Source organism: Enoplosus armatus, chromosome 8 (assembly GCF_043641665.1).
Source record: "Enoplosus armatus isolate fEnoArm2 chromosome 8, fEnoArm2.hap1, whole genome shotgun sequence".
In the NCBI taxonomy this organism is placed as follows: domain Eukaryota; kingdom Metazoa; phylum Chordata; class Actinopteri; order Centrarchiformes; family Enoplosidae; genus Enoplosus; species Enoplosus armatus.
Genome location: NC_092187.1, coordinates 5,121,351 through 5,193,439, shown reverse-complemented (window position 1 = coordinate 5,193,439; position 72,089 = coordinate 5,121,351). Strand labels below are relative to the sequence as shown.

The window sequence follows — 72,089 nt, the reverse complement described above, 5'->3', positions numbered from 1 at the left end:
AGCCAACAACTGGTGCACTGCCAAAATGTCCCAGGTAAAACTCACGCTGTAGTGTTCGGCAGGGCTGAAGTCCACTGTCAATTCCATGTCTTTCTCTAATGGCTTGATCTGGCCTGTAGTTTTTTTTACATTCAATTTATAGCCAAATAGTAGACCATAATCTGTAAGAGTTAACATAAGTGCAGGGAAGGATGTAGTAGGACTTGACAAGTAAATCAATATGTCGTCTGCGAACAGCGCTATTTTCTGTGCTCCCCCTCCATGTCTATACCTTTTTATATTTTCATTTTGTTTTATCCATTGGCGAGGTTCTAAAAAAAATGGAGAAAAGAAGATGACTCACTGAATACCCTCCGCCCCATCACCCAATTAAATGTATTACATAGCAAACGAATCAATGATTTCCTGAGTGTTTGTACCACTCTGAGGTGAACCCGTTGGTAAATTTAGGAACTCCAAAAATAAATCTATTTGAGCTTTGTTATTGGCCATTGGTTGGGCATGTAATGTTTTATAATGTAGTGCTGTTTGGAAAAAACACACTCCAGCTACCACTGAAGTCACTCATCCTGGGATACAGGCAGGTTCGAACTGAGAGACTCACCCGACCCACTCATACGTAAAACCAAGGTCCCAGTTGGACAGGGTGCAAGTGGAGGGCTGAACAAGCATTCAACCAAGCTGAGATAGTTGGGGAGTTGCAGCCAGGCAGGGCCGGGCTTGGGTGAGGACCAGCTCCCAAGATGTGGTCCAAAGCCACAAAGAAGGAGAGGAAGGAGTTGGTGGTCTCTGAAGTGACCACGAGAACAAGATGTACATGATCAATGCTGTAAGTCAACAGCAACAAGGGAGGTGGACAGACTGGGAAGCAATCACTAACAGGGCCATAACGTGGGCCGGCATGTGGAAGATTCCACAAGCAAGGCTGAGCTTCCTCATTAGGTCCACATACAACACCCTCCCAAGTCCCAGCAACTTACACCTTTGGTATGGCTTGGTCTCCTAATTCATCCCCCCTTCACTCTTCCCTCTCCTCTGCCTCACCCCTTTTGGGATGATAAAATGGAAGCACTGGACAACGCTGGCATTAAATGAACCCCTCTGGTCACTGCCACATCGTCTGCCTCCACCCCAACCAAGCTGACGACAAAAGGAGAGAACAGCTTTCTCCTGCCTGGACTGACAGGAATGCAAAGGTCTTCAAAATTTTGCCTCATCAGTCTCCCCCCACCTCCCCTCTTAAGGATATCTCTAACAAACTGAGATCAGACATTAAGTAACTGGATGTGACGTTAATGGATGATACTAAGCTGCACTGCCGCATCTCGAATCACCTCAAATCAAACACTAAGGAAATCTTCTAACATGCCTCTTCCTTCTCCTGTTGGGCATGGACCTACTGCCTCGAACAGTGGCCCCCACCAACACCCAGGAGCAGAGTGATCAAAATGTATTCAACTAAATCTGCAGATTTATCAAATTTGATATCAATTGCTTGTCAGGCAAATTATTTCTAATTAATAATTACATTTATCAAGCACAATCTTGATTTTATGTTTTTAACTGAAACAAAGACAACACTGCAGCAGCTCTTATTGAGTCAACCCCTCCCAACAAGGCAGAGCTGCCATTTTGTGATTCTATACAGTGCAAGCCGATGCCTTATGGCTTCTTTTGAATATGTTGAAAAACGTGTTGAAAAGCTGAACTCAAAACTAATCTCCAGGTGCATCATGACATCTGTAAAGAGATACTTTGAATTTGAATTTTATTCAGAACTGAGACATTCAAGGCCAAAAACAATAATAATGTACGCGTCTTATTTGTTACTGTTGACAGGCTGACGAACCCTCCTTTATTAGTAGCCCCTGGACCTTCATCCATTAAGTCATGCAATGAATTTGCCTCATTCTTTACTGACACAATTCAGAAATTTGGACAAGCTGTCACTTCCTCCATGTCAGGGTCTATATTGTCCTTGCAACCACTTTAAGCCAATTGAGTATGAAACAATTTGATCCTATCATATATAACCTTGGAGGAAACTGTGAAACATTTTAAATCCTCCTCCTGCTGCCTTTATATTTTTCAAAAATGTCTTTTACTGCAAGGCGTCAGATCTTCTGCAAATAGTCATACTCGCAGGCTATCTCTCACAGGTCCTGAAAACTATTTTTAGTTATTAAGCCAGTCTTAATAGAACAATGTAGACACCTCAGTAATGAACAACTACAGGCCCATATCAAACCCTATCAAATAATTGAAAAGGCTGTTTTACAACAGCTTAACACCCTCTTGGTTTTCCAGTCAGGATTTCGACCACACCACAGCACCGGGACTGCTCTTGTTAAGGTCTTGAATGACATGCAGAAGCTTCAGCCTTAGTATTATTAGATGTGAGTGCTGCATTCAGTACCATCCACCACAACATTTTACTGTGTGGGACTTTCTGTGACAATGCAACACTGGTTTGAATCCCATTTGAGGGGCAGGTACTACTTTGTGGTGATTGGTACTTACACTTCTTAGTGTACAAAAATCACATGTGGAGTCCCTCAAGGCTCCATTCTCGGGCCTCCCACTAGCACAGGTTATGGAAAACAGTAAAATATATAATTATTACAGGTCTTTCTAAAAAGTCAATAAGACAGCTGGAGCTGATTCAGAGTCCTCACGAAGACCAGGAGAGTGGATCACATCCAGTTCTCAGATGTTAACACTGGCTCCCTGATTGTCAAATAACTGATTTTAAAATACTATTGTTGGTTCATAAAGCACTAAATGGTTTAAGGCCAAAATGCATTTCTGATCTGCTGCTCCATTATGAACCGTCCAGACCTCTCAGATGGTCTGGGATCATGTCTGCTTACTGGTCTGGGATCAGGTCTGCTTACTGTCCCCGCAGTCAAAACTAAACATGCAGCTTTCAGTTTTTATGCCCCACATGTCTGAAACAAACTCTGCTCCAACTCTCAGTTCTTTAAAAGGGCTTAAGACTTGTCTGTTTGCCACTACATTTTATTAAGTTAAATGTATTCATATCTTGCACTGTAATTGTTATTCTACTGTTTTATTTGTTTTATTCTTTTTAGCTTTTTTTATCCTCTATTTTATTTTGTTTTAATCCTTCTAAATCCCATTTATGTCTCCTTTTATGTTGTGTTTTTATATTGCCATGTGTTTCTTTAATATCTTATCTTAATGCCTTTATGTCTTATGTTAAGCACTTTGAATTGCCTTCTTGTTGAAAGGTGCTATATAAATAAATTTGCCTTGCCTTGCTCCATCTTTAGCCTTGCATGAAAAAACGCAGCCTTGTCATCATCATTGTCATTTGAATGGAGCCAGTCTGTTGGCGCAGTGGGGGTGCAAACACAGGGGGGCCCCATAAAAAAAGTAGAATCAGGCTCAGCTTTTGCTGCAATGCAAGGTCATCTGGCAAGGTGCTGCATGGGCCAATCACATACAAGCAAGCGTCTATTCCTTGTGGATTACTTTGTGATGTGAACACTGTATTTCTACTGTTTACCTCATGATCATCGCGACAAAAGATAAAATAATTCCCATGCGATAAGTTACAAAATTCTGTCTGTGTTTTGGCATCTAATAAACCTTTAACCGCATTAATATCTGACTTCCTGGATTGTATTTCATGTCAGTTTTCACTCAAGTTAATGGACACCATTTTGGAGTCCAGTCTCCAGTTCGTATAATACGACCATGGTAAATTATCATTATGAAACACTGCACCCGTTAGTAATGGGGGAAATGATGATGACACCTCACTCAGTAGTGCTCACTACAGAGTAAACTATTGTGTTTATTATGTCGATAGTGAGTGGACATGGGAGTGATTTCAGCCAATAGGTCTTGACCAAACACCGCTGCAAGTGATAATGTTGATAATGGCTTATTATTGTTAATGTTATTGGTTGCACTTGTGCTTTTCTACTGTGACGAGTTCAAATGGAAAAAGGCTTCATTCTTGTTTTAGTTGCTCTCCATCTGAGTAATGTACAAGTTTGTTCTTTTGTTTTTGTCCACAGAATACAAAATGTCTCAACATGAATACTCAAAGATGCAAAAATCCGGTACAATATTGTTTTTCTATCCCATTTTTTCATGCTGAAAAGAATATGTGCAATTGAACTTGTGAACCATAGCATTTCACACCTTTTCAATAGAAATGTAATGCGTTCTGACAATGTAAAATATTTTTTATTATCTCTACCACATCACATTCACACACATTCTCTCTCTGTCTCTCTCTCTGCAAACATTGACTGAGGAGGACACATTGCATGTACAGAGAAAGGGGTCAGTCAATACCAACTATATTTATGGGAACTAAACACCAGCGTCTCACAGGCCATCTGGATGCTTGCACAGTGCAGTGAACTTGCACCCATTCTTTTTCGGTGCTTGTTTGTATTACAAAGTGAATCCTTTTCTTTCATCCATTTTAGTGTGTTGACAGTAGACTTACGGCAGCTGACCGTGCCATGGAAAGTTGACATTTTAAACATGATGAGAGATGGTGTCTGTTAGTGGCTTGACCTCAGATTACACACTTGAGATTGTTGCATTTCAGAGCATTGTCTTACGAAATACAATAAACAAAATGTGGTCTGTTAAGCACACTAGTCGAACTGACCTGCTTGTAATCATGCATTTTCCTACAGCCCCCTCTGTACAAACAAGCAGTCTTTCTAAATGACACAAGTAAATACCGGTTTAATGCTGATTTATCCTCTTTAATGAACAGCTTGTTTGCCTTCTCCTCCAGTGTTATAAACATGATAAGTTGTAATTGCTCTCATTATTGCTTATTATTAATTTGTTTGAAAGGATGGATGATTACTGTTAAACCTGCAGTGTAAATTCTGTTCTGCAATCAAACACTTTGCAGCTTGAATTAATGCTGCGCAAAAAAAATCTATATTATCTCAAGCAACAATCAAATTGGTTTATCTACAGGATTATTATCTATAAACGCATCTGTAAATATCAGCCTACAAATAACATGAACTCCATTTATTAATCATCATTTAAATACAGAGTCATGTGTTTTAATGCCATGTCTCACATTCCTTAGGATGAACAGATCCCTAACCCCTAATGCCAATTCATAGTATGAATACCTCTGTTCTACAGGCATACTGTATGAGGTATGCAGATACCTCTCCATGGGCCAAATGCAGCCCTCCGGCACAACATTTTTCACTTTCATAGTTTACATCAAAACTTTAAGATAAATCGTCATGGGGGAGTATAGAGTCATAGAGTCAGTGTCAGTGGGGGTACCAGGCCTCGTTGAGGCCAGCTGTGGTCAGGAAGAAACTGTTCTTGTGCCATGAGGTTTTGGTCCTGATGGACCGCAGCCTCAAACGGTTTGTTTTCCAGGGTGGGAGGGGTCCTCAGGGTCCTGGAGGTGTACAGGTCCTGGAGAGGTGGCAGATTGCAACCAATCACCTTCTCTGCAGAGCGAATGATATGCTGCAGTCTGCCCTTGTCCTTGGCAGTGGCAGCAGTATACCAGATGGTGATGGAGGAGGTGATGATGGCGGTGTAGAAGTGTACCATCATTGTCTTTGGCTTGAACGGCTGAAGCTGCCGCAGGAAGTACATCCTCTGTTGGGCTTTCTTTGTAAGGCAGCTGATGTTCAGCTCCCACTTGAGGTCCTGGGTGATGGTGGTGCCCAGGAAGTGGAAGGATGCCATAGTGTCGACTGGGGAGTCATACAGGGTGATAGGAGTGGGTGGGGCTGGGTTCTTCCTGAAATCCACTACAATCTCCACTGCCTCCACTGTTAGAGTCACATGTAAGTCAGATATAAGACAGGCACCCAAATCTTATGGAAATGTTCAACTTTGCCTGGTTCTGAAATTGATTCGTTACAAAATTCATTCTTAAATGAATAAAAAAGATAAACAAACAAAACATGTGGCCCTGCGTCTTCGCCATGCCCGTAAAACGTCGGCCCTGCAATGAACAATGCTGAAAAAATCTGGCACACATTTGAACTTAATTGCCTGCTGGAGAGGATCTGCAGTGCAACAGAAGACAGACTTCAGTCTTCCACAGATGTAAACCTGTCAGTCAGCTGTGTCTTCCAATTGATATTCAAATTACTAAAAACAGATCCAAACAGACAACAGGGTGAAGCCACCTTTATTGTGAAGACAACGAGAGCCATATGGCAGTATTTTCTTTGAGACCCATATTGATATTTAAGAAATCCACTGGTTTACCTATTCCTGTTTGGGGTCATGAAGGTATTGTAACGCTAAACTTACATATTTTAATATTTTTACTTAATATCTCAAAAGTGGCACGCACATGTTAAAGGAAAGGGGGCTTTGCTGTAAAGAATAAATAGTCCAAACTATGAGATACACAATAGAGAGAAAATCTGACATTAGCTCAGGTTGGAATGTACAACTGCATCAAAATTCAGAAATGAGCACATTCCCACATGACGGCTGAGAGTTTGTCTTCAATAAATGCCTGACGTTTTTATTAGGAAGACAACACCACTGATCTCTAGACTCTTTTGCTAGTTTTTGCTCAAAAGCATGTTTTATTGTTCCTGTGTAAGTCAGGAAAAATCTGATCTCTGTAAATGAATTCCTCTAAGCATGAAAGACTGTCATTTCACAAGAAATAACTGTATTCTGAAGGCATTTCAGCAACAATAAATCCAGTGAGAACAGAAAAGAGAAAAATAGTTTCAAGAAGTGAGACTAGGCATTGTTGTTGCTTTCATGCTGCCTCAGTTCAATGCCCTTAGGTAGCCCCTTGGGAGTACCCAAGGAAGTTGAATGACGAAGTTAATGGACACTTGGTGTAGGAGAACCTGTGTCCATCTGGCTTAATGGTTTTGCTATTTCCATCACACGTTTGATGGCCCCTTTAACCCCCATACACAGAGGTAAGATCACAGAGTTGTTCCTCAGACTCCTATCCAACACACATCAGCCATGAAATTGAATCCTGCTATCACAGGGTGGGACACATGTAAAAAGGTGTGCGGGGATGAAAAGGAACCTCGGGTGCTGATGTCAGACATGCCAGCTTGAATGCACACGCACCCACGGACTGATGCAACATCATATCAAACCCTAAAACGATACACAAGACGGACATGTCGAAAAAACCCTCAGAGGAAATATCAGATTTAATATTGTCTAACTAATACATATTATAGACAATTTCTGTGGTCTCCATCCTTTTTTTGTGCGACAGACCCTCCCCTCTTCATATACAGTATAGGGATTGAGAAGGGTGACCTGTGTAGACCTGTTGGGAACCTGGACGTCTTACATACAAGTTACAAATACACAAAACAAATGCAGCAGACATGTCGTCCTACATACACATGCACATTCATGAGCCCCACATATACTTGTGTGACATTTTAATAGGACTGATTGAATTCCACCAAATCATTTCATGTTCGTATTTCTTTCGCTACTCAGTTTTATGTCTGTTTTATATGTCAGAAAACAGGCTAATATTTGCTGGCTGTTTTATAACAGTCTGAGCCTGATACTGCGCACACACAGCTGATGATTTCAGCGCTTTGTCAATATCGTAATCAGCGCAGCAGTAAAAGGTCCACAGAGCCGGCGGCGTCTCCTGACCCTTCATCTGCCACACCACAACACAGTGCACATCTACAGTGGGCAGTGTTGCTTATCGGTTGCACATGTATACACAATCACCCGTACGGGACGTAGCATGTACACCCGTACACCCATCTATATTCAGCGAGGTGTTGTAGTTAGGGCTGTTGGAGCAGAAGGGGCAAAACTAGAGCTTTTCTTTGCAAGATTTTCTTAGAGGAAATTCAACATTTTGTGCACGTGGTGATTCATGTATTGATGACATTGACTGGGACGCATTATCATATTTTTTAAATATTTTTCTTTATTGTGAATGACTTGTTTGTATACCTATTATACAGAATTCATTCCACCTTCTTCATTTCACCTTGAATATTGAACTGAAGCATTGTTTGTGTAGCTGTAGATTTGTATTTTGTGGATTCTTTCTCTAATTTGAACAGTGGCAGAAAGTAACAAATTACATTTTACAAAGTACAAGTAACTCAAAATTGTACTTGAGTGTTCAAATGTTATGCTACTTTATAATTCTACATTTCCGAGGATGATATTGTACTTTTTACTCCACCATATTAATCTGACAGCTGTAGTTACTAGTTATATTTCAGGATAAGAAGATATTTTATACATCGAACACACAGAGGGCTGTTTGCTGAAACTCCCTCTTTTTTTATGTCTGACTGCGAGCCACCACCTCACCTAGAATAGGTGTGCACTCCCAATTGCAGTAGGTGGTGTTCAGGTGTCACCGCTGACTCAGGTTGGTGGGAGGCGTGTGTGTCCTGTGCAGTCGGCCTGTCGTAGCTGGTAGTTTGTAACTAACGTAGTGAGAGTGGCGGAACGGAGGTCGGCAGGGTCAAAGTTGCTAAGAAGGAGCTGGTTGAAAGCCTGAGGAGGAGGTCTGACTAAGGCGGCAGAGAAAGAGGAAAGTCAGTGCTTTGAGGCAGAGTTTCTTCCAAAGCTCCATTTTTGATGCATGTTGTATAGCATAAGAGAACATGTACCAAAGCCAATGAGGTGTTTCAAATGTCAGAAATGTGGACATGTAGCTAAGATGTGCAAGGAGGAGGAAATGTGCACGGTGTGGTGGGGATCATGAGTATGGTCATTGTGGAGAGGGGGTGAGACCGAAGTGTGGCATACTGGGGGATGTGAAGTAATGAAACATGAGGTTGAAATCTAACAAATAAGAGTGAAGGAAAAGGTCTCACGTGCAGAGGCAAGTACGAGGGAGCAAGCTGCAATGGAGACAGCAAAGGAAAAAGGAAAGAGAAGATAAAGCCGGTTACATTTATAGCAGGAGTTCTAAATGCAACAGCTGAAGTGAAATACAAAACAGAAAGGATTCAAGTCATTGCAAAGGCAGCAGTGCACCACTTAAGCATGACGGCTCTGAAATGGGAAGAGATGGTCTCCAGTCAAGCCAGGAGTCATCATGAGTGGGATAATACTGATAATGCTAATCCTACAAGGGAATGCAAGAAGTTTGTCAGCCAATGTGCAAGGCTACTTGTCCATTCATAGACAGTAGGAGAGAGAAGCCAGTTATCTTTTGTATCCAGGAAGCTGCTACTTTTATTAAAGAAGAAACACCATACAGAGCATTAGGAACAGGGCTGGAACATGGGTATGTTGTAGTAGAGGTGTAGAGTTAAGTAAACTAGTGGAAATCGAAGGCCAGAGAAGAAGTAATGTTATTTGATGTGGGGACTTGAATGCACATAACACTTTATGGGGCAGTGACAACAACAGGCAGGTAGGAGAGGAGGTATTAAATGGAGGTAATTTGGTGTGTTTAAATGTTGGAAAGAAGACCAGGGTAGATGTTAGAACAGGAAAGGAGTCTGGACCTTAGTGGTAAATGAGGTTGAACACGGGGAGAAATTGAAGGAAGAAAGTGATGGCTATGTAAGACACATAAAGGAGGAGATAAACAGAGAAATCATTGAAAATTAAATGACAGAAGGTATTGGAAGAGCAGCGCTGATTGCCATACCTAAAAGTAAAGGAAGACCAGGGAGGAAAGCAGTGCTGTGGTATGTGCAGAGAGGTGGTGAAGATAACTCATAACTACCAGCACATGATTACAAATACAAAAGAGCTCAGGGAATAGTAAGGAAGACTATAAGACAAACAAAAAGCATACTGGAGGAAGTATTGCGACTCAGTCGGAAGCACTACACCTGTAGGGGAAATATGGGGGATGATTAAGAAGATGGAAGGTGATAGAAGAGAGTGGAGCTATCCAATCCTAACAAATGGCCATCAAACTGCACTTTTTGATAGAGTTCACAGGAAGAAGAGGTAGAGAGAAAATGCTGAGGCCTTAAGGATGAAATATGTTATATAATGTTAAACTCCAGAAGCTATTGGAGCTGTGTAAATAAAGTGTGGGAGGAAGGGCAAGTACCACACAGGTGGGAGGAAGCAGTCAATCAGTAAAGGTGCAAGCGATCCAGCAGATTAGACCTATAGCACTTCTCACGCCAGCTGGTTGTTGAAAGTTGGCAACCCTGCTTGTGTCGTGTCCCAACTCCATACTAATTCTAAGCAGGTTTTTTATTACAAAGTGTGTTCACACTGGAAAAGTATAGTCAAAGGAGGCAGAATGCAAACTAAGCATGGTCGACTTTTGACTGCACTGTTGATGGATGTTTATCCCCCACATTGTGATGCACAAAGGAAATGGAGGAGCTGCTCGCGGCAAGAAAAAATAAATTGTGGGAGGTGATGAAACAGCTCGGGAAGGATCACGGAAAACAAAAGTAAGTAATCAGTCTTGAGAAAGACATTTTCCTTTCTGTTTGGAGAGTTTAAGTTGCAGTGACCTTCCAAAGTCTCAGTTTGACGTCGCACGTATTGAATAATTTCCTGTTAGTATAAAGCGGTTATGTGTGTTGATATTTTTGTATACTAACTGCTGAAGCAGAATACTATGACCATTAGTAAGCAGTGTAAATGTTTTAGCCAAACTACGACACCAGGAAATTCCTGAAGCAATTAGGCTTTGCAGTCAATTGTATTGCCAGAAGATTCATTACTCACAGCCTCATTTAACACAGAGTTCAGTGTTTATTTAGAAAGGGAAGTGCCTGTAGTGCCAAGTGACACAGATGAGAGTAAACTTGTTTTTTTTCAGTATTTAAGGGGGTCCTGTAATTGATAAAGTGCAACTCTATTTAACTGAATTTGTGCTCCTTCTGTTATGGTCCACTCTGCTGCCCATCAGGAGTTTCTACCTAAAGAAACATAAAACATTCGATGGACAGGGATTTTACTTTTTACTGACATCAGTAAACAGGAGAAAGGGAAATGGAAATGATAGTTACACAAAGATTCATTTAAAAGCACAGTGACAGTTGGTTTTGCTGACAATAACAAAAAAAAGCACATTGTCAGCCTTATCCTTTAACATGTCAGATATATTATTATTTTCAGTTGTGCACACATAATGGCAGCTGGTGTTAAAGTAATTGTAATTTCCATGTTTTTGTTAAAGGTGCCATGTCTAAACAAATACAATATTATTCTGTTGTCCTCTTTTCTTACCCCTTGGCAGATTAAATATTTGTTACATCCCTTATTCTCTGCTTCATTTTGATGCTGTGTTGCAAGACATGTAAAATAAACAAAACAACATCCACCGAAAAACTGCTTTCTGTCAGAGAATGAAGGACCATTTATTGCATAAAAGGTTGTGTGCAAGATGCTGTTGCCCTCAGGGTGCTCACCAATGATCCAAGCAGCAGTGCATGGGAGCGCAATATACCCAGAATCCTGCGGACACATATTACTGAGAACAGTGATACATAAAGCCAGAGATGCCTTCAGCGCATTGTAATAACAACACAACGGGGAGGAGCAAAGCATAAGCAGGCGGTATAAAGAGTGAGAGTGAAAGCTCGTCAGGGTAGGGTTAGGTTCACACACACACAAATACATGCATAAGATATACTGTGTGTGTGTATATATATACACACACACACACACACACACACACACACACACACACACACACACACACACACACACACACACACACATATATCTTAATGTTGTGTGTCATGTTACTATATACTGTCCAAATATTTGGACAAAGATTGTATTTTGATGCTTTGGCAACATTGTTTTTGAAACTGTCATGCCAATAAAGCACTTTCTATTGAATTCAGTTATTAAATTGAATTTAATTAGATCAGCTAATTGTCTTTCTTGAACATGACTGGTGGCTTGTCAGCCGACGCTGACTGCTGGCAGTGTCTGTGACTTGACTGCCCTACTAGAACTTCTGAGTTGTTAATGAGTCATATCTATGATGTTTGAAAAATGTCCCGTTTGGTGACTATTTCCTGATGTGCCAGACCGAAGATGGGTAACTGTGAAAATACATTTGAAAATCAGATGTGAAACAGTGTTGATGGATGACGACTATGACAGTATAATCATAAAACCAATATACCTCTGCAGGACATGAAGGAAATGTAAAAAGTATGAAACAGGCTCTTTCAGAGAGATGTTCAGTAGCTGCATTTTCCAACTTAAAACATTTATAATCTCATGTATGCCTTTACATGAGGATAATATTAACTTTTTTCCAATATTGTTTGAGTGTTTCCTTATAATTTATTCTAGGAAATCCAATTTGTTTGTATTCTTGTATTAATTGAGTACAACTCAAGAACACAAAGTGTAATAACCTGAAGCCTAAACTGCCATGGTCATTACTTAGGAGCATTATTGTTCATATTGTAGAAAATAGTTTTTGGCTTCGCCTCATAGCGTAAAAAACAATGCAGGACAGATGACAAAGATGGTGACAACCTGCAGGGACCCAGTATGAATAAATAACATGATTTAAAATACATAAACACAGTTAAAATAAAAACAATAAGTACATAAAATAAAATGGGAGAAGGGCTAGATTGAAGTAGGTTATGCATTCAACATCATAATTAAATACTTGCTGTACACAATTTTGGTGGCTCTTACTTGTCTATAGTGCCTCCCAGAGGGTGAAAGCTCAAAGTGTGAGTGCAAAGCGTGGGAAGGATCTGGAAAGCTCTTTATATTTAAGTCATATTTCTCACTTGGTTGCATCTGGAGCTGTAATTTTACCAGCTATATTTACTGTTCTCTGCACATTCAGATTCCCACACGACCATATTGAAGAATAAAATGCTACCAGATGCTTCTTCTACATTGCCAGCATTTGTTTACTAACACTAAAATCATTTAACTTCCTAAGTAGATTCAATATTGTCTGCGTGGCTTTCTTAGTAATGTAGTCTGTATTCTCTGTGAAGTTACAGTGGCCATCAGTCTCTTTTCCAAGATGTTTAGTCTTGTGATTGTCAAAGGTTGAAGTTTATCAGGAGTGTCTTGTGTGTCGCTCAAAAACTACAAAAGTGGTAAAGTAAAGAATTAAAATCTGAACTAAAATCAAAAAGTAAGATTGTAGCATACTGTGTGGACTACAGTGTGAACCGAGGTTAAAGTTGCAACATCAGTAGATATTTCATGTGCAAATTGGAGATGATCAACAGCAGATGTTAAAACTCTCCCGATAAAATAATAAAATGATTATATTGAATAAAAAAATAAATAATTCAATTTTATATAATTATAAAATATATAAAATTAATAGATTATATATATTCAGTTATTTATTATTTATTTATTAATTTAAAAGACGTGTGTCTCCGTCAAAGTTGATCAAATGGAACTGATGCAGATCATTTGGAGAAAGTAAAGAGTAAAGTGACCTCTGCTGGTGAAGGTTTAGCATTACAGTCAATGGAGCAGAATAATGACTGAAGTTTTTGGATGCAGGGTCCGACAGGCAAAGAAATACACTGACATCTTACTCATCACAACCACTATATTTGTTCATACCTACATTTGTATATCCATTCATTCACAGTTATTTACGTATTACTTGTTTACACATATTTCACCACATGTTTTTGAATTAGACTTATTTTTATGGACAAAAGCAATGTGTAAAAATGTTACATTTTACATATAAAATAACTATGAAACTTTTTTTAAGGATGAATTAATAAAAGAATTAGCCAATGGTCATATAAAACAACAAAAACTCACAATATCCACTTCTGGTGGTTTTCTACAAACCATCTTATTTTTAAATACAAGAAGAGTATTTCCCATACACTTCAACCTGGGCAGGCCCCCAGTTCCCCCCGAAGTCCCCAACTGTGCTTTAATTTGACTTTGTTGAAAACGTATAATTACCAGTATCAGCAGTAACCCTGGAGTTTCTTTATTAGTCATTTTCAATGAAAATATCTGTCTGAAAAACCATGCTGATATAATCATTTCAACAAATACATAATTGAATAACATTTGATTCATCAGTTTATTATTAGAAAACTGTGTATTTCAAGGCAATATTCTGTTTTGGTCAAATAAAACGCACACAAAAAAAACTACCTTTACCATGAATCCAGTAAAAATGTGTTCTTTTGGAGCGCTGCAGATGCTCACTTACCCTGAGTTAAGAACAACAAAATCTTCAACAAGATATCACAGCTCAAAATGCGCTCCAAATTTAGAACAAATCACACTGAGTATAGTGTGTTTTTATGTGTGTAAAGGATGCCCTGTCTTCAAACGGCTTACATCATTTGGATGATACTTGCTGTGATCTTGACTGTACAGTAGCTGTGATTGTGTCTACAGCCATAGGATGACAAAACTTTGGCTGTTGCTGTGATTGTGGCTGGAGCCATGGCTGTGCTTTGGTTGTTGTGATTATGGCTGTGACACATCAGTTTATAATGGGTGTAACACTATCAAATATGACAGATGTGTTAGCAATATAGGGTTAGTAAGAGTTCAAATTCTGTTTGGCTTAAAGAAGCTTTCTTGGCTAATGTTAATGGCAGTAAAAACTAGTGACAGTACAACAACCATAGCCATATCCAGATCATCATAGATTTAACCACAAATGCAAACCACCAAAAAATAGTCCGAGCAATAACCAGATCCACAGCCACAGCTTCACCACCACAGCCAGGCAGAGCAGCTTCAGCTGTGGTCACAGCCAGAGGCTCAGCTTTTTGAAAGGAGTGATGAGCAGAAAATGCAGGACATCATCTCTTAACCTCCTAAGACCCAAGATCTATCTTAATTTCTCTTTGTTATTTGGGCTTATTGGGACCTGATAAGTATAAAAATTAAGCATCATCTGTTGACATGATGTGGTTCCGCATACGTGGGACAATTTTGAATTTCCATATAAGCAGAATTAAGTATTATGGTATAACCCAAAATGTGATGTCCACGCATGTGGATGCCAGGTCTTAGGAGGTTAATTCTGTAGTATCTGCAGAGCATGTCCCTAAACTTGTGTATTCTAGCTGGACAGGACCAAACGTATTGTGAGGGGACGCAAAACTTAATACGAAGTAATGTAAAATTTAATGTGAGGGAATGCAAAACAAAAGTATTGCTCAGAAATATTCTGGCTGAACCTGTGACGTAACTATCCAACCTTGTCAGCTCTTAGATTTGTATTTTTGCTATTTATATCATTTTGTCCTGGTAGTTTTATTGTTTGACTGTGTTTATTTATTTACTTCAAAGTTAAGCATCTTCATAAAGTGTTGCTGTTACTGTCCTGACCCACCACTTCATCCCAACAATGACAGCAGTCACCAGTTTCCTCTGGGAGGAGGAACCTTACAGAGACACAGCCCTGCAGCTCTGAGCTACACAGTAATCCTGTATAAGCCAAAGGAGCCTTCTTCAACAAATTGGCTGGTGTTTCCCTTTAAAAAACCCGACGTAACGTGACGCAGATGCTTCCATCCATATACCCTTGTGCCTATCCTCACGCGGCAGCCATCCAGCGCACCTCCTGCATCCCCCTGGCCCAGCCTCCCCCCCCCCCCCCCTCCTCCCCTTCCTCCTCTCCTCCCCTCCTCCCCGGGTGTGTGAGCCAGGATCACCGCTCCATCCAGCGGAGCTCTTGGCGAAGTACCGCAGGGAAACAATGAAAACCGGGGCGATGGAACCGCGGAAGGACTAACAGCGCTGCGGGAAAGGGGGGGGGGCACAGGTAAGCGAGGCCTGGGCTTGTCATTGAAATCAGCAGTGCCGTCGGCCGCGGCAGGAGCTGTCATTTTGGCGAAGATGCGCCTGTGGAGTGGGGAGAGTGTGGCGTGCATCAAGGACACATGACTGGAGTAGCCGTGCAGGGAATGCGCGGAGCTTGGTGTTTATTTGAAGCCGTGCGTGTTCCGCAAGGCTCCGGCTATTTCCTGCTGTGTCTGTTTATTTTGGTGCAGCTGATGGAGGGGTGCTGCGCAGTGCGCTCCGGCAGATGTTTGCGCGTCTTGTCATCCTGTGCGCCCAATGTTTGAGCGTGCAGCTCCCCCGGGGCCTTTGGGCGTCAGATGCATGTTGTCCACCGGTGTCAGCGTCATAACAGCCTAGATGTGTATCGCACTTTTCTTGGTGAATAGAAGCGTCCCCGGCTGCTTCCTCGGCTCTGCGTGGAGGAGCAGCTCACTGCGTCTCTTAGACCCAAAGTAAGTGACATCCATGTTTGCAGGCTGCTAAGTCGTGACATGTTGCCTGGCGCTGCTGTTTGACCTTGCAGCATTTCTGTTTGTCAGGATCGCACGAGTCCACCTGCCAGATAACAGAGGCACAGCTCTGTTTGGTCCAGCTTTCAAATGTTGTGACTGCATTGCTCTAATGATATCTACGCTGGGGCTGTGTCAGGTTAGCTCCATGTTCATTGAATTTTCTACAATTTTTCCTCCACATCTTTAAGATAAAAGCCTGGAAGGAAGCCTGTTTCTTAATGTAATGACACAGACGTGAATGGATCCAGTGCGGGGCTGAGTTTGGTTGGACATTCTGTCAGATCTTCCTGAATAACCTTGGCACAAAAACACACTATTTCTTTTTACAACTGATACTGACTGAGGGTCTTATAATGTACTTCTCCTGTGCCCCAAAAAAAAGCATATTGTCAGAATTACGCAGAAGTGCACCACACACACACACACACAGGCACTCTTAAATACATGTGAACATGGACATATTATGAAACAATGGTCCTCATCCCATTCCAACATAGGAGCAAGACACCCAGACTGAAAGAGACGCTTTGTGTTTCGCTTTGCATTTTTGTAGTTGTTTTGAATCCCTTTGTAGTTCTTTTCCATCTCTTTGTAGTAGTTTTGTCTCTTTATGGTCTTTTTCTGGTCCTTATGAGTCTCTTTGTAGTCATTTCGTGTGTCTTTGTCGGTGTTTTGACCTCTTTGGCGTATGTGCCTGTGCTCCCGTAGGCCTGTGCAGTAATCCTTCCATGCATGTGAACCTTTGTTTATCTATGAGCCCACGTACTGTCAGTACAGTGTCTGAAATACAAGCGTGAGTAGAGCAGAAACTATGCTATGTGTTGTTTACTGTCCTTTGGTACAGGTCGCTTTTGCCCTTTGAAGCATGGCCATCTTGTCAGCAGCAGGCTCCTCCATCCTGTCCCTCAGCATTCTCAGCCAATGGCAGCTCTCCCTTCTGCTCACGTTCCACACAAGTGGCGGACTGACCGTCGCCATGGTGACTTGGCAGTCATTTTCACAGCATGGTGTTTACTCAGATGCACCTGTGGTGGGAAAATCTCTCATTCCGCCTTTTTCTTTTGTGGTAATTATAACCACAAACATAATTATTGATCCTCAACACTGCAGCAGCAGTGGTCTCACGGGACTTTATGCAACAGTTCATTTCGCTTCTTTATTTGTGCAAAATCTCTTGATTGTTGTTTTTCATTTGTCGTTCGTGCAGAGCATGCAGCTCTCCATCTCGCCTGGACTGTAGCTGTAGTGCTAATCACACCATTTAACTCCATGGCTGCTCTCGCTGCAGGGGAGAGAACAGTATATATTTATTAGTTTAATTATCCTTCACAGTATAGGACAGCAGGTCCCAAACCTTTTGCCTTGTTACTCTTTAAAGAGAAGCAGCGTCTACTCTTGACTCCTTGTCACAGGTTGTATATGTCTATGAGGAGTTTGTTGAGGCCTGAGCAGGTCAAACTACACAGTATTTTACAGGTAAAAAAGTCAAGTAGCAATAGTTTGTTTTCTCTTCACTGCATACCTTTCCTTTTGGAACGCACTGACAAGTTTTTGGTCTCCACCACCTAACTGTATAATAATGTGTGTGTCTGTTTGATGCTCAGCAGGTAGTGTACAGTGTAGCCTACTTTTTCACTGAAAATGCTCTTTGAGAGCCCTGAGATTGAATCAAAACATTAAAATTGTGGGCCACAAAACCAAATCAATGAGCTGACAGTTGGTATTAAGGTCCGTAGAGCTGAGGGGTACTGCAGAGTCAGGTGGTGATTCTCTGTGGGGTTGTCACTGAACTACAACTGCAACTCCTTTCACATACAAGTAGTCATGTGATGCTTTGTTTATGTAAAAATATTGGTTATAGCCACTTTAAGCAGTCTCTCTCTGTTTTATTTGTGACCTTTAAAGCTGCAGTATTCAATATTTTTATATTAACAACATGAAAGGGGTCACTCATATTTACAACCCCATTATCACCCGACTCTGTTGTTCCCTCAGCTCTACAGAGCTTTTTAGCATCTTTTCTCTCTACTGTTTTGCTTCAGTCTTACCATTTTCATCAATCCCATTTCCAACTGTTTCCTCTGATAAACCCACAGTATAATACCTAACCAGCACCAAATAACAGACAGTGAAAGTTAGCAACTAGCAGGTAAACATAGCAGCTAAAGAGACATGTTTTTTTCTCAGGAGTTGGTGGATACCAAAACAGAGCTATCTGAGAGCAGCTGCTGGATGTGTTTCCTAACATGTTCGCCATATCATCAAGAAGGATATGGTACTTTTTTAACATAAAGAAAAAGAAAAAAAAAAAGATTTACTGCTGTCTTAGTCTAACAGTGCATCTTCTTCCTGAATGGACCCTCATGTAGACAGAGAGTAAAAGGGAATGATGTGTGTAGTCTGCAGTCTCCTCCCACATGGTATTAATGTGATTGTGAATATTGATCTCCGGATTTTATCAATGCTCTTTGCTTGTCTTGCCTCTGAGAAAAAGAGTTCCCACAGACTATTAGCCTGATCACTTAGGCGGCAGCACTCTGGCATGCTTTTAATCGCTGCTGCCTGGCTCACTAATGACAAACCCATGGTGAAAGATATTTTGAGCGTTTGACCTGATTAAACGCAGATAGTCCTTCAGAAGTTATACTCCATGTGCTTTTTACCCAGAAGCCTGCAGCCAAATGAGGGCTAAATCTTGTCCAAATCCAGTGAGATCATGGTGTAAGAAAACTGGGAAAGAAAGCCTTTGCTGGGCTTAATGTCAAACAACTAAACAGGAAAATCTAGACCAAACCCCTGGTTAATTGATGTTTTACGTTTTTAGTAAAGAATGGCTTTATCAGATTCGCCTCTCCTTTTTCCCTTTCACCCTCTGTGTTGAGTGTTGTGTTGATTGATGGTCCAGTAAGAGCTGTGCTGTAGATTTATTGCTGTGCTCTGCTGATCTTAGCTAAGCTAGTCTGCATCCGCTGCAGCATTGGGGTGACTCTGCAGGATTGGCCTGATCTGTGTACACTGTGAAAACGAAAGTCACTGTTTGTGAACTTCACTGAACGTTATTTTCAGCCTGTGTTCAGGCAAGGAGAGGTCTCATGAACGTGTGAGTATGTGCTTGAATCTGCTCCAGCGATGCCCTGCTTCACACTAATGCGCTTTCATTTTTGGACTACATGCATGTCTACAGAGCGATAGAGGCTTGAACGAAAGTGTAGCCTCTAATTGTGTCGCTTTCCAGTCTGTTCCTGAGGTTTATGTTTTCCATTAGACGTGTAGCCACTTTGGTGGTCTTTAAAATTAGCAAAGTAATTGACCTCCAAGTCTTCGCCGCAGTGTCTACATATACCAGCATGCATTGCACACGAACTGCTTAAAAACAGACCAGAGTGGCCCAGCGTGGGGAGTGAGTATGCTTATGTGCTTTAGCATGAGTTCTTTATCGTGCTTACTGACAGTGCCAGTGTTTTTGCTTGCTTGACAAATGTGCAAACACAACATGCATGCACTGCATATACAACAGGTGAACAATGTTACTTCCGTGTGGATGGAAAGGGTCAAGCAAACCCCATATTAACTCTGCTAACCAGCTAACATTCGCAGCAGTGCTATCTGTGTCTCTCTTCTTCTGGTTGGCAGTGATTGCGTTTCATTGTCTTTGAAGAAAGTTTGAAGCCTTCACTTGTCAAACACATTGGCACAGTAACGTCCACAGAGAAAATCACTGAAATGTTGTGGCCAAGTGGGCTAATGGAGCTCAAATACTACCAGTCGGCTCTACCTGGCAGCTCTGTTTTTGTCATCATGGCAGGGGACAGTGTTATAAAGACACAGCCTGCCTGGCCTCTGCTTGCCCTGTTTGGTCTTATCCACTGCGAGGGAGGCAGCAGTGAAAAGCTACAGGGAGCAGCTGTGCACTGCTCTTTATCAGAGGTGAACCAGAGGTACAATTGCCAAACCAACTAGTTAGTGTAGTCTTCATCCATGAAGCTTCCTCACTTATAAAACCAAAACATACTGTTTGAAAATCATTCTGATAAAGCATAAATCTCACCTACTAACCAGTTGCAGTGTGCCCTCCGGCCTCAGGGGGGCAGTAATGAGCTCATTTCTGCTTGGCGGAACACAATGAGGCGAAGGAGACAGGGCAGTCAAAGACATACGCAAACAAGCGACACAAAGTTGAAATGCATGCGTTTTTGGAAGCGTTTTCAAACTGTATGTTTTGTTTTTACAAAGCCTCAAGGATAAGAACTAAGCGGTTGGTTTGTCAGGATACTCACCTCTGATAAATAGCAGTGACCAGCCGCCTCCCCAAGTTTTTCAATAGGTTGAAAAAGTTGACAAGAATGGTCAACATAAGAAGTGCTGCTGATAAAAAAAAATCAAGGCCAGAGTGGATTTACAGGGGCAAAACTTTTTTTTCCACTCACCCCATGATTGTTCCGATATTCCCGGTGGTTAATAATGTCACTTTTCACTGATTATTATCTCATAATCAAATACAGTAGGTGCAGCTTTCATCTGTAACTTACTGACTGTTTAATATGAAACAGAGGAGTCCCAAGTGTCCTGTTTTCTTCCTTTTTAGAATTGCCACAGACTGCAGAGAGCAAACCTGGCTACAGCTGACAAACAAACACCTACAATTGTTTTTAGTATTATCACAGTAAGCGCCAAAGCTTTTTATTTTGTTTTAAATGATCTCATTTCACATAAACTGTTCACACACCAGTTATTAGTTTACCAAACTAAACGAGATCTTTTATGAAAGAAAATGTCAGCCTCATCTTGTTCTCGCACAATTGTATTTATAGCAGCTGAAGCACCACAAATCATACTTGTCTTGTCTTGTGCTTCCCAGGCAGCATCCTAATAGAAACTGTTGACTGTGCAGTCTATCCAGATGAGAGAATGAGTCATCGTCATGTAGTCAGATAGAGAGACTTTGCCTTGGAGAGATCCAGCGCTGCTTTCAGCCCTCAGATTTATTATTTAAATCAGATGAAAGCTGCTCAACTTGTGGAGTTTGGGACGTTGTGTACAGGAGTAGAGATGCTACTAGCTTGCTTACAGTACCAGCTTGCTTAGCTAACCTTTCTTAGGGAAAACAAGTTGGATGTCACTTCTTTTACATTTGTTATATGAGCTAATGAAGAGGTCGTCCAGAATAGAGTCCAAAAACTTTGATCCCGAGAAGGTAATTAACTTTTCACCCACATCATCTAGATCTAGATTATAAGAATGTAATTATAAATGCAGAATTAGAGTTTGCTTAATTGTTTTAGATTAAACTGTATTTAAACATTTGTATTAGGTCTTAAAGTAATAGTTATCAGGACGTACTCGCTGTTGTTGAAGGAAAAGACTGTAGTCCAAGCACCTTCTAATCCTTCTTTATGGCAAAGAATATTAGTTCGAGTTTTTACAGTTTAAGTTTATTTTTCAACTTTGCACAGAGCCACACTAGCTGTTTCCACCCTGTCTTTATGCTAAGCTAAGCTAACCACTCGCGGGATCTAGCTTCACGTTTAGCTTACAGACATGAGAGTGAAAGCAACGAAGCGTATTTTATAAAATGTCCAACTATTCCTTTAAAGGTTAGGCACCATGTGACCTCACAGCCCTGCTGATTAGCTTTATTGAAATGGAATAGCACCATTTTGGAGTGACATTTCTGAAATGTCTTCTGACATTTCTGTTATGCAAACAAATGAATGGTGACAGCAGATGTTCAGGTCGTTGATGTACAACTCACCACAGCACCCTGACTCAGCACAATGTTGACCTCTGCATGATATAACATGAACACAAACGCAGATGGACAGATAATACACACAGTAGGGGGGGGGGGGGTGCATTTATCCATGATTCAGTGCCTCTCACTGATCAGTGTCCAAACACCAGGCAGGAAAAGTGTTGAAAAGGACCAGGGGGGTTTTGGATGAGCAACACTCAGCACACAAACACATCCGTATACACACTCAATGTTGAATGGGTCTCCTGGATTAACAGTAGTGACTCAGTGATGCAGACCCTGGGGCTGTCTAACAGTCTGTAAGCCTCTGTTTGCCAGCATTTGCCTGTTTGTCAGATGGGAATGCACCGGGTATTCAAGGAGACCCTTGAGCTTAGCCCCCCCCCCCCCCCCCCCCCCCCCCCCCCACACACACACACACACACACACACACACACACACACAGACACACACTCTCCCTTCCACACCTTGTCCCACCTATGCGGTGCAAGTTGTGAGTTGCATTACCACTGCAGTGTGTGCGGATGAGGAGGGGAGCTTTATCACTCCTTTGTACCAAAACATAATGCAAGGAAAGAGTTTAGCTACAGAGGCGCACTGTTTTATATACTATACGGAGTTTCATGCAAAAACATGCATGCGTGCTCCAACTCTGCAGAACATTAGTTTTAGATCTGCAGAGATTAGTCAAGGTCATGAGATGGTAGACACAGTAGCAAGGACACACTGTCTTTTATAAGAGAAACCGCAGTGTCTCCTCTACTGCAGACACAGAGGGGGGTGAACAATGACTGTGTGTGTGTGTGTGTGATCATGTTTTTCCACAGCTCTGTGTGTGTCCAGATTATCACACTTCACAAAATGGTGCTGTCCATCCTCTATCTATCTAACATCCCTTCCTCGTCTACTCCTTCTCCTGCCTGTCTCCACTTTCTCACCTTCACGAGGTCCCTGACACGTTTCCACCTCATGCTTTCATCTCATTGGCTCTCCTCTCTCCGCTCTTCCCTACTCTCTCCCTCAGACCCTCTCTCACCCTCTACCTCTTTACTCTACCTGCTCCGTCTTTCCGTCTTGTCAGCACACAAGCTGCTTGCGTGTCGACCTCACTCAGGCTGTGTGTGGCTGGGGATGGTGTTACGTAACAGGCCTGACTTAATAAATCCTGTATGATGTGCTGTGATGTGGTTTGGTCTGTTGTGACAGTGGCCAGAGCTGGAGAACGTGTTGCCTTCCTGAGCCAATGTGTAGAGTAAAATTGCAGTTCAGGAAAAAAAAAATAGAATTTTATGACAACTTTGTTACACAACTGTTTCTCCAAGTCATGCTCAAGTCATAATTTATACATTTGATCTAGTAAGAAAAAGACATTTTATTCTGTCTGTGTCTGTTTGCGCATGTATTTCCATACATGTGCCCATGTGAAAGGTATTAATTTCTTTCTTAATCATCACCAAACCATCATATTCCCTGTAGCTCTGATCTAAACAGTCCCAGCAGCCAATCAAATTTAAATAATGGCTGCAGGTTTGTCCCTATTCATCTCCCCTGCTCCCTGTGTTTTCCTCTTCATCTCTTTGGTTCACTCAGTCTTTGATCAGGACTATTCAGTTAGTTGGTTACTTATAATAGACTGATTAAGCAGATTGGTAGTTGATTGATTCTTTTGGCTTTAGAAATGGTCAAGGTTTTATTAAAACACAGCAAGAGTTTTTGTATTGACTGGTCGGTGTTCCATTTGTGGTCTGTTGAAGCCTTTAACACAAGTATGCATTAACATGTTGGCCTCTTCAGCCCCAAAACATTATACACTGTCAAACTGTAGAAACGTTTCCGACTGTGAAGGATGTTGATCGTCTGTCTGTATATTTGGCCGTCAGATCAGACATTTGTAAACAGAAGTCGTAAGTCAAGGAGTGTCAACATAAGCTGCTGGAACTCTGTTAGCCCAGCCTTACTATGTAAATGATTCAACAAACAGTTTTATACATTAAACTTATTTTTAAAAGAAATAAACCGACAAAACATTGAACAATTATAGACCTGTGTTTCCACTGAAATGTGAACAAAACGATATAAAGTGGCCTGTGGTTTAGTTTAATAACTGACCCCTGCCTGTCTGTGTAGTAACATATTGAGTCTGAGTCTGATGTGGACTTCAATAACAGTGTACAGTAGTGAGGCAGTAGGTAACAATCGTATACAGTATCGTGCCTAGACCTTTAATCATTTTGAAGATAGATCTAAATATAGGAGGCAATCAAGAGAAATGAAACCACAAGTGTGTGTGTGTGGATCCTTATCCTGTATACTACATCATCCGCAGCAAACAGGCGTTCAATGTGTCCTGTGCACTCCAGAAATTTAGAATTGAACAGCTATAAAGTTAGAGGACTCCCTAGAGACAGATAATGAAAAGAATCAGTTTTTAGTCCTCAGTATGTCAGGCTTCAAAACAGCGTGCAAAATATGGAGGGTCTGGGGGGGAGCGCAGACCTCTTAATGAACTCCTGAAAACCTCAGAATCTTTTTTTCATACTTTTTTCATCGGCTAAACGAGCACTGTGAATGAGATGTGGCATATACTGTACATGTAGACACACACACACACAAGCAAACACAGACACACACACTTCCCATCTGGCATCATTCTCTAGACTCAGAGCTGAGATGTGGATAAAGTTATACAGGAGGTAGCTTTATAGTATCAACAGGATTTGAATGAATAACCTGTTATTGAAGAGACACATCAGAGAGATAAGAATGTGAGGCTTTATTTCCATTAATCCACCAATGTCCTCATTCACTGACGGTAGTTTTTTGAGTCAGTCATGGCTGGCAGAGAGACAACACAGCATGTAGAGGTGTTACAGCAGGAAGGTGACTGACAGCGGGTGCCTTGCATTTGCACACATGCACAAACCTGGCACTCAGGAGCCCACTAAGTTGTGTGTGTGTGTGTGTGATGTATTATTGATGCGAATAATCCTCTTCTTTTCAACTCCATGTGCGTTTTCCTTCTATCTCGCTCTTAACGTGCCTCTCTATCTCACAATTTGCATTTGGCCTTTCCAGCAGCACAACGCCAGGGTGAGCTTTGTTAGGTCACAGACAGGAGTAATGATTAAATATTTATTAGACGCTCTGTCCTCATCCCTCAGCCATGTGAGTACTCAAAGAGGCACATGGGAGCTCTCACACACACGAGCAAACACACATCTGTCAACAGAAACACACAGACATTTGCCTCACATACAGATGCGAATATCACTTCCCTTTGCTCACTTCTGCCACTCTCACCAGTATTTGGCCTGAGATGAGACAGATGAGTGCTGATTGGTTAGTTCTCCAACATGGCTAGGAGGTGATTGGCTGATGAACCCTGATGTCCTGTCTGTGCCAGCTCAGTGTCAGCTTGAGTCAGCAGCACCATGCTGCATGCTGAGGCATCCAGAGCCAGACGGAGAGGCAGTCAGCAAAACTCATCCCTCGTGTGTGTGTGTGTGTGTGTGTGTGTGTGTGTGTGTGTGTGTGTGTGTGTGTGTGTGTGTGTGTGTGTGTGTGTGTGTGTGTGTGTGTGTGAGACCACAGGCTGTCATTGCTTTTGTTGACCACTCCCTCTCCTTTCTGGGTGTCTGGCTCTAAGTGCATGCGGTCCCTCACTGGTCATGTCTGTGTTTCCCTCCAGGCTCAGAGAGACAAAGTGAGGACAGAAGAAGCTCAAGGTTGCGCAAGAAGCTGTCCGGTCCCATGTCTGCCCCTGCTCCAGCCAATCGGAGGTCTGGGTTGGGCTCTCGCCGGTAGGTAGCCAATGAGGACCTGTGACCTGTTTTGTTCACTTGTGATATTTGAGGTATTCATTGCAATGTAAGATAGCCACAGCTGAAAAGAGTGTAGAGGACAAGAAGGTCTATGGAAGAAACGTTTTAACCTCCATTATGTACTGCAGTGTGGGGGGACCAGGGCCTGTAGTTATCAAGTGTCTCGGGGTAGGACATCAGTCCTAACTGGCCAAAAATTCTTATAGTGATGCAATGCAACGTTCGTCCTCCTCTTGGGACGAGGAGTAAAACCATTTGATCAACTTTCTTAACTTTGGAAATTACTTCTCTCTCACCAGAACATGGAGGCAGAATCATTTTTTGTGACTGACCTTGTACAGGATGCAAAAGAGAACACATGCTCTCCGAAAATAAATGATTTGGGACTGAATCAAACTTCGATAGCTTTTACAGCATCTCCGATAATCATTCAGTTTCCTCATGCTTTACTTACGAGCTACAATGCAAATGCAAAACACTCTCAAGTCTCACACTCAGGTAGGAGTGTTTATGGTCTTAGATTAACTTGACTAGCGCGACTCCTCGGAGTGATTCTTGGTAAATACGGGCCCAGGTGGAGCTTCACCGATGCCGCAAGTGTATTAATACATCCTACTTATTCACGTTTTCTACATTTTCTCTTCCTTTCATCCGCCGCCGTTGAGTGTCTATCGTTTGTCTGCAGCTCGGTTATGTTGCTCCTTGTCAGATTAACAAATTAAACCCTATGAAATTACCTTTTCAGCACTGGTATAATTTTGTGTGTAAATGCATACTGTGTGTGTGCTCTGTGTATGTGTGCTCTGTGTATGTGTGTGTGTGTGTGTGTGTGTGTGTGTGTAGTATGATATATTTCCAAACAAAACACTTTCTGAGCACAGCTTTCCTCCTCCAATTAGGGGCCTGTTATAAAGGGTTTATGAGTTGTAACCAATGGTTTTATTAATGGTAACAAATCAGCTTTATGAATCAGTTATTAACTATTTATAAGTACAAATTTTGGGTTGCCAGGTTGTGAAAAATCTCTCTCCACCTCAAGCAGCCTTTTTGCCTTTTTAGTTCCTCAGGTAGACTGCTCCAGTGGACAATAAAAAGTTATTAACAACTTATTAACATTAATCATTACATACAACTCACTGTGTTTTGCTGTGGGCTTTATAGAAAGTGAGAAAACTGCGATCCTTGATATTAATGACTTATTAACTAACTCCATGCCCTTTATTAGTAACTTTATTAATAACTTTACTATTAATGACTCAATAACCGAAGAGATTTTTGACAACCTGGCCACCCAAAACTGAATGACTTAAAACTCATATATTAGTAAATTATCTTTTAAACATGTAAATTTATTTACAACCTAAAAACCATCTATAAAGGGTGCCACTTAAGAGACATTTCCACCAAGTAGTCCAGTTCAGTTCGTTACACATCAGAACGGTATTTTTTTATTTTTTTTATTAGCAAAAGTTGTGGATGTTATTCCGTCCCATTGTTTCGTTACCCCTCTGTTGAGGCACCTAGCACACTGACCCGGGAAACACTGCAGTCCTTTGATTGGCCAACAGAAACGTCACGCCACTTGGTGGAAATGCAGCGTTACCCAGCTCTCTCTCTTTCTCTCTCCCCCTCTGCTGCAGTCATGGTTGTGTCAGCATTTTACCCCTGTACTTGTTTTGTACGTTTTTCAGTTGGCTCTAATGATCGTGATGGAGGAGCCGTGGTATTATTGACAACAAGAGGGGCTTAAAATAAACTAGACACCTGAACCTGCGACCCGAACACAGTTTATTGAGTATATTGATGTGTTTTCTCCTGCAGCTACCTGACTTCCATCGCCTGTTAACTGGATACAGGTTACAGGATAAGACGTTGTCTACAGGAACCACTGATGACTTTGTCTACATCTATTAAGCCATTTATGCTCCGACTTTAATGTTCTCACTTTGCAGTGCAAATGCTGCAATACTGTTGCGAACAGAATGTATGTGTTATACCTAATGTATACAATATAAATGTATGGCACTGATTTACTTCTGTGGTTCAGTTTTACACAGTCGCTACCTCAATACCGTGGAAAACCTATTTGGCTTTGATATCGGCTGGAGAGCTGAAGAATCACCACTTACAACAACTGAGTGTCGAGTTATTTAAAGTGTAGTCTCATCCAGATGTTGCAAGCCATGCATTTATGTGTGGGCCACAGACACATAAATGCCCTCAACTAAACCAAAGCCAAGACGTCTGGTTAGTGGTTGCAGTGGTTTTATTGGTATGGTAATATGTAGCTACAGACGGTTCAATCTGTAGCTGTGGTGTCCTCCTCTCTCTCGTCTCTTTTCCTCAGATTCAACCCCCTGAAGGCGCTACAGCCCAAACGCCGCTTGCAGCAAATACTGGCCTCCTCGCCCGTCCCGGTGCCAAAGCCGGCGTCTGGGTCGGGGACGGGGACGGCTGCGCCAGGGGCCACGGCGCCGGTGGCCATTCCTGTGCCTGCGCCCCCTGCGTGAGACTCACTTCAGTTACAGTCTCAGAGAGCATGCTCCGTAGCTGTAGCTGTTGCTCTGGCATGCATTGTAGCCACTGAAACAAGACCAACAGCAGGCAACATTTATGCTACCTGTCTTAATTAGACACGGTTTTCCCTCCATTCTCTAATTGTCTGTTTGCTAAGCTCCGCCCCCCTTAGTTACTGGAGAGAGCTGGTCAATCCTAATATACTAAGGAAAAATGTAAGACGCTATCTCGGGTAGCATTGACTGGGCTTGCTGGAGTGTCTTTCCCAACTTCACCAAATACTACAAAGAGAAGGACAGAGCTGCTAATGTTAGCCTGAACTCTGTAACCTCACACACTATTGTGGCCTAGTTAACTAATGATATGCTCCTTGGCCTTTGAAGTAACGCTCGGTTACTGCTGTAGATAGTGATAGCTGGAAAGGCAAACGATTCCAGCTTACGCAAGCCAACACACTGTTTAATCCATTCCCTACACGTTTTTGGTTTTGGAAAGGCAAAATCAAAAAAGGCATGGCCCTCCGAACTCTTAAATGCAGAGTACTTAGTCACTACAGCCCCATGTACACACCGATTCAGGTTGCGGAGAAATCCAAGGCCTGACAGGCCTGCCGTGCCGAGGTACGGCTGCTAAGCTATGATTGGCCAATCAATGTTCAAGGGCGGGGTTTAATGAACGGTCAATTGCTGCAGGTCTTACCTGTCTACCTGATATATTGAGTTTGAAATGTAACAAATATCCTTCAGAGTTTGCAGTGAAGTCACAATCCCACCATAAATTACATGAAAACAGCACTGAGATTCCAGCTGGAGCTCTCAGTGCTCAGATTCAGATTAGAAGTTGGCGTCAACAACAGCAAACCGCACAGACTTGTGTGTGTTGTTGTGTCACATCACCTCTGAGTCTATTGATGTCCTGGCAGGTGAAAACACGGGAAACTCTGATGTCCAGGTGTGCACTTGCACACCACTGACATAAGTATATTAGTCACTAGGTAAATTTGTACAATGGAAATTGAGGATTTTGTAACACCATTTGGTCCTTCTTCCATGTAATTTTTCATAGCTTGAAGTTATGTTTAGTGCTACATGCATGGTAGAAATAGTGCTAACGTTGTGCTGTGGAAGCTGGTTCACTACAGCCGCACCATGTTTTTTACAAACACTAACCACTTCAACAGCAGACAGTTGGTGAGACACCGACATTGCCTGAAATGAGAATGTGCTTTTTGGTTTGTTTTAAGATGAGATATGGTTTATCTAAAAATCATTTCAGCTTCTTGAGCAAAGTCTCTGTCTCTACCAGACACAAACCACAGCGTAAAGGAATATTTCTGTACTGCACCCACTCACAATAACCAACACCTGACTCCTGGGCAACACTCAGCTCCTACAGCCCACCCACGACTACCTCCACCAGACGGTCACCCACCACCCACAGTCCAGACACAGGTCCCATCCTAGCAGATGGAGGGGATAGACTGACAAACCTGAAATAGTATTCTGTCCCTCTCCAAGCTCACTGCTTCAGCTGCTTCCCTCTTGCCTGTTTCTGTTCTGTCTTGGCTTTTGTCATATATTGATTTTCGAAGAACTACTGAGTCGTCAATATCTGGCCTCCTCCCTTATTGTATCACACAGAACACGTTTTCTCAGCACAACTCTTGCTAGAAACCTGGGGAAGTTGGGGTAGCACAAAAAAAAATAGATGCATATGTTTTCACAAAGAAGTGAGAATTACACACCATTGTGTTAGTGTGTCAAATATAGCAACCATTGCAACTTGCAAACTACCTCCAGTGAGTTATTAAACATGTCCCATTTGATTGGAATTATGCTTCCAGGAATTGCTTTTGCTGAGCAGCAGCTAAATGCTAAAGTAAAATGTAAGTCACATTTATACAGCTATATCTAGCTAAGGTTTGCTAGCATTAGCTAACATTAGCCAGACCATGTGCTGCAGCAGCAAACCCCTTTTTTTATTGCTCATGAATTCAACTTTTAATTTGTAAGATTTAGTATTTTTTTCTTTCAAAAGTTACATACTCTCACTTGAAGTTGTATAATTTGGAAACTTTTGTTTCCTTTATTGGTCAGATAATTCTCTTGTTTCTGTTGGACGTGAGACAGCAGAAAAAGTTTAAGTATAAAGAAACTAAGTTGGGTACAACTTTGTGTTTTTTAATTCAATGCGGTGGCGTGGAGTTATCGTGTCCTGTGTGAAAATCCCTCCCGGCTGCTCTGATTGGTCCTGCTTGTCCCCTCCTCCCTCTGTAGAGGCCAGTGATTGGGCAACAGTCAGGTCCTTTTAAAGTAACAGGTCATTACAACATTGGGTATGTGCCACTCAATATCACTGATTGTAAAACATTACAATATTTATTATCAGCAAGGAGTGTCTGAGCAGAAGTTGCCCATCACAGATCACCCTTCCTTTTCCTGGCTAACCTCTGATATAACTGTACTGTGATACTCAACAACTTTATTTTCTTTAGCAGGATAGTAGCAATGGTTAAAGGTGAAAAAATGTGTTTATTTAAAAAATGTTCATTATTTAAATCATATATGTAGTTTTACATTGTCTCTGAGGTGATTCTTGCAAATGTGTCCATTGTCTGACATGGATTAGTTTAAGGGAGTAGTTCGAAATTTTGGGAAATATGCATATTTGCTTTGCCAAGTGTTAGATGAAAAGATCGATACCTCTTTCATGTTGTTTGAACGTTAAGTATGCAGCTAGAGTCAGCAGGTGGTTAGCTTAGCTCAGCATAAAGACTGGAAGCAGGGGGAAACAGCTAGCCTGGCTCACTAAAAAGCTAGAAAAATCCACTTATCAGCACCTCTAAAGCTCTCTAATGAACATATTCTTTCTCTTATGTTTAATCTGTACACTAACACACATGGGGGATCGAGTTACGTGTTACTATCGAGAGACAAAGTCCTGGCATCACATTCGGGCTGGCCTCCATTCCTCTAGCTTCTCAATACAATCTCTGAAGAAAATGTGTGTTCTATATCGTAAGACAATCTGGCAACCACTATAGCATTTTATTAGTTGAAACCTCCATGATTTTAATCAAGTTAAACAATGAAAAAAAACACAGCTCTATATCCATAATATTCCCCAACAACTTTTTAGCTGGAATCTCTGCTGCCTACAATAACGTCTACAGCGCTCAGACTATTTCCTGGATTCTCCACTAGTTACCTGGCAACCTCACTTTGCAGTGAGCTAGGCTAGCTGTTTCCCCTTGCTTTCAGTTTTAATGCTAAGCTGAGCTAATCGCCTCCTGGCTCTAGCTTCACATTTAACAGTCAGAGAGAGAGAGAGAGGTATTGCTCTCACCACAAAAGTGAATAAGCATATTAACCAAAATATAATTATAATCTGCCCTGCAGGATGAGGTTGTCTATATTATGGGCTGAGGAGGGAGCAGAGAGCAACTTCATCATAGCTATTTTCAGCAGTGGTTACTCTACAGAAGAAGGAAGACACCTTTTCTGGCGGCGTGTGGAGAGAAAGACAAGCAGGGGTGTTGGGTAGCCCAAGGGGTTGGATTGGTTTTGATCATTTCACAGCTGGCTTAATCCAACATCATTTTGACAGTTGAATGGACCTGTGGGTTCTTTAGTCCATCCAGATTTTTAGTAAGCAAATATAACTTGTCCTGATACGAGAGATGTTGTACTGTCATGTTCTGACAATTTTTGGGTTGTGTCACGTGTGTCAGAGGTTGAATTAATGTTTGATTATGCATTTGATGTCTACCTAAAGCTTGTTTGGAGTGAAATGCTCTGGATGATGAGGCTCTTATGTATAAATGCTAAAGGTATTGCCACTGCTCCCATGCTTCTCTGATTGTGAATTGTGTTTGAGGATGCAGAGTGTTAGCTTGTGTTCTGTGCCAGGCCTCATAACTGCACATTACTTCACATAGATGTTTCATATGGGAAGCCAAAGAGAACAGCCGAAACTATTAAAGCAGAGCTATCTGTCTTTCCTTATGTAAAGCTTTTAGAGAGCCACCTCTCGTGGGCCCCTTCAGTGTTTGAGTGCTTGTTGATATTTAGCATCTGCCTGCCTGCAGCTCAGGCTCCGAATGAATTAGGTGAACCCTAAGACTTGCTCTATACCACACAGCTTTGTCTCATGTGCATACTGTGCACTTGTAGTATGCACATTGTATTGTTGTGGTGTGGTCATCTGCTGTCCTCTGTGATTTAACACCCTGTTGTCTCTGCCTGGTCAGGTTTGACTACTGCAGGTTCATAGAGCTAGACTACGTTCCCATGGAGACAGGCTATATGGTCTCAATGCGCCCGACTAAAGGCTATGCATCCACCAAGTCGCCGACTAAAGGATACACTTCCACCAAGTCTCCAGATCGCCACAGCCGTTCAGCAAACTCTCCCTCAACCCCCCGTTCTCGGTCTGTCCTGAGTCCCCCTTCTTTCCACCCCATCAGTGTTGACTCTCTGAAGCATGGGAATGATCCTTTGCACTGTTGTGAATGTTTCATGATGTTTCATTATGGAAAATAATGAGAGAGAGAAAACTGTTTCCATAGCATCATGTCTAGTCTGACCTGTTACTGCCTTCTTCTTTTCTCTTCGTTTTTTCTTTCCTCACTTTATTTCTTTTGATGAATGCTTCTTGCAGTTATATCATTGAGTGTCTAATTTGTTTAGACTTTTGGTTTTGGTTTTCATCTTTGCAGAGCACATTCCCTTTTTGAAAAACTACAACATCACTGTCAGTACCCAAAGGACTGTGTGTCCTTGTTTCTAAGGCAGAACTGTTGTCTGTTAGCAGTCACTTTGGCCTCTGTGTCTGTCTGTATATTTGTGCATTTCTGTGTATTCTGTCTATTGGCATGTTAGTGGACCTGGATTGACATTTGCTCCATTCATGTATATTTTGATTTGTGGTCTTGATGGTTTTGCTCAACAGCTCTCAGAATTCACTGTCACCTCGTTGTCTGGAGTGTGGTTTCATGGTGTTACCAGGAACAGATTAACATGTCTCCTCTTACTTTGAACCAGGCGGACACCGGCTGCGCCCAGTAATAGAGATCCCTATGGCAACGCCTCCATCAGCAGCAGCAGCAACTCAGGCTCTTGTAAAGGCAGTGATTGCAGCCCCACCAAAGGGTAAGACATCAGAAACTGCATGGCCTGTTCAGTAATGGAGATGAAAAGCTTCTCTAACTCAGTGCTCTTGTCTATTAGACTCCCTACAAGCATTTATTGCACTCATTTCAAAACAAATGTGAAAGTTACAAACAGAAACTGAAACTTTGAATGACTTCCTCACCTCAGTAAACAACATTTGTTTCCATTCCCATTCCCTAGCTGTTTTATTAGCCTGATAATCAGACTGAACTGCCATTTCATTTTCACTTCATCATCTAAATCGCTGAAAAACACAAGCAAAATGATATACCCTGCTTGATTTCCTAAGATTCTCCCAAATACATTTCCAGTCTTTTAAAGCTGCTCTAATCAATATTTTTATAATAATAGTGGATCAAACAACTGTCTGTCATGTGAATAGGTTGCTTGTAGTCACAAACCCACAGAGAATTATCACTCGACTCTGCTCTACGGAGAGTTTTAGTGTCTTTCAACTCAATGTTTTGGTTTTATTGCCCAGTTATGAAGAACACCTTTCATATGCTTGTGTCCTAGACGTCATCAGAAGTACACGTCATGTACAGACAACCATGGTATCCGGCCCCCTCCACCAGAGCAGTACCTCACACCCCTGCAGCAGAAAGAGGTGTGTATCCGACACCTGCGGGCCAGGCTAAAGGAAACCATCAACACTCTGCAAGACAGGTGAGATACTGAAATAGAAATAGAGATTATCAATATTGGCCAGAAAGTCAGTTCTTATATTGTCTGACTTGTTCCCTAACTATTACCCAAATCCTAATATCTTTTATCTTTATTTGTTCTTTCTTTCTCCTTTTTATCTTCTCCATTGTCACCCTCTTAGGGACACAGAGATAGATGCGCTGAGAGGCCAGCTTTACAGGATGCAGGAGGACTGGGTTGAGGAGGAATGTCACCGTGTCGAGGCTCAGCTGGCCCTGAAGGAGGCGCGTCAGGAGATCCAGCAGCTCAAACAGGCTGTGGACACTGTTCGTGCCAGGCTCAGTGATGCTGGGGGGCTCAGCGGGGACATAGGGGTCCAGAAGTACTTTCAGGACATCAACACTCAGAACCACAAGCTTGAGAACCTTTTGCTCAACATGGAGCTAGCCCAGGCTGGATTAGCCAAGGAGGGGGAAGCCCTACCAGGATATCGGACCCGTGTTGGGGGTTCGGCACCAGCTTCGGTATCAGGAGAAAGTCCAGGAGGAATATCCAAACTGGCAGTAGACGGGAGGGGGTCTTGCTCCTGCGATGGTTCCCCAGCCCGTTCTCTGACCCGGAGCTCCACCTACACTAAGCTGAGTGATCAGGCGCTGGCGGACCGCAACGGCTCGGACTTTCCTTGTCTGTCAGGTGACGGCACCCAGGACAGCGGCTTTGTGTGCTGTGGGGAGAGCAGCGTCCCTAGCCGGGCTGACCTGCTGCTGGAGGCCGCCTTCCTCTCTGAGGAAACGGCATCATTACTTAACTCCTACACACAGACCTTTGCCCACACTCTGCCCAACCCTCTGCCCAACCCTCTGCCTAACCCTCTGCCCAACCCTCTGCCTAACCCTCTGCCTAACCCTCTGCCCAACTCTCTGCCTCACACTTTCTCCCATACCTTACCTCATTCTTTCCCTCACAATTTGTCCCACTCTGTGCCCCACACTATGCCACACTCCTCCACCTATGAGAAGCTGTGCACAGGCGAGCGGCTAGCGCCCTTTCGTTGCAGTCTGGGTGGAGGGGGCTGTATGAGCCATCCCTGCCTGTCCCACCACCACCTCTACCTGCACCCCCTGAGGGAGATGGGCATTCAGACCGAAAGCTGCCCCATCCCTGGAACAGCAGGTTACCCCTCTGATCTGGATACCATTGCGGAGCAACGCACTTTCCGCTCCCAGGCCTGCAGCCCCACCTCCACATGGATGTCTGATGAGGGGGAGGAGGAGCTGGACTCCATCACCACCACAACTTCAGCCACCACAGCGACGATCATGAGTACAGCAACAGAGCCGATCCCGGCCTCCAAAACACCGCTGATCCCTCCATTACCGCGGTCTGCTACTGTGGCCTGTTCCATGGAAAATCCTCTGTGTGGGGCGGAAGAGGGAGTGGAGGAAGAGGAAGAGGAAAAGCAGGAGAAAGAGAAGAGAGAGAAGGAAGCTGCGACAACGGAGAATCAGGAGGAAACAACAGTGATCAGACTGGCAGAAGAAGGGCAGCAGATGCAGATGGGCTCAGTGGGAGGAAATGAGGTGGAAGTTCAGGGTGCAGTGGAGGAGGCAGCACCAGGAAAACTGTGCGATTTAGCAGAGTCATCAGCAGGGATGCAGGGTGAGCTAAAGTTTGGAGGATGCTGTGGAGAAAGCAGACAGGGTGGGACAACACCGGAAAACCTCAGCGTAGAAGACAGGCAGCAAGAAGTAGGTCTGTCAGCAAGATCAACCCAGGTAGAGACAGCAGATCTGAGTCCAAGTCGCCCAGGATTATCACCAGGCGTAGAACAGCCTCACACCTCCCAGCCCAGGAGATCTACTTCCCATGAAGAGATAGCTGGTGTCATTGTAGTGGAGGTGCGGGATGAGGACGATGATGAAGATGAAACTAAAGAACAAGGCGCCACAGGGGGCGCCACAGCAGAGGAGGGAGATTTGTCAGGGACAGTTCAGAAAAGCTACTGGAGTCGTCACTTCCTGGTTGATCTGCTAGCAGTGGCCATCCCTGTGGTGCCAACAGTGGCATGGCTCTGCCGTGGTCCAGTTCGTGGTGGACAGCCCATGTATCATATTGGGTCGCTGCTGCGAGGCTGTTGCACTGTGGCGCTGCACTCGCTGCGCAGGGGAGGTGGGTTGAGGCATTACCCCGCAGGCGGGGGAGACCTGGGCGGATCACTGATATAAGAGGAGAATCTGTTCAGCACCCCTGTGGTCCTTAACTTCGACCTCTCCTGTATGGGTCTGGGTTAGTAGCTGGTTGGAAGATACCTGCAGTGTGAGGAGAGCAAGAGGAAAAACTTCCCGTCCCGCATATCATCAAGGTTAATAGCTGAGGGGCGCATCAGGAACAGGAAATGTGCATTTATGAGATCTCTGACTGGTAAACTCTGTTCTGTTTGGTCCTGCTCCTTATTGTCTCTCACCCACTGGTCCTTGCTGTTGCTACCAAGATGTCTGCTAACACAACTGACTTGTGCAAAACTGAATGAGCTGATTGAAATGATTGATCTATGCTTGGATGTTTAACGCTGATTGTTTAGATTTTATATGCAGGTAACTGTTAAAGGGTCATTGATCTGTCAATCTACCAGTCTGACTCAATTTGGACACAAATGATCACGTGTTGGTGACATGAAACATGGTATGTGTATGTATAAGAGTGTGCACATGTGTAACCAAATGGTCTCGTCTGCAGTAGGCAGGTTTACACTCTGCTCATTGACCAGTGACAGAAGGAAAATCCACCCTAATTCAGAATTCAAATGTTTCATATGGCTGCAGACAACTTTTGTTTGCGTCTTTGACATCTTTAAGACTGAAAACAAAGAGCTTATCTGCTATCTACTATAGAACTAACAACGTAGACACAGAACTACGTTGATTCAAAGGGTAGAAACGCACGAAAACAAACCACAGCAAGCCAAGAACCATAGACACTTCCATTACGCTGTTGGAGGGCAGGCAAGCCAAACGCTTCCACTGTTATTTCTGTCCATGCCAGGCAGACACTGTGTAGATAAAGCCCGAGTTTTTAACAACAAACTAGTCGCCTCTGACTTATTTTAGAGTCAGCCGAATATCTTCAAGATTGTTTGATGTTTTAATGTTCAATGCCATGAAGTGGGCATTCAGAGCGAAAACAGTGCTTCATAAAACAAAGGACCCTTCCTTTGTTTTATGAAGCACTGTTTTCGTTGTGTTGGTGGGGGCGTGTTGTTTCAGATACTGGTGAGACATGAAATATGATCCAGGAAATCCGGCTTGAGTAACAGATCCATGAGTTTCAAGGCTCATCAGACGCCACATCAGTTTATAATACTCTGAGACAGGATTCTATTACTCTGGAAAGTTGGCAGCAGTTATTTAATCTTTTGTTGTGTTGACTGTGAGGTGAACAGTAGAAATACAGCATTCTTGTTAATAAGTAATATTTCAACGCAGCGTGGCAAAGTTGAGCCAGGCTCAACGTTTTGGTCAGGTGACCCTTGATTTTTTTCTGCCAGTACGTTGGCACCACATCTGACCGCCAGGAGCCAGCAGGCAATTAGCTGAGCTTAGCATGAAGACTGGAACTACCAGCGTACCAGCACCTCAAATTTTTACAAATTACCTTGTTATATCTCGCCTGTTTAATCCATACACAAAAAGAAATGTAAACACCACTTGTGGTTTTACGGGACGTTAGGTGCTGGAAGCATTTCTTGTAAGTAAAGATTTAGAGGTGCTGGAAGGCACCTTAACTCTTGAAAGAAAATGAAAAAGTGCATTTCCCAAAGCTATTCCTGTAATGTTAGTAGTTTTGTACATGCTGTGGCTGGCTGTGGTCTTGACTGAGACTGAAAGAAATAAAACTGAACTTTGCTTAAGATCAGACAGGATAAAAGGAATTTCTTCAAGTTGATACTTGGATGTAGACCTGTATTGTGCAGGAATTGAGTAACTGCCTTAGCTATCAGTTGGTGGTTCTCATACTGGCCAAGGAAAAGTTTGATAGAAAAACAAAAAACTCGAGGGGTGTCAGAAGGGATACAGTAACATATAGTTCTCTTTTCTTTAAATGTGACTTTGCAATAGAATCTGCTTTTTCATTTCCCTCAACCCCGGCATGCCCAGGAACCCAGGATAGCCTGACCATTACATAGAGGTCAGCCCATTAATAAGGTCAGGTTCTCCTGTCCTCCTCACAGTGTTTGGTGTGTTTCTACACTGAGAGTGTCTGATCACATCTCCAGAAGTTAAACAAAGCTGATTCAGATGCAAAAGCTTAAACTCAAGTCCAATGAATCCACAAATTGAGCATATTTTATGACTGTAACCAAACCTCATAACATGTTTCCCTTTTAACTTCTCAATGCACAGCATCCCTCTGGGTTTTGACTGTGCAGTTACAGCCACGGCCTACATATGTTCTACTACTTCACGGTTTCTCTCAGCCGTTAAAGAAATAGTTCGACAGTTTGGGAAATATGCTTATTTGTTTTCTTGCCGAGAGTTAGATGAGAACATCAATACCACTCTCATGTCTGTACGATAAATGTGAAGCTATAGTCAGCTGGCTGTTAGCTTAGCTTAACTTAATGCTTGATGCAGGGGGAAACAGCTAGCCATTTTCTTTGTGTTGGTTCCTTTTTTCACATCTTCTCAACACAGTCTTTGTTCTCGGGTTTCAGGTTACAAAAGAGCGTAATGAGAACAACATGGACATTTTGTTTTAGGGTGGACTTTTTCCTGCACTCAGTCATATGGTTGCTCCTTGTACCCCGAGGCTTGCATTGAAAGCAAACGCGGCTGAATTATTGAAAATAATTGAACTCAACAATTTGTCCTGTGTGTTATATGAAATGAAAGTAACCCAATCTCCTGTATTCATCAAATCTAACAGCAAAGTCATATAACGATCAGACGCTTGTTTGTAGATACTCACTGGCTCAGTTTGACACTTTGATGTAGATCTGGATGAAGTGAGTTGTGCTCAGTCTGTGCTCTGTGCTGTATATTTCTGCTAACTTAGTGCTCTCGTGGTGTAGTTTAACTGTCACTCCGGTAGCGTGTATTTCAAGTCCACTGTGCAAGAGTTAGTCAGCCACTGCAAATAAATCAGCTTTATTTGTTTAACAGGTCATTCTGCAAAGCATTTCTAGACATGGGGCACTACAGTTGACGCTCAAAATGTAAATCAATAAGATATCTGGGTTGTAATCGTCTTTAGGATCAGGGTGTTTGCTTTGTGTGAATGTGGCATCTGACGGCAATTTCTTCTGTTTGCTGATCTCGTGCAGGCGTTTAACTTTGTGTGTAATAAGGGCAAATAAGCAGCCTGCAACTGTAAAATCCAAATTCGTCTCGACTGTCAGAGACTCATGAGCCAAACGTGGATCGAGAAACACCCCCGACACAACCAGCAAAAATAGTCTGATACCAACTGAATTGTTTAGTTCTTCATTGAAGAAATAAGCAGCATGAATCTTTTTTTTTTGTTGTTTTTGTTACTATTTGGTTGGCATATTTTGCACTATTATTCACTTTATGAATTTTAAGCAATTACTTGAAGTTGAGATTGTATGTGTATCCAAAGTGTTGTATGTCCACTGAGTTCTGGCTGATTGAAGTTTGACATTGTGCTGATCAGTGCAATGTGGAACTAAGATAACATTTCAGGTAGATCCTTAAAAATACTACTACAATACATGCCATTATTTCTGTGAATACTGTAAAGCCGTTGCCTTTCATCCATGATAGGAGCTATTGATCTCAGCTCTTTACATCTGATCACAATATGTATCTACAGGCCATACAAAATAATTGACTTTTGTGTCTAAATGCTGTTGTAAAAACACACACTGGTATAGAATGAGCAGTGTTTGTGCTACGTGGTCAAATTATGTAATTGTCAGATGTCAGTGACAATCATTGCAATCCCTGTCTGTCTTTGGTTTTCACTCCATCGATCTGGAGGATCCACAGAAGCAGCGGCCATTATCAACAAATTGAGATCCATGAAAAGGTTGAATGAATGCCTTAGAGACACACTGTCTCTTCTCCACTTACGCTTTGCTCATCATCACTTTCATTATCATGAGTTGTGCACTAGTTCTGTTCCCATCTCCTGACTGTATGAAGCACTTGGAGGCTGAAAACGATTTTCATATTTTACAAAAAGCCATATAATCCTGTGAGGGAACAGGTGTGAGAATGTGGGAGGCGACCTCCTCCTCTCAATATTAATGTATTGTGAAACAAAATGATGAAAGTCATGTGAATGATAACTACTGTATATCAGCATTGTACTTTGATTTCAGTCAAAAACAAACTCTCCTGCTGTCATTAAACACAGGGTGATGGAGGACAGGAAGAAGAGATTTAGTGAACTTGTGATGCCGTGTTAAGAGGTTCAGGTTTAGGAGTTCAGGCTTCTCAATCATCTCAACCCCCTTAATTTACCTCTATGCACAACGTTGTACACTTAAGCTGCATTATGTGGTCATGTATGTGAGTCTCTGATAAGTTTATTACTAAACTGTAGCGCATTGTTATTATTGTGTTATGGAGCTCCCCAAAGTTCTAAAAGATGATGGGGTTTTTTTAAATCTATCTTGTTCGCACAAGATAAAAAGTTATTATCTTGATAACATTTCTTAACCTGTTCGCACAAGTTGTTAAAATAGTAATTTGTGCACAGAAGAACAGAATGAAGATAATACCCTAAGTTCTCCTCTTGTGCACATAAGATCAATTTAATTCCTAGACTTTGGGGCCTCCATACCTCCCACTTTGTCTTTTTCTTTATTATGTTTAATGTATGCAGGTGTTTATAACAGACCTGTATTACACCTTAATGTCTTCACTTACTAGTCCTAATAGGGTTTGGTGAACATGGTCACATCCTTGGAGGGATTTCGTCCCCTGCTCGGTGAGTAACAAACATTATGGCCTGCAGTGTCCTTGTTGAGGATTCTGACATTCCAGTAATTTGCCTTGTTGAATGCTTCAGGTGCAGCAGAGGCTTGAGACTCATCAGGGTGTGACTGATGTATTCATTAAAAGTTCAATCTGACTTTCCTCCCAATCATACAGCACTTTATTTAAGATTATCACAATGTCAAGGAGGCCATTGTCCCACGAGTGTTCTACGCTGTCTCTGCAAGAACGTCTTTGTACCTCACAGTGAACCTGTTATTTTCTTCATAATACACCTGAACTTCCTGCTGTAGTGTGAGGTTGTGCCAGTGTACAGTTTGTGGGTGGAGGGTGACTGAGTGATTATATACTACGTATATCCTTAGACACATAATGCTGAATATTTCTTGGGGAAGACAGGAGGAGGTGGGGGGTGTTTGGCTTTTTTTTTTTGGTCAATATTTGAATGTGTATTGTCATTATATGCTTTATTCCTTGTCTGATTGTCTAGAGTATGTGTTCCATAGCCTATGTAATGATAATTAATGTATACAGAGGTTATACCAAGTCCTTTACCATCCTACCACTGAGGACATTCATTGCCTTGTATACGAATTCAGCTGACATCATTGATATCTACAAATAATCTCATGTAAATTAACTATTTTAATGGCAATAGTAGTGTGTACAGTAGAAGACATCAGTAGGCTACTTCTCCATTCACACTCCCACCACACTGTATAAAGGAAGACCAAAAGCCCCTATATTAAACAGCATGGAGGAAACATGTCTGTGTCTTCATCCGTGTGTTTGTCTGAATCTGCCGTCTCTGGATGTTTTTCTCACTTGCCACACTGATTCTAAAAAAATATGTTCGTATGAAGATTTCCTGAGGGGAAGACAAACACCACCGAGCTAATGTGAACAGAAAGACTGTTTATTTGTTTTACAATATTATCTTGGTTACATTCGTATATAAACTTTTAGATTTTTCTAATTTTCTTACAGAATGACAGTGATGTTTATCAGATTGCATACCTAGAAAATTAAAGGAATACATGCATCCAAACATGAACAGCATTAAAAGGAGCAACTTTATATAACAAGTAGAAATTGACAACTGTGAGCTCTGCTCAGTCTCACTTTGCTCATCAGTTAAGGAAGGAATATTACAGAGGGACGTCCTCTAACAACACTTCGCAGAGAGTTCATTGGCTGAACTCGCGATGTGGAATTTAAACGCCTTCAATTTGAGTGGGACATTTTCAGCGCCAAGTTTGAGCAGTTTCCTATAGTTACCATACAAGTATGTTTTCATGAGTCCTCTCGTTAACATGAGGCACCACAAACACAATTTAAAAAAAGAGCACAACTGTTGAACTTAACTGTTGAAATGGATACAGGAAAGACAACCTCGTAAAAGGTAGTGGAAAGTGCACTTAGTGGGTCCGCCCAGCACAGACCCTGTCCAAACAAATACCAACAGTTCCCTCTAGGTTGAAGCACAAGGCCATATCCAACATACACTTGCTCATCACATGCTGCACTGTGATCTTGCTTACTTGTGCCTTTCACCGTCTCATAGCTCTTATAATGTTTGTGTACAGGGTTAAGTCCCAGCTGCATAGGGCAAGAAACATCCACTGCTGCCCCTTTCCCTACACTTTCCCCTGGAATGTGCACAGTTTTCCCAGTACCTACAAGTTCAACACATCAGTCTCATCCCGACATTTGCCCGCAGAGACGGGAAATACGGTACAATGATACATCGCCATCTCATGAAACAGGTGGAAACTGCCTTGTTGTAAATCTCACTCATATGTTGGAATCCAGGGACCATAAATGTTGGGTATCCACACACACAAAAAAAATATCTCGATGCCAAAAACAACACTAATTCTCACCAGTGTATGGTATAAACTAAAAACAACTTCTTTGCTAAAACCTATTAGTTTTACTGGCCACGTAAAAATGACACTGGAATCTAGAATCAAGTCAGCAAACGTTTTCACATATGAGGCCCCGGCTGTTAATTCAGCTCAGATTATTTACGTACACACATTAGGGGCCAAGTGCAGGGACTGGGAGCACAGCCGTGATCTACATGATAGGGCTCTGATGACTGACCATTGGCTTTTACAGCATTTTGACAAGATGAAACGACATGTGCCAATGATTCATCTCCACAATGAGGAGGAAGCTCTGGACTCATGATAGTGTGCATGGCTTAAAAAAAACAAAAACATTTTGTACTGCCCTTGACCTCAAATACAAAACAAGAAAATAAAACATGTAATACTTAGACTACGAGGTTAACATATAAAAAGTACTATACGTGTCAACAGAGATGATGAAAATGTAGAAAAAGGTAAAGAATATACTGAAAAACTGAAAAATAAAAAAAAGGCATTTTAGGATTATGTTAAAGATGGGAAATGGCGACGATCATGATTGTGATGCAGGAGGAGGTTTGGTATGAAGACAGAAAGAGAGAGAGAGAGAGAGAGAGAGAGAGAGAGAGAAAGATATGCGTAAGGAAAAGAGAGAGAGAGAGAGCAAGAGAGATATCTCTGTATTGTAGACATCCTGACAGTTTACAGTCGTCCTCCTCCTCGTCTTCACACCTCTGGGACAGAGTGATCCATGGCTGACCGCAGGAGACCGGTTGACATCCTGGAAAAAGAAATCACATGCATGAGCTTGTCAGTGAATAGACCAATAGGAGTAAACATGAACTTTGGGACAAAAGTATGTGTAGTTACTGTGCCAGCACCTTACTAATGATGAGGTAAATTGTCCTACCTCTTAATCATATGTTCGTAGATGAACTTGGGCATTATGGTGATGGTCATGGCGGTCGGAGAGGTGGACAGGATGTCCTTGATCTGAGAATCCTGGAATTTCCACACAGGAGGAGTGACATGTGAGGACCTCATGAGGTTAATGAATTACCATCAAACTTTAAACATTTAAGCAAAAAACATATTCAAAGGCTTCATCACGGGGCAGAATGAAACTACACACCTACCAAAGAAAACACTGGACTACAAGCAAACTATGGCCACATTCCTGATGCAACCTAAACAACCTTTTCACTTCACTTCACATTTGTACAGACTTGAAGCTGGTGAATGCTGCACTTACTTAAAAACGCTGCACGTTCCCACGTTATACTACTTTCTGCCGGTATGTAAGCAGCCGTCCCGATGCAAAATTCAAGTTAGCCACCAAACATTTTATAAGCATCACAGATGTTCTGTATTTATTCTAATTTAGGATCATTTTCAGTCCATGTTTTTCCACAATGCAACATCAGTGCAGTTCATCTTGTATGCACATTACTTCCTCACACAGTTTACATCCGTCAATGACCAAACTATATGATGAAAAGACTAATTTACAGAAACAAGTGTCTGACCTTGAGTCCGATAACGTTTTGCCCATTGATTTCACAGATGTAATGTTCAGTCAGCAGGCCGTTGCGGGCAGCAGAGCCATCCTTGACCAGTGAGGTGATCTTTCCAGACTTGTAGATAAAGCCGACGTGGCCTGAGCTGTCTTTGTGCATGGTAACGGTGCGCTGAAATGGCCTAGGGACACACACAGACACGCAGAAAGGATAAGTAAATCCACAGGGGTAAAGTTTTGTTATAAAGAGCCAAAATGACAACGTACCAGTATGTCTGTAAGTTTATAATTATAGTCAAGAAAACAGAAAACTCAGAAACTGATGGGAAAATGCAAGACAACAAGAAACTCTATTGGATTATGTACCTGAAAACAAAACTAACTAAGGAGAACTGAGCAGCAAATGATGGAACAGCCAGCAGAGGGAGCCAGACATTTCAGCTTCTCATGAGAAGCCATGAAACTGCTCAGAAAACAGACACCTGTTTAAATATTATATATGATTATAAACTAGTTTACGCTTAAAGCTTTTATGCAAATTGGAGATGCCCATATTTATATCTGAGATCTGCTTGCATGATGTGAGTCATGAGGCCCTCAGCTTATCAGGTAGCAGCCTTTTCCTCAGGGTAACTCAAAGCTGGGAAAGTTGGGTCCAGCAATCAACCAGCCTTTTCCTTTGACCTTTAACATGCTATTACAGATGCAAGTTGGGAAGTGATGTTTACGTACATCCAAAATCCTGACCACCACAGAACTCAATATGAAAGGCAAGATAATGAAATACAAAAAAGTTGCTTGCACATCAGACAAATGGATGTTGAGCAGTTTATAAAGCAACATTAAACCACAATTGCTCCTTGTCATGTAAAAGACAAGTCAGAGGACAATAAACCACTGAGGACACATTCATCCTATGTTTCCACTCTATATTTGTATGTACATAATATTCTAATCTGGAGGCTCATAAAGCACTTCAAACATTCAACACAACAAAAATGAGACTGAAACTAAATAAAAAGTAACCTTTGAAAACAAAAACTGTGACAAAATGTTTTCATCAACACATGAAAACTAAATCATGTATGAAAGTGAAAGACAGATGAATAGACAAACCAACTACTGTTTTAATGCAGGCTTCATTAAAGTGCATCTACGGAATCATATTGTATGTTTCTGATCGTCAAACAGTATCCTCTGCCACCAAAATCTCAGAAGTTGATTTAGCTGCCTGACGCGCACTAATATAGGATGCACACCGCAAAAACAGGCAGGCCTGCACACTGACAGTTCTAGAAAGGTAATCAAAATAACACTGTTAAAGGCTGCGTATGTGCATATAATGTTAACGTTACTTTCAGTTGGCTATCTTTGATGTTTATAGGCTATTGGTAGGAATGAGTGCAGGATTAATGCAGTCTGTCAACTATGTAAATCTCCACCTACAATGGGTGTTCAGTTAATATCACTGTTTTAAATTGTTTATATTGTGGATGTTTTAGCTTCTGGATGATCACGGTGCTCCACAGTGAAGAGCACAGGCGGATGCAACTGTCGAAGTGCGAGTGAGCGAGAAACAACAGTAAGAGGGAATTTTAACTGTATGTAGCTGAGAAGAGTGAGTCTGTTGTATTACTGCAGAGAAGCATGGTCACTGTATGTGTGAACCATTACAGTCTGGTATGAACAGGCAGACCTTTTAGAACACAACTCAGAAGTTTAGAACACATATAAAGTTAAAAATTAGACATATTTCTGATGAAAACTAGACTAAAATGTCTCTTACTTTTGGTCAAAAGACTAAAACTCATCAAATTCAGGTGCCACAGTTGATACTGGTGGGCAAACTGGGACCAACAGAAATACACTGAGTCCTGATAGAAGGTTTAGGACACACTGTTATAATCGTATGTATTAAATATTCCTCACCTGTCCCTGACCACAAGCTCAATGCGGGTCTCGGCAGCAGCCTTCAGGGCCTTGTGGGCCTTGTCTATGCTCCAGCCGGCACAGTTCTGTCCATTGATTTGAAGGACCTGGTCTCCGAAGCGCAGCCCGGCCAGGGCCGCGGGGGAGTTGGCCTGCACCAGCTGGACAAACACTCCCTGAGAGAGGAAAGAGACAAACATTCAAAATTAGTCCGAGGAAGAGAGAAGAGACAGAAGACAGACACTGATAGTGGAGAGAAAACAAAAGGAGACGAAGGAGGCAAAGGACACAGAGAGGAAAGAGGAGGTCAAATGTGTCTGAACAACTCAATGAAAATGAGTTCATTGTTTTACTTGATGTCGATGCAATATAATGAAATTATTTAATTCCTTTATTGAAGTCCTTCATTTTGATTCAGCAGCCTGTCAAGTCAAATGTGCTGTGTCATTTTCAGCAGAAATGTTTTCAAAGGCCGCCTACTGTATTAGTGCAACTCAATACAAACTGAATAATTAACCACGCTCAAGAGCCGACTACCACTCACAGGATGGCCAAGTATCGAAAGAGATCATTCACTCTGTTTTTGTGTTTGTGTTTTTCTTACAGCACATTAATGCTTCCCTGCTCTTTGTACTGATAATAAACACCACCCAGTCCCTGTTTTAGTTGCCAACTTCGGCAAGTTACCAATGCACGTCCCAGGAATATTACATATCAATAAAAACAGGTCTGTTACATGTCTTAGATCATTTTAAGGATGTCTCCAATCATCAGCAGCAGGTGTGTTCAACCTAGAGTAGAAGAGAGGGGTTTGTATTTCCTCAGTCATCTGTCAAAGGGGGGTCAGTCTGGGCTGAATAATCCATGAGTGAACAGGTGCCTGTCAAAGAGTTTGTGATGCTGACTCACGTTGTCGATGGACCTGAGCCGGAGTCCCACCTTCCCGTCCTGGTCCTTACAGAGGATAATCTCCCGCAGCCCTGGGCGGATCTCTGCCCTCCTGATGCCAATGTCTGACCCCGTCACCGGCCGCACCATCCCCCCAACACCTGCGCTGGAGGGCACTGCCACTTGCTGAGGAGGGGGGAAGGAAGCCAGACAGAGAGGGAGGTGAGAAAGTGAAAGAGGTGGGTTGAAAAAAGAACAAGAGGGATATGGAGTGGGTGAGGGAGAGGTGAGAGGAAGAAAGGATTAAAGAGGCATGTTGCATTAAAATTCAGCTGGAGATAAAAAGGAATGCTGCATCAAATAGAGGTATGTGGGAGGATTCAATTTCATCTCCTCCTCCACCAGTGAACAAGATCAGGAATGCTTCGGGCACTGCTCTCGAAAACTTCATCATTGATATGCTTTGCACTAACAATGGAGAAATTAAAAACATTCGGAAAATAATCGTGGAGGTGAAGATATCAGCAAATGGCAGAGAGCACAGATGGTTACATGTCAGCTGACAAACTAGGGTGCTGCGAGAGCTTTGACATCTGCAGGATCTGAATGTACACTTACACACACGCAATTGGAGGGGAGTGAAGAGCTCACACCCTCCCACACACTGCTCCAGGCCTGCAGTGAGTCACTCGATAATGTGGATCTCCAGGAACAGAATACTGTTGTGCTCTGATATATGCTGATGATGGTTTGAAATGAGAGGCTTTAATGTGTGTAATGGTTCTTTTTTACCCAAATTATAAAAACAATTATTTTTGGGTGGTATAAAGAAGGAGACCACAATTGTACACTGTTCACGTGTGTTGGGGAGAACTACTGCATATGTGAAAAAAGTTGCATAAAACCCTTTGAGGCTCCAGAGGGAGCTGTGTGAAGTCTGATAAATTGTTGGGCCTGAAGTTTGAAAATGAAAAAGACAGTCTGAAATCTGGTTGAATTGTGGGTAATGTAGGCACCACGTTTTGACAAGGAAGAAGAATGCATGGAATTCAAAAAACAATAGCTGTATTCAAAACCGCCTACTATACTAGCACTACATACTGATTTGGCCAAAATGTAGCATGTAGTACGCAGTATGCAAACAAAAGCAATTGGACCTGTCTACCTTGACTACTGTGTCCCACAATGCAAAGCACTGGTGGTGGATTGCCATTAACATTATGTAAACTTTCACTTATTTCACCTTAGCAGTCCACCAAAATCTATTTCTGAACAAATCTGAAGCAAGAAATAAGCAAACCAGCTACTGAATAGTCACTCATAATACCCGCATGATTATTACTTCCGCTTTCCAAAACGGAAACTGGCTAAGCCTGGCCGGGCATATTGCAAAACAAATCAATTTGACAGTTTCATACTGCATTTGTCGGTAGTATGTAGTAGGCAGTTCCAAATACAGCCAATATCTCAATTTCTATCCTTTTTAAAAAAAAAAAACTTGTCTGCAAAGCTGAATCGGTGGAGTACTCTGTTAATAATGCATCCACACTTTCAGATGTATGTAGTGACACACGTCCCAAGGACACACACTGACACAACACTTACATTGTCAGCAACAGGCACCAATGCCAGGTTCCTCTGGACTTCATCACTGTTGAGGGCCAGACCCATGTAGTCTCCCAGCTCCTCTAGGTTCGGGTACAAGCCTAAGAGAATGGAGAGAGAGGTGGAGAGAGAGAGAGGTGGAAAGAGGGAGACCGAACAGGTGGGAGAGGTGGAGAGAGAGAGAGGTGGAAGGAGGGAGACCAAACAGGTGGGAGAGGTGGAGAGAGAGAGCAAAGGAACATACCACGTTACATAATGAATAAATTAAAACATATGGTAATACATACAGTATGTATTCCTCTACCTCCTATCCAGGGTTTCTATCAGCACTTCCCCTAAAAACAAACCATTTAGTCCCCATCTGATTCTACATTTTATGATGTTTTGAATTCACAGGTGTGCAAACATTGTTATATTAGCCTCACCTACGTTGCCTTTTTAGCTGATCTCATTCTTTCCTACACTTTATATTTTATTCATGCCGTGCATGACAGTGTATGCTTGAGCTACACTGAGCCCTCCATTGGAAGATCGCTGATAATGAGCACTCTGTGTTGCAGTGCAGTAAAACTTTCCTGGCGTCAGTATTCAGTTCCTGCTATGACAGAAAGGCCACTATAATCTCTAAGTGTTAGCTATGGCCTATGTGTGATATATAAATATATACACATGGTTTTTATGCAAATTGGTGATACCTTGGAGCGTATGAGTCATGAGGCCCTCAGCTGGTCAGGTAGCGGCCTCTTATCTTTTCCTCAAAACCTGGCTAAGTAATACTTAAGTCCCAGGATATTAGCCGAGCTTCCCCTTTGAATTCTAACACACTATTACAGATGTAAGCTAGGGTAAGGATTAAGCTTCTTCTTCCTGTTTTACTGTCTCCTGTATTCTTCCCTATTTGGACAGTGTATACCTGCCTGTCCCTCTTCTTGCCTGCCTGCATGACTGCATCACTTTTCTGGCAACAAGCGCCTGTCATTGCACTTGCAGCAGAGCGATGATTACAGCTTTTATCCTGGTAAAGATGGAAGAAAGGTCATGTAAGGCAGTCAGAGGTAGGAAAATAAGCATAAGCTAAATCAGCCCGTGGCAACAAAGTGGTAAATATGAATATGCATGCTGGCCAGTTATTAGAATTTACTTCCCATTTACATTGTTATTATGTGTTTGGAAAGTACTTTGGAGCCTTTATGCGCAGTACCAAGGAGAATGGTATATGTATATGGGAAATGCTGGGTGCTTTTCCAAAAGCAACAAGGAAGCGCTGCCCTGTTATATTTTGTCTTTTAACTTCCCATCTACCCCGGAAGTGGAGGTGTGTCACATTGTGAAGGATGACATCTGCTGCTTTTGAACACTTGCACCTGCATTTTAGCAAACTTTTGACTCATTTTACAATATCACATAATCCTGCCTTAGCTGGAAGTAAATCAAAGACACTTTGTCGCTTTGTCAGTGTAAATATACATCCAAATGTCTTGTGAACAGCCAGATCAACGACATGGTCCACACAATGCATAACTGATCATTTTGGGCTTCTTATTCTTCGCCAAACAAGCGTCAGCTGAACACAGATTTAACATGTATTATTAGAGGGCCGATTAAGAACGCAAGTAATGTTAATAACATAATAACATGCCTCATCGCACTGATTGAGTTTCAGTGCTGTTGAATTTTTTCATGACACAACATCAAGCTACTGCTACAACACAAAGAAAGCTTGTTAAAGATAATGTCATAGGTAACTTGGCCTCTTTTTAATCTGATATATGTGGTGGATGTGGGAGTGACAGACCATATTACCTCCTCATAAATATGGAAGTGGGTTCACAACTTTGAGAAGCTTATAGTCGGCTGTGTGAACTGATCAGGACCGACTGTTGGCATGTGTTTATTATTGCTGGCGACCAGAAGTTGAGAGACAAGTGCGGAAATGGAACAAGGCAATAGTCAGGCTGCATAAGGTGAATAAACCAGGAAGTGCAACAACCAACAATTTTCTACATACAGTACCAGGAACTGATTTTGATCTGAGTCAATACCTATATCAATATGATACTCAGTGAACTTCTTTGTTTCAACAACAATGTACCAGGTGGAGTCAGGTCGAAAGTCAACATGTTGTTTGAGTAAGTCACATCAACCACATACACACTCCACCCAAGCACTCTGAAATCACCCACTGTACAGTTAAAGGTGACAGCTCTGGTCATGGTACAGAAAATGAAGAGGGAGAGAAACACCCACACGTTGTTGGCCAAAAATAATAGAAAAAAAGCAGATGAATCATGATTCATCCTGCACTCCTACACCAGGCCCTAATAAAAAAAAAAACATAAACTTGTTTCATTATTTCATAAAACTGAGAATGCCTCGTCATAACAGTTGCCCTCTCTTTTTTCTTCATTTATGTTTTTGTGCTCTCCTGTTTTATCACTGTCTCTTCCATTCAACTCTCCCACACACGCCTGCTCGACATCTACCCACATAGGCGAAAAAAAACAACTCTTGTTGGCTTGGGAATGAACTCTGTTCTTCTATTAAATTCAATATTATTTCAATGTTCTTGCAATTTACCCCTCGCTGACCCCTTTCTTCTCAGAAGTCAGTCTTGAGCTATAGTATTTGCAAAACAGCCCTTGAACTCAAACCCCTATTTCCAAATAGGAATGGATATCGAGAACCTGATCGACTGGTGCCGGCTACTGACTGATCAGTGCTGAAATATTGATAAGCTCCTGAACAAGCGGTGCTGCTATCTGTATTTATGTAACGTTAATTAATTCTAGCATAGCTGGCATTTTCAAATTCCTAACCGTCCTCATGATGACGAAGCTGCCGGCACCAGGCGATTAGGTTTGACGTTGCGTGACTGCGTGTTTACATTCTGTGCTCTCAAGTCATGGCTGACAGGGCAAAATGTCACAAAAAAGTGTGGGCTGACTTTACTAACACTCATTATTGTTAGAAAAATGAACATTATGAATGTTGTTTTTAAGATATTTTCTTTGTTGTCCATTTCTGTTAGCGTCTGAGAAGCACAAGGAATACAGCTCTTTGGTAGTTTGTAATATTTTTTATGTTTAGTTTCTGGTAATGAAGCAGCATCACGGCACATCACCACCATCTGTAGCAACTGCTCCTCCCTCATATTCACATCTTTTCATGTCATGTCACCGCAATTTAGAGCATTAGCATATCTGGCTAGGCTGTGGTCCAGTGTTGATGTGAATCAGGCCACCCCCTTTTACCTCCCTCTCTGTTTCTCTGTCCCACTTCAGGAGAACAAACTCCTCCCGTCTCTCCTCTAGCTCACTCATACACCGCTGGGTCTCTCCCTCCTCCCTCCCTCCTTTGCAAATCAACTCCTCCTCCTCCTCTCTCTCTTTCTCTTTCTCCCATCATGCCCTGTCCCAGCACAACGGCCAGAGCCAGTCTCCATGGTGACTCATAGCTAGCTCTGCTGAGGTAAAAACAAAAGACCAAAGGCCCACAGGACTTTGCATCCAAACAGAGAAAAGAGAAACTGAATGAGTGGGAGAATGGGAAGAGGGGGAGAAGTGAGTGAAAATAAGTAGAAAAGTTTTGTTCTGTTATCTCTAAAGGGCCAATTGCCCATTTTTTTACCCACTTTCCTCCTTCCTCTCTCTTTTCTTCCATCTCAGTCTGGATTACTGCAGAGTTCATTTCTACTTTCACATAAACTCAGAAAAACATAAACCCCCGAGCAGAAATACCATGAGAGAGAAAGAAATAGAGTCACAAACACAGAAGAGGAATGGGGGGCCCATTTACTCCCGTTTTTGTCCAAAGACCCCATAACTCCTCCTCCCATCCCAGTCCTCTCTCTCCACCCGTCTTTATCCATCCCTAATACTACAGCTCTGTTCTTCTCCAAAGAATAGCACAGGCTCAGAACCACAGACCCCCCACATGGAGACACCAACAAATATCCAGCACAAGAAACAAGGGAAAGGAGACAAAATGACAAGGGGGGAAAAAGAAAGCAGATACAGGTGACAGTGTTTCGGCTACAACTTAGAAAAAGAAGGGTTTTTTTCTAGTTTTCCTGAGTGTAGACCACTTTGTAACACAACAGATGGTTAAAATATTCTCTAAAATCTATCAACGGTATATGTGAGACTCACTTGATCCTGGCATCCCAGCAGTGGCAGGCTGGTAGGTTCCCTCAGTGATGGCTGGCATGGGGGTGGCAGTCTGGGCAAACTGGGCCTGGGCCTAGAAAGCAATCAGACGCACCATTCAACTGGAAGTGTACTTGGACTTAAAATGGTAAATACTGGGTGAAAGGCAACTCATCAGTAAAACACAAACAAGAAGAAATGAGAAATGATTGAAGTAGGGTTGTTAAGGAAACATGCATCTTCATTTTTGTCCTTTTGTCCTTATAAAAAAGGATTTAAGCAGAGTGTACCGACATGCACTTCAAAATTAAAGTGTGTATTGTGTAATTGTTGTATTGGTAGTTAGATTAAGTAATTGCAGAATAGTTCTTCCTTCACAACCTACATGGGAATTTAGTAGTGACTTTTCTGTTGACTTCAATTAATGCCTACCATACACTAGAAGACTTTGAAAAGATTTTGAAAGATTTTGAAAAGTCTTTGAAAAGACTAAAGACAGCCTCTCACATCAAAAGAGTTTTAGTCACAGACTATAAGATCTCGCAGAGACTGGGGATCTTGCAGGGTCACTATTTACAAGACAACACCTAGATTCCTACATATACATTGGTTGTAGTAGAAGACCAAATCAATAAAGCTGCTTTCACTATAAAGCTCAGTTTATATTGCACCATTGTATATAAAAATATTAGCTTTTCACTGTGCTCTGCTACTTTCAGCAGTGAGTGACAGATAAAATGTTGTCTCAGAGTTCACATAATGCATATATTAGGGTTATTGCATATGTACAGAAACCGAGTACAATCAGCTGATAATTAGCCTGATCAGCCACCATCAGTACTTAATACACACATTATTAAGCAATGAATCAAACCAATAACAGCAGTAAAAGTCAGACAACTTTATCATCTCCGGGGAAAATATTGCACCAAACTCCCTTTGAGAAATATAACATATAAGAAATTCCTTAAGTGTCCGTAAAAACACATCACTCTGGAAATACAAGATAAAGTGCTTTGTATTTCAGCAGTCTTTTTGTCAATTCTGCATCAATATAACATAGAGACATACATAAAGATAAACTGTATTTCCGTACAAACTTTACATTTTGAATGTTGTCACCTCAACTGGCTACCAGCCTCCATTGGTTAGCTGCACTCTTTCAGTATGAGAAGACTGTGGGAATGAGAGGCGAACCGTTTCAGAAATTAAGATTTCTCGCTAAAATAAGTGTTGGTTGGTGGATCAGATACACAAATTAAACACCGACTCGCAACCATTTGTTGTTGACAATGTTCACGTCAATTAACTTCACTATGTGCCTGAGCCAAGACTTGCAACAATATTAAACAAGTTTGATTTTTTTCAGAATGTCAGGACGAGAAAAAGACTGACTTAAGACAGCTCGCACTGAGTTTTAAGACCACCTTATATCAAAAGGTCGAGATGACGGGAGCGCGCACCAACGGCAACAAAACTCTCATGATTGTACTCCGACATTGGAAATTGTGACAGTGAAATTGTTTGAAAAGTTGTTTGGTGTAAAGCCAGCATAAATTGAGAGACTCTCAAGAGACAGATTAAAGACTGAACGGTCAAAATTAAAGCAGCAGAAACAAAGACATGCTGACTTTTGGTACCTAACATGGGTCAAGCACTAAAAACACCGGTTCCTACATTTCTCATAATCCTACTAGATATAATCATGTATTAAACCCCCCTGTCCCCAAAACATTCACTTCTTTCAAACCCCACACCACCAGCAGGCTTTCTGTTAAAAACTTTTTGAAAGATTTTTTGAAACTTTTGGAAGCTCTAGAGCCACAGAAGACATTATACTACTGTTTTCAGAGGCTGTGTAGTACCCCTCGTGACGACTAAACTGAACTTCATGAGGAGAAAAATGTTAGAATTTGGAGTAATCGCCAAACACACAAATAAAGCATCTCCTAGGATGGCAAACATCTTGCTTACTGCACATATGATCATGTAGAATAAGCAGCATTTGCTATTATGCCAAAAATGACAAAAAGAAAACGGTATAGACTGCTAAAGAGCTAATTATCTCCAGATCAATGTCTAAATCAGTTCCCCTTCTCTCACTTACCTTGATAACCTTGTCGACCTTGAGGTCCTCGAGTGATGGATACAGGGACATCCTAAGGAGAAAATACAAACAGATGTGAGTGGAGGACCTTGGGAAAGGGACGATGGCATAGCTGTATGAGATAACAAACCAGCCATAATACCTTTAAGATCCATTAAGATATATTTTACATTAACAAATCAAACGACTCTCTGTGGTGTTAAAGGGATGCTAGTGCTGCCGATTCCATTGAGAATCAAAACCAACTCTGTGCCTGAATGCAGCTCTGTCACATCCTGCTTACCTGCCTGGCATGAAATGGCACGGAGATTACATAATTGACTGACCTCTTATCTAATCTTATTCTCACACTGGATGAACTCGTGGTGTATGTGTGTGTTGACTTTGACTTTTGCTGTAAATGACGAACATGTAGGCCACAGTACCGTGTGAGAGGAGGATAGAGGGCATGCAGGCAGAAGTAGCACCAGAAGTGAGAAATAAGGAACATTTAACATCTTTCTGTTTTATTCATCCACTCTCAAGCTCAACTGCATTGTGCAACTGCACTTCCACACTTTTTAACAATAAAGCTTTATGTTGAAGTTCAAACAATGACATCACACTGAACAACACTTGGGTCTGCACACACAGATTACTGTGTAACTGTAACAAAACATATTACATGAGTAAACATGGATGGAGGGAAAAACACACAAGAGCACCAAAGTACAGACAATGGTTAATGGCTCGAAGGGTCCCATGATGTTGTAAACCATTTTGATAATAATGGTGGTCTACTCTAACAAAACTAGACTCAGAAGAATTCAGAAGAACCACAGCGCATAAACAAAACAGCAGCCTGAAGAGGGAGGACAGGAAATGAAAGATACCCGTCAGTCAGCTGACTGAGACTATGCACACAAGCTGAGTCATGCAGTAGCGCGATGACAGGTGAAAAACACAAGTATGTTTGAGTCTGACATATGTTTGTGTCAAATCAATTTGTTGATTCATCTGCCTTGATATACACTAATGCTCACATTTCTCCCGGTGCCCTGGTGTCTATAGTGATTTGGAACAACAACAAAAAACAAGGTTGCTTCTCAAGCACACTGATTACATCTAGTGTTAACATTAAAAATGCTAGCAGTCTAAGCCAGATACAATGTAAATAGCAGTGTCCCCAGTTCGATTCATGCTGGGGATCTTTGCTGCATGTCATTTCTCTCTCTCCATGTGTTTTCCACCTGCCTCTACCGTCAACTGGATGCACCAATTCAATTATCCCTCTTCTGGTTAGGGCTTCTACTATTTTCATTTTCAATTAATCCACTCATTTTCGATTGTTTGGTCTATAAAATGGCAAAAGAAATTGTGAAAAACGCCCATTCACAGAGTCCAAGATATTCAGTTTATTATCATGGGAGACCTGAAAACCAGATAATATTCACAATTGAGAAGCTGGAACCCAAACATTTGTGCCATTTTTGTTTGAAAAACTACTTTAACAACTCTACTGAGTACTGATCCAATACACTTTTCCCCGATGTATTTAATTTTATTTTACTCAATATGTGACCTTGATGTTATCTGTGTTTCTTTTTCTTTTTACCTACAATATTCCTGTCTCCCTTTCATGATAACCCCACCACCCCACCCTTTGTTAGTCTATCTTCTTTAAATGGCTCAGAGATCGGTGCAAGAATTCCAATGTGCTTGTACTCTGTACTTGTGCAAATTTCAAATAAAGTTACTTGAACTTGAAAATCTGTATACCTCACTCCATAGAACGTTTTATGTAACACGACACCAAACTGAGTTGGCGTCCCACCATGACTGAATGATACAGGAAAGGCTGACTTTAATAATAACAATGACACAGAAGATGGTTTATGTTCCTTAGGAAATACAAGTGTAAGTGGCCAATACACAAACCACTTGATAAGGTCTGTATAGGGACGGATACCAATCCAGTGTATCTAATCTGTGGGTCCCTAAAATAAAACAGCATCTTAAAAGTCAAACTGATTGCACTTTGTCTTTCCAGTCCTTCTACTTTCATACGAAAAAAGTGATACGGACAGAAGCATAATTTCTTAACCATTTTCTTCACCACACTATGACAACTGGGTGTCACAATCACAAGACATGTGAACACATCTCTTACTCAATACGAAACAGGAAAACAAAGTGAGGAGGATGACAGTGTAATATAAATATAGATATAGCAACAGACACCAGGACACTAACCTCCAAATAGACTACAGAAATCCAAAAAGCTACTGATCATCACGATAGACACAAAAGACAGAATAACCATTAAAAAAAGTGGTGTCAAATGTACAGAACATCTCAAAATGAGTCCACACTGATGCAAAGTTCACACAGCAGTAGGATATGTGGTCAAACATTCATTTTGACACCATTAAACGAAAAATGCACAGTCCCTAAAATAAACAGATCATTCTGACCACAATCACATTACTGCAACATCTCACTCTCCCAGCTACTCCAGCCACTACTCTATTCTGTTACTCTCAGTCCTCACAGACAAGTGCATCATTGTGTTGGTGGACACAGAGGGGCATTTTAATACCTTCTAGTGTTTACTTTTCAGCTGTGTTTGTTTGCTCGCTTTATATTCCTCCCTCATTCTGACTAGCAGGCCAGAGGAATAAGTGAATAAGCCTGGAAAAAATGAGTGTTTGGTCAGGTCTTGCAATGACATAACCTAATCCCTGAGTCACTTCTGCAACTGCAGTTCAAATGAAGTGGACAAATGACGTTCTTTCAAATGTAAAAGGACATTTCCTACATGGTAAATGGTAAATGGACAGCATTTACATAGCGCTTTTCTACCTTAACGGACAAAGCGCCTCTCATTCACCCATTCACACACACTGATGGCAAGGGAGCTGCCATGCAAGGTGCCGGGCCTGCCCATCAGGAGCAAGTTGGGGTTCAGAGTCTTGCCCAACGACACTTAAACATGTGGACATAAGGAGGCAGGGTGCGAACCGCCAACCCTGTCATTGATGTACGCTCCAACTCCTGTTTGCCTGTTTATATACATTTGTATATATACAAGCATATAGATAACAGAATGGGGGGGTAATAAGCTTGGCGAGTATCCCATAAACGCATTGCTTTGCTGAGAGCAGTTCAGGAAGAGGCTTCTCATCACTACTCAGCTGAAAGTATGTAGCTTGCAAACAAAAAGCCTTGGTGGAAACTGGAAAGGAAAGAGTGGGCTAACTTCAGTAAGCCTGAACGAATTGGTTAAATACAAGAATGTGGTCTTCTGGGCAGCTTATTCCGGTCTATTGACATGGCTGGGAAAGAGACGGAGGGAGAGGGAAGGAGGAGGAGGAAGAGGAGGACTGACAACGGTAAAAGGGAACAGAGGTCTGTACTACTTTGAACTGACCCACACCCTTTCTACTGTACTCATTCAATGGGCCACATTATACGACTTCAGACGTTAAAGACAGACAACAAACAGGCACCATGAGCCACTGTATTAACACTGTAACAACACAGAGACTGTATTTGGATCAGAGAAACACCTAGGGCTTAATTGACGTTAGCTTAATTATAATCGATATTATTATTCCTTTATATTCTAATATTGAGGCAAAAGTCTGTGTGTAATTTATAGTAAGAAACTACTGTTGTGGTTTTATCATGTGACAAGTTACGACATGAAATGCTGCAAATCAACATTAACTAACGTTACGGTGCTTCACTGTACAGTCATTAAAAACTAACCAACCGCACCGCTGTTAGCTGGTTTAAGCAGACAGACAGAAATTAGACCACAATAAAAAGGTACATGAATGAAGACAAAACGAGTGGCTTTTAGTTAGCTGAGTCGCCAAGCAGACTGTCTTTGTTCCGAGATAAACAGCAGGGAAGCAAAGAGCTAGCCGTAACATTAGCTTGTTAAGTAAACGAAACCTGGACGTAGCTAACCGTTACCGCTAGGAAGGGTTTGGTAACAACAGTTTTCTACGTTAGAGACAGTCTCACCTTTGTTGTGAAATCAGATTAAGCTTAAGCTCCGGAATGTCAGACAGCAGCAAATGCCTTTATTTCTCTATTTGTCTCTCTTCGTCGCTCGGGGTCTTCGTCGTTACTGAAGGGGATTTCTGGAAAGTGATGTCACTGCTGGCTTCCTGGTCGCGCAAACCACGTCAATCAATGTTGACGTCTTAAGCCACGCCTCGTTATAGGTCACGTGAACTTTGACGCACCATGATCTTTTTATACCTTTGAAACAGACCTATAAAACCTCATGACAGTCATCATAAGACCCAACTACCTAACCATGTGGGCATAGGTCGCTATTCTGTGTCTTTGTCTCGCTTCCTTGTGCACTCTGTTGGGGGTCAGGGACAGGCAGGGGAGACCAGGTCAAAGACCACATTCACCATGCCCTTAAACTATAACTGCAAATCTCTTCCTCGGGAACTGTTATTTAATGTGTTTTTCTGACTGCCTGGCAACAACTGGGACTTTTTTCACCTAACCATATCCCATGGGTTATTTTTCATCATTGATTGATTGGTTTTAAGTGTCCACTATATGGTACTCAGCCCATATGGGTTTAGACACTAGACCGCAATATAGATGATCACTTGGAAAATTGTAATGTACAGATCCACAATTTACAGATCCAAAAACTCCTTAATAAGATCACAAAAAACACAAAAATGCTCAGTCACCGGAGATACCGTATCAGTTCTTACTTGAACACCCACAGATCGTTGTCTTCTCTGTTAATTACAGTTAATGGCTGGTCCTGTGTTCAACTTTGGTTTATCCCAGATATCCTCCTTCCATTTTCCCTTATGAATCTTAATCTTCATTTTTGTTTGATTATATTTAGGCTGTACTACACTTCAAATTGTTCCTGAAAATATACGTCATAAAGAGAAACATGGCAGCACCATCCCTCAACCAAGGGTAATTATGTGCTCAATCCCAGTTAAAGATCTTAAAGGTCAGCCTTTCCTCTGGCAATTGTATTTCATATCTCTGTTTGACAGGACATCACTCCAACTCTGTCCCCTTCAATGGCCTGCTTTATTGTAAATGTATGTATAAATGTGATCCTACCACGGAATCATAACGTTTTGAAAAAGCTGAAATAAACAAAATCAAGACACATTTAATTCATTACTGAGTCTAAGGTATAGAAGGACACTGACCTAGAGTTTATATATATGTAACTGCTAACACCAGATCATGTACATCATGTACAGTGTTTTGACTTTTTAACCCCTTTGATCCCATTGTTCCTTTAAACTGAAATCTTATGATTTAGAGTTACTTATTGAAAATGTTTAATTTCCAGCAATTAAGTATTGCACTTCATAAAGTTGGGGGTTCACTTGAGACACATATCCTGATTTTTAGTACCTGTAGTAATACTCAAGCTCCAAATATGACTGGACTGTGCATTTTCCATAATGTGTAAAATTGGTGGAGGGCCTCTTTAAGCAATAGGATCCATATTTACGTGTTGATTGTTGACTGTCTTGTTAACCACTCAAAAATTGACATTTAACTTTGAAGATAGTCGTTGCCAAGGAGAGATGTACCATGATTCTTTACTTAACTAGAAGTAGTTATGCCACAGTGTAAACATTTAGTGTTTCAGTATAGAGGTACTAATTGGTCCTCAGGTATACTGAGTCTAAGGACAGAGAGCGTTGTGTGCTGTACCAACAGGTAAAAATATTTTAACGTCAAAACAATTAATCAGAAATATTATTAGATGATCAGGTTTTATATGTACAATGTGATTTCAACAAAGTAACGAGCAACTTGAAGCTGACAGCTGCTTATACATGTAATGGAGTAAAAAGTACAATATTCCGCCCTGAAATGTATTGGAGATGTATAAAGTGTACCTCAAAATTATACTAATTCTTTTTAGTAACGTGATGAGCGTTTCAGAAGTCAGCATAGTTTAATCCAAACCACCATTATGTTAGTGTAAAAGATTAAAAACATAAATACACATAGGCAAGTGGAGAGCACTTCTTTTATTTTAAATATGTCATCATTGGTTTAGCCTGCATACAGTTACGTATCAGCAAATAACTACACAGTACAGAGGTGGACTGCTGCCGCACCAGCTGCAGCTTGGCCAATATGTAACATCGACAGCCACAGTCAATATCTGACAGCCAGGCCAGCATATTCCTTCATTTAAACTCCATTTAAAACTATTTATTTGAGATACAAAACCACTAGGATGCCTGTGTGTCAGCATTTTTTTCTAGCACAACACAGACTTCAGTTAGGCAGTGTGGTACTTTTCTGACACTGGCAAAACAAACAAAAAAAAGAAAGAAAAAAAACATTATCTATCCTCATAGGTTATACATTAGCTTTGTTGATTCTCAGAGATAGAAAGTTGGCATCTGAAAAATACATGATTGTAGTTGTTACACAAAATAAGATTGGGGGAGGTCACAATTTGTTTGATTCCTCAACCCCCTTTTGTAAATATCAAGCATTTCCCCTTTTTTTTCTAAGAAAAAAATAACAAACTCCAATTGATGTGCGACAACGCAAATCCTGTCTTCGCACTGTTCAACCTGTGTATGGCTTTAAATGGGGTTTAAAGACTTGGAGAGATGAGAAGGCAATAATAACTCAAATCGGATGCAAAGCTTTCAACACGTACATACTAGGGTTTCCATCGGGCCTAGAACATGCAGACAGGGCAAGGTAGTAAACATGTGTCTGGTGAGAATATTTAGGCACACATTAGAGCTATCTACAACTGTGATTGGTTCTCCTTTGCGCCAATTACCCCTCTCTAGCTCACACTTCTGTTCACAATTTAAATGAAAAAGAAAACACAGTGGTACTATATAGAAATGAGCATTTTATGTATCAAACTCAGTTCCTGTGTTGCACCATTGAAGCCTCCCACGACTTGACATTTCTCTACAGGTAACCACTAAATTCAACACTAAGCCTCTCTAACAGAATCTCATTTCATCTGCTCTGATTTTAAGCTGGATAGGGATAGAAATGTGTGCTTTTCATTTTTCTTTTGTTTTTTGTTTCTGTAATATAACAAAGCACCAGCTCTCAAACATTATAATACTAGTACGCATTGACTCATAAGAGATGAAAGTCGCTGCTAGTGGTTCATTGGTATTTTGTACTTGTCAGCGAGACCATGCACAACCAACACAAAGAAAAGTAAAAGAGCAATTCAAAAAAATTCAAGATGAAGAACGTGGAGGTTTGTAAGGTTATGGCCCATAGTTTTTAGGAGGAAGAATATGATGGAAAAATATAATTCACTCAGTCACAGAGATAAAATAACACAAACTGTCATAGTTTGATGAAATAAGTAGTGGAACTATAGACTCAAGCCTCTTATAGAATCAAGTGCAGACTCTCCTAGCTTCTCTCCAGGTCACCCAGGTAGGAAGTCACCTGTGAAGACAACAAGAAGGAAAATTCAGGATTAAGTGCAAATAACATCGTGCCTTAGGTGGACCTCAGTTCACACAGCTCCTAAATCTCCAGTTAATGCACTAATCTGACTATCTGGGGGTTTGGTCCGTTGGTCACCTTACCCAAGACTGTGAGACAAGCGGGCTGGTACCAAAAATCATCTGTGTCCTGTAGCTCCCACTGACCAGTGTGTAATCTAATGCATTAGCATGCAGTTGGCTGGAGAATGTGCAGCAGCTATAAGGCAGAGCTAAAAACTGCCAGGTTTGTTTAGCAGACAGGCAACACAGAAATTATATTTTACTTAAAAAAACGAATTTGATCATGACTGTACCCTTGCCTACCTCAGTATCATTATTTTATTAATTTATATTTTCTACTATTATTATCTTATTTTATATATACATTATATTCCTATATTTTAACTTGTGCACTATTTTAATGTCTTATGTCTTATATTCTCTTTTTTTCTTTGTATACATACTGTATGAGTGTTGTTGGAGGGAGCCTGAGAATTAAGAATTTCATTGCCAATGACGGCTTCACTGTAATTGTTGTGCATTTGACTATAAAAGAATTTGAACTTGAACAAGACGTGTAGCCTCAGGGCTCGTAATGACCTTAATCCGCCACTGTTTGTTGCCATATCAAATGAGCACAGTCAATCACAAAAACACCACTGATAACATTGTGACTTGCTTCACAGAACTGATCATTTACAGCTTATAGAAGAACCATTCTTAACTTTACATTACTAAAATGTTTATTGTCATACTTTGGATAATATTAACCTACAGTTAACTATACATACTGAAAAAAGGTTCAGTACGCATGACACGGCTATGACAAACATGATTTTGGTAAAGGAGAAGTAGCCTGCACACTGAATATTACAAGCTCCCAAAAATGTAAATTTCAAAACTTCAGTCAGGCAAATATATTTGCCCAATGAACACGTTTGACCTTGAAGGTGCTGAAGTGCTGCATCATTACATTTATGGGAGCTTCCAAAAATACAAAACCTCCCACGAGATCAGTGTAACTTTCCAAGCACCATAAATGAGGTTTTGCATGTTTTAGCCTATCAACTATGAATCACTTATACTGAACATTACTGTTTCATTCCATTTTCCAAAGCATAACACAAGTTATTTGACTGGTTTCACACCTTCCAGGCAGTCACCGATTTCCATTTATTTACACAATTAAACTTAGCTTGGAGAGACTTGAAACTTGCTTGAAATAGAAAATCAACACAATGAACATCTCGAGCAGGGATTGTTTAAAACTCTCATGTTAGTGCATTCAAGGCTGCCCTGACATCTCAGATTTCAAAGTCGCCAAACAGCATCATTTTTAATGCTAGAAACTTGCATGCTTGTGGATTTGATTTTCCAACAATACAGTTTATGAATTCAGTGTAGTTAGGCAGCTTGCTCACAGATCTTGGTTGTTTCAGCTTTCATTCAATGCACTACCATGGACAGTTTTCATAATTGCCCCTGCTTGAAAAATAGATAATAAAACATTCACTATGATGGAGTACCAATCTAAAAAACTCTCTGCAAGTTAATTGTTTATGTAGTGAAATACATGGACACCATTGGCTGCCTGAAAGGTAGGAAATATAAAATGTTACCACTATTTTGGAAATAGGTTGACAGCACTAAAGACCTGATCATACCAGCATTTAAAACGATGCAGTTTGAATACAAATGAATGCAAATGTTTCATGTCGAGTTCAACTTTGGTGACCTTTGAGTTGCAAATTCGCTGCTAATTTGCAGATAGCAAACGGTCTTGACAGTCTGACCTTTGAGGGAACAGAGCGTGTCCAAAATGGAGAAAGCTATCGTAGCTTGTTAGCTGTGGGACCATCCACTTTTATTTAAGCTCCTCGACTGAAGTATAAAGTGGTATAAAACGGCCTCACAAAAGAGGAGTGGTTTAGAGACAGTTGTGGGACACGAGGCGGTGGTCCTATTGAATACACTTTCAGTTAGCAAGCTAGCTAGCTCGCAGAGCTGTAACTCTTTATTTATTTATATAGTGATTTAAATTATAAACAATCTTGAGAACAAAATGCCAGTGTAACAGGGTCTGCTCACTGTGTGATTCCACTTGCCATGTATCCAGTAGTGCAGATATAATGGCTCATGGGTGCCCTCTCTCAGTTGTATATTTGGCTTAGCACTCTACATAAATGTGGCCGGTTCATATCAATATGTCCTCTGTATGAACATGTTAGCATTGTGACTTATTGTAATGCTGCTACCAAGTGTAACAAGTGAATGTAATGCATTTTAAAGTGCCAAATTTTGTGCACTAATAATGTGAAATGATGTACTTGGCAAAGGAGCTAGCTAGCTGTTGTGCCAAAGTAACCTGCTGATCATAGGCCTTTTTCACGGAAAACATTTTAACATATTACAGAAGGAAAAGCACATGTGTAAATAATACATTTAATGATGGTCATTTAGCTGGTCCTGGTAATATGCATACTGACTCACTGTGGCAGAATGACAGTGAGCCAGTATGCATAATACTGTTGCTTACAGGCACACTTGAATAGAACAGAGCCATCGTTGTGAAAAAGGCCTATTTGTGGTGTGCTTGGTCTGAGCCAACAATTGCGAGCCAACTGTATGACTGAGCAGTACATATATTCTGTTTCTATCCAGACAATAAACATCAGCACGTAAATAGATGCAGGCTTCCAGTCCATCATTCCTTCCAAAAAAAAAAAAAAACACCGGGGGGGGGGGGGGGGACTCTCACATATTCCCAACTTGCTAGCATGTTAGCCGTTAGCTTGTGGGCTACATTATTTCACCAACGAGCCCTGTGAGTTATGACTTTGTCACCAAGCATCTATCACCACCTATTTCACGCTGCTGATTTTTGCTGTGTCACAGGAAGAACGTGATTTGGAGCTGAGACTTTGCGTTGCGAAACCAACAGTAACCGACAGATAGTAAATTGTTGCAGGTTACTTACACAAAACAAAAAAATTAGGCAGTGAATTTGTTTCATTCCAAACCCAGCAGCTCAACGTCAAAGATGAGGGTGGCGTTAGGAGGAATGATGCCCGGGTGGCCTTTGTTTCCATAAGCGTAGTCAGGTGAGCAGGTCAGCTTCGCCCTTTGACCAACACTCATCTGGAGGTATGAGGAGACCGACGATACAAACGCAGGAGAGAGAAAGAGACAACAGGGGTAACATGGAACAGCTAGTCTGCAACATAACATACAGTTAATTAGATCATAATGCCCTCTCTGCAGGTGAGGGGGATAATAAACTACAGGGGACAGTGAAAAACATCTCTCTTACTAAAAATGCTTCATTATTTCGAAATCTAATCCTCCACTCTTTATTGCAGAATATGTGATGTTGCAATCATTGTAAGCTATTTAAACAGATGCCTTATTGAAATATTAAAGACTGATGTTCCAACCCACAAACATGGTATATCGAGCACATGAAGCTACACTGCCACAGTGAGTCCACAGGACCATTCACCAGCCACCTCATCTAAATGCTGGCGGGCTGAGTGTGTGAGATATAGAGCTGCGTCCGTGCTGTACTGGCCCAGTGTTTGCGGTGTTAATGGAAACCTTGGTCAGTGAAAACATGATAATGGAACCATGCCAATGAATGAATGTATCTCAGCAGATGAACTAACAACATTATCAACAGGAAAATGTGATTTCTTTCATGCAATCCAAATTATTTCTGCCTCTGAATCATGAAGCTGCTTAGCCGCATGACTTTTTCCTAGAATCTGTTCCAATGGCATTTATAAATACACTGTCACATGTCAAGTACACCGGTCTTCTGAGGGGATGAATGAGTGCAACCTGCAGAATATGAATTCACAACGCTAACATTTAGATTCATCAAAAGACTGACTTAAATGTATGTGCATGTCTTATATGCGCAGCGTGCTTCCTGTTCTCCAGCCTACCTGCACTACACCCTCTTCCCAGCCTCGGATCACTTCCTGCTTGCCGATCTTGAACCTGAAAGGCTTGTCCCTATCACGAGATGAGTCAAACTTGCGTCCGTCTGTCAGGGAGCCTGCGAACAAGGAAACGGAGAGAGTCAGAAAGAAAGAGGAGCAGCTGCCAACGCACAGTCTTATCCTGTGTGTGAAAAATCCATCCATTTCCTCAACATGCACAACAATACAGGATTTATCATAAGGGAATTCCTGCTGCAGAAACTACAAACCAGATCATGACTTTAAAAAAAACACAGGCTCTCTGTGCAGCAACATTCAGCATGACGAAACTGTATTTATAACATTTCCTAAAAACACTGGAAACAAATAGATCTTCCAAGCTTGTCTGACATCCACTTCCCTTCTACGTGTATATTGAGAGCGCAAATGAAGGGATTCCAAGGATCTCAGAAATAGCTGCTGCAGCTGTCTGCAGGGTGGGTTTCAGTGTGACAGTCAGGAAAACGCAAGCATCAATCTGCAGAATAGCACCCCCCCCCCCCCCCCCACCAAAGACTACTTACGCCAGCGCTATTACTGTTATTAGCACCAGCAAGGCAGTATGTGTGTGTGATGGTTCAGTGTGATGTGTGTGTGTGTGTGTGTAGTGTGGGAGAAGGGGCGACATCGTGCGTGTTGTTGGGCACATCAGGGGGCGGCTGGCAAGATGCAGCCTGTAATCCAGGCAGTGTTGTGGGTGTCCTGTCCTCTTCTGGACATCTAGATAGCAGCCTAATGGAATTATCTGTCAGAGCTGAAAGGTCCTATCCAAGCATCAAAGCTCGTGAGCGTCAACACACTGAATTTCTCATTTCACCACCAAACAACACTCCGTTGACATTTTCACACGCCAGCCATTTCCTGCAGACAGAGCCTTTCCAAAAAAACTCAAAAAAGTTTTGATCTTCTACATTTATAAAGGCTTGTGTAATGGAATATCCTGTTTCATGTCTCATTTCAAGGCTGACAGGAAGGGAGACCGCCCAGAGGGGAAATCCTGCAGTTTGTGTGATATAAAAAAAAAAGAGACGAAAAAAAGACGTAGGCTCATGCCTAAAAAGAAATTAAAAAAAATACTTCACTGTGCAAGGCCCAACTCGGGTCTTACTTCAGGTTACATAATCTGGAAGTTGGAGGCTTGTGTTACACAGTGAGTTATGTCTGTCTTACCAGGCAAGAAGACTGAGACCAGCTTTGCCAAACTGAGAACAGGTGCAGACACATATACAGTCGAGCAGGCTGGGAAGCAAAATCCATCTGAAATCCCATTTTGCTGCTGATGCTACATGTTTCAGTGTTTGTGCTGTATTAAACCGAAGTCTCTTTCAGTACATGTCCAGCCATGCTAGCAGAGTGGCTCTGTGAATATATGTCTGTCTGTCTGTCTGTCTGTCTGTTGGTCTGTCTGTCTCGTCCACCATTTTGGTCCAGACAGAAATATCTCAACGACCACAACCAGAGGATGAATTCTAATAAGATCCCCTGACTATTCCTCTAGCGCCACCATCAGGTTGACATTTGTGTTTCTGAGTTAAATGTCCCAACAACTATAGGACAAACATTCATGCCCTCACAATGAATGGTAATCCCTTTAGGGATGCCCACATTTTTCATCTAGCGCCATCATCAGGCTAAAATGTGTCCAAAACCAAAAATACCTGCACAACTAATGACATTCCCATCAGCCTCAGCTGTGCTTTGTGTTTAAGGCTAATGAGCAAACGTTAGCGCAGCCTCACAGCAGTGTGGCTGCAGACTCTTGTTCTGAAACAATTAGGCAGTTAATTCAAGCCACAGAAAATTAATCGGCAACTACTTTGATAATCGATTAATCGTTTAAATAATTTTTCAACATCCACTGGCTCCAGCTTCTCTCTTTTGAATATTTCCTATTGTCTAACCTTTTATTATACTGATCTGATCACCTTTGGGGTCTTTTTTTATACCGTTTACAGTTTTTGGACTGTTGGTTGGACAAAATAAGAGGTTTCAAGGCGTCAACTTGGGCTCTGGGAGACTGTAATGGGCTTTTCCGTATTTATTACAACATTGTAGAGACCAAATGATTGATTGATTAATCGAAACAATCTGTGCATTAATCAACAAATGAAAATAATGATTAGTTGCAGCCCTGTATATGATACTGTATATTGGTCCTGGAGCTGTATCATGGTTACACAGAGAATTAAAAGATCCAGCTGACATTAAGTGATACTATATAGTCCTGTATAGTTGGAATACTTCAAATATTCAGTGTGATTCAAATGGTGTGTGTCTCCGGAGGAAATATTACAGGAACACAGTGAGTCCGCCGCTATTTAAGTCGCCCAGACGGTTATAATCCGCTCAACTAAACGCCATCAACCCCCCCAGAAACTCCAACAAAGACAGAAAAGCGCTGGAAATCAGACGGGATTTAAAAGCCCGCTGTCTGGTCTGTCTGTCTGTCTGTCTGTCTGGGCCTCTGAGTGAACCCTACGTCGGAATGCGTCTGCGTCTCTCTCTCTCTCTTTTCCTTTATTAATATTAATCCTCCAGACGAGACAAATCGCCACGTTATCCGCCGGTCTTGATGCGACCGCGACGGACCGCTCGGCCCAAACTGGAGCGCGCATTATTTTACGCAGTGATGACTCCGGAGCGCTGTCTGTCCCCGGGACAACACCGCCACCGCTCCTGCCGTGGACACCGTCACACCCGGGTGTCTCCGGCACAAACGCGCTTCCAGGGAGCGAAAACGTGGCGAAGGGGTTAAATTTTCACGCAGCCCAGTGTGTGACTGACAGCCGTGCCTCTTTGCCCTACTGAGAAACCTCTGCCTGGACGGTCTGAGGGTGGAACATGTTGTCGGTAGTTTGCGGACTCCACGGCGCGTAGAAAAGTGCTCTCATGCCGCTGGAATCATCTCCTGTGAGCATTGTCAGCCTCCGCCGCGATACTGACGGCATCACCATGCCTGGCTGTTTCTCTCACGGCTGTAGTAGACAGTTGCCCACAGCCGTCACTCCACTTGTACGGCCTTCATGAGTCGGAATAACCAGCCGGAGCAGCTAAATGTGCACAATCTGTCCATGCATGCAGAGTAACAAGTTTCTCATGTCAAACTCACCAACATAATGCACCACACACGTCTGTCCTTTTTTGGGGAAAGTCCTTCCTGTGGAGAAACCAAAGAGGCGCTTGTTATAACGGGCACACTACGCAATTAAGGCGGTGTTTCTGCGGCTGTGTTGGATATATGCAAACAGATAAGTGCAAATGTGCACTTAGTCGTGCACACAGCGCGTTTCCTGCTCGTGCAGTCGCTTTACCGTCGCCCGGGGTTATAGTCTCGATCTCGACTCCCATTTTAGCGGCGTGTTTCTGGAGCTTGTCCCTGCACCCGGCTGCACTCTCCCGCAGTCTGTCTGTCTGCTCCTCCAGCGGATGTTCTCAGCTGTCTGTCTGTCTCTCTCTCTCTCTCTCTCTCACTCCCTCTCTCTCTCTGCAGGGAGACCAGCGTCAGTCGCAGATATTACACAACAACACTTCCGCCCACAACCTCCAAAATAAAACCCGCACCGAGGGATTTCAGCAGACAGGGCAGGCCCCCTGGCGGCCACTGTGGAGGGTCCACCACAACATGAGTCATTTCGATTAAATGGCTGCATTAAAATGAATTAAAAATGAATCACAATCTACACAACCATCAAATAGGCTGTTTTTTACCTATTATACATAGGTATATTGTGTAAATGAATAGGTCAAAATAAAATAAATTATTATTATTATGTTAAAATAATATGTAACAATAACAGTGAAATATTATTCAAATACATACTAATAAAAGGAAAATAAACAAAGTTAAAAGTTAAAATTATTCAGGGGATTCACAAAAACAACTCTCAAGTCACATTTTTTTTGTGTGTGGTTGTTTGTGGTCAGTGTTACGGAGTCTATCAAAAAGAGATTTATATAAGGGGAAGACTTTTGCTCTGTGTATGTCAAATGAAGCCATTATGAGTATGAGATTTAATTAATTAGTTATGCCACATAATTCTCAGTGTAACTGAAAATGAATTCCTGTATATGTGTCCAAAACTCAAACAAGTGGAGAACTGATTCTGGCTCAGTATTACAGAATGTATCATCGAGGAAATCTTGAAATTGCCCTTATTGCATGGATTTCTCTGATTTTATCTTCTCTTAAATGCTTATTCGTTCATTTTGAAACTGTCATTTTTATTCTGCCATCTTTTAAACGGGACATGTTTACATTTTTATTACTTCAGTGACACTTCTAACCCAAATACGCCTGTAGTAGGAATAACCTTAATTACTGAAAAATAATTCTTTGTATTTTAACGGAAACCTTAAAATTTAAAGAGATTACCATTTGGTACTGATTGGGATGTTGAAAGTTTGGAACCATAATTCCAGCATGTATCATACTGACATTAGTTATAATGTCAATAATAACATAATAATATAATATCATATATGTGGCTCTGTCCTATTCAAGTGTCCCAGTAATCCATGACAGTATGGCCACCATGTACAATACCAGGCCACTGAAACTGAAGCAGCTAAATGCTATTATTCATTTATATTGTTTTCCATGAAACAGGCCTAATTATGGGGAAAGGGGAGCTTAAAATTATTTGAGCCTAATTTCCAGTACTTCAGTGAGTGTATAACATTACTGACACAAACCCTCCTCATAATAATAGTGTTTACACTGATAATAGTGTTTACATGTTTATATCAGTATCTCTAACAGCACGTGTCTCAGCAAGAGCAAATAAAAACAGAAAAGATTTACAAAGCCACAATTGTAAGCACAAAATGATGAGTACGCAGTCATCCTTCTCCAATTTCATGCAAAAGACAGCTGCATTTCTCGGCCTCATTCAGACCTGGACATGGGTTACCACTTCTGGAGCACTGATAGGAGAATTAGGTGAGAAAATGCTTTTATTTTGAAGGCACATTAAGTATGTGTTTTTCTTGTATCCGTGACTAACTTGACATCTGGTAGAGTGTGTGTACAGTGTGATACTGAGCAGAGTGTGTGTGTGATGAGTTTTATTCTATTGATCAAAAAAAAAATGATAATCTCACTCCATTGTCACACCTCTGAATCATATTCAAAAATATAAAACTCAGCTTGCATGAAGGCACACAGCTTACAGAGCACTGTAAGGCCATTGTAGAGAGCACTGCAGTGTAAAACTAATGAAGAGAGAGTGAGCCAGGCGAGCAGGCAGACGGGAAAGTCGCAGTGAGAGATGGGGCCAATTTAGGTGAACAGCAGAGTCAAAGCATCCCACCGTCCCAGCAGACACTCGATACGCTCTGCTCACATCTCCACAGCCAGTTGGCATCCATAGCAACACCTGCATCCTGCCTCCTGTAGACACCAATAACAATAACAGCAAGTGCTTGGAAATTCAAAATTGGTAGATCATTAATGACATTA

At 41.7% G+C, this 72,089-nt stretch overlaps 3 protein-coding genes across 3 annotated transcripts; 1 reads left to right on the top strand and 2 right to left on the bottom strand.

Annotated features, from left to right (window-relative positions):
- Positions 1 to 17,103: 17,103 nt before the first annotated feature.
- On the top strand, positions 17,104 to 36,369 carry snphb (syntaphilin b). The gene is made up of 8 exons (XM_070909760.1): positions 17,104 to 17,194; positions 25,679 to 25,790; positions 28,159 to 28,317; positions 32,578 to 32,703; positions 33,371 to 33,478; positions 34,016 to 34,165; positions 34,326 to 34,965; positions 35,137 to 36,369. Exons 1-8 carry the CDS (start codon positions 17,104 to 17,106, stop codon positions 36,367 to 36,369), a joined length of 2,619 nt encoding a protein of 872 aa, XP_070765861.1.
- Positions 36,370 to 41,998: 5,629 nt separating this feature from the next.
- Positions 41,999 to 59,299, bottom strand: sdcbp2 (syndecan binding protein (syntenin) 2). Its single transcript, XM_070910484.1, has 9 exons — positions 59,176 to 59,299; positions 55,165 to 55,216; positions 53,061 to 53,151; positions 48,913 to 49,013; positions 47,329 to 47,493; positions 46,420 to 46,595; positions 44,501 to 44,672; positions 43,885 to 43,976; positions 41,999 to 43,755 (listed from the first exon to the last, which is right to left on the bottom strand). The coding sequence occupies exons 2-9, from the start codon at positions 55,213 to 55,215 to the stop codon at positions 43,701 to 43,703; spliced, it is 903 nt and encodes a 300-aa protein (XP_070766585.1). The 5' UTR covers position 55,216; positions 59,176 to 59,299; the 3' UTR covers positions 41,999 to 43,700.
- Positions 59,300 to 61,181: 1,882 nt separating this feature from the next.
- On the bottom strand, positions 61,182 to 70,078 carry fkbp1ab (FKBP prolyl isomerase 1Ab). Its single transcript, XM_070910112.1, has 5 exons — positions 69,943 to 70,078; positions 69,741 to 69,788; positions 66,596 to 66,708; positions 65,629 to 65,789; positions 61,182 to 62,610 (listed from the first exon to the last, which is right to left on the bottom strand). The coding sequence occupies exons 1-4, from the start codon at positions 69,977 to 69,979 to the stop codon at positions 65,661 to 65,663; spliced, it is 327 nt and encodes a 108-aa protein (XP_070766213.1). The 5' UTR covers positions 69,980 to 70,078; the 3' UTR covers positions 61,182 to 62,610; positions 65,629 to 65,660.
- Between the last annotated feature and the right edge of the window lie 2,011 nt (positions 70,079 to 72,089).

Bases quoted from the DNA above. Each gene is read 5' to 3' on its own strand.
- snphb (XM_070909760.1), top strand. From the start codon at position 17,104: ATGGCCATCTTGTCAGCAGCAGGCTCCTCCATCCTGTCCCTCAGCATT. The intron at 17,195-25,678 runs GTGGCGGACTGA...GTTTCCCTCCAG, and splicing joins TCTGCTCACGTTCCACACAA to GCTCAGAGAGACAAAGTGAG. The intron at 34,166-34,325 runs GTGAGATACTGA...TCACCCTCTTAG, and splicing joins ATCAACACTCTGCAAGACAG to GGACACAGAGATAGATGCGC.
- sdcbp2 (XM_070910484.1), bottom strand. From the start codon at position 55,215: ATGTCCCTGTATCCATCACTCGAGGACCTCAAGGTCGACAAGGTTATC. The intron at 53,152-55,164 runs GTAAGTGAGAGA...ATTGCTTTCTAG, and splicing joins AGGTCGACAAGGTTATCAAG to GCCCAGGCCCAGTTTGCCCA. The intron at 43,977-44,500 runs GTCAGACACTTG...TGGAAATTCCAG, and splicing joins AAAACGTTATCGGACTCAAG to GATTCTCAGATCAAGGACAT.
- fkbp1ab (XM_070910112.1), bottom strand. From the start codon at position 69,979: ATGGGAGTCGAGATCGAGACTATAACCCCGGGCGACG. The intron at 69,789-69,942 runs GTAAAGCGACTG...GTTTCTCCACAG, and splicing joins GACTATAACCCCGGGCGACG to GAAGGACTTTCCCCAAAAAA. The intron at 65,790-66,595 runs GTAGGCTGGAGA...TCATACCTCCAG, and splicing joins GGGAAGAGGGTGTAGTGCAG to ATGAGTGTTGGTCAAAGGGC.